The following is a 72,089-nucleotide window of genomic DNA, read 5'->3' as shown; positions in this document are numbered from 1 at the left end:
GTAATAAAAGCTAAGCATCCTATTTTAAATCATGTGTCACAAATACCTTTAAGAAGTAACTTTTGTTGCCCTGAGGCACCTCATGTCTTCTTGTTATCCTTCCAGTTTTTGAAGCATGAGCATCGTTGAATTTTAAGCACCGAAACCAAATGCTGAGAACTTTAAAGGTGTTGCTGGCACGTGTGTGTATATGTAACAGAGGCTTTAGTTGGATACACATTTTTCTGTCATATATACATGGTTAATACACAACACTTGTTGCAGAGGTTTCTGTGCAGTGGTGTGCTTTCTTCAAAGTACATTAAGTATGCCAAACCTGCAGGTAGTAAAACACAGGGTATGAATGTCAAGTTTAAAATATTCAGGAATGTAAGCTGAAGCAGGCACCCCTCTTACCATAAGGAAGGCTCAGGAGTCAATGTCACTCTGGCAGCACACATTTCTGCCACCAGCACCACTCCAGTTCTCATTAAAACTCACTCCAGTGTTGGTCAGAAGGGAAACTGGGCTGGCTGTGGGCTGGCTTTCAGACACACCAGGCCTCCAAAGTATAAAGGAGCAAATGGAAAAAGGTGATGGGGGCCTTACAAATTGGGCAATTTGCTGATTACCTGCTGCTGATACCTGTTGTTATTTCTGTCTCTTAAGAAGCACTGCTGAGTATTGTTAGATCCCCACATCTTCTCCATGCTGTCTGTCCTGTCTCACAATTCCCTTCCATAAAGCTTGTGACTCTCTTCCATAAATCAGATTCTTTAACAGTGATAGGCATCACTACAGCTTCCTCCAAACAGATTTTTGCTGCAGGCACTGGCTCTTCCTCCAAGAGTGCCACTCCCTGGCACTGATTATTTCTAAATCTAGCAGGAACTTTTACAGGCTTAAACATCAAATTTAGTCTTCTGCTTTTTTTAGAATTCTGGGTGGCCTTTTGGTTGAAGGATTTTTTTTTAAGGCAAAATAACCCATATATGTGCAAACACTACTGGCTCTGCTTGCATGAGCTCACCAGCAAGCTCAGAATATGTGTTGTCCTTCTGCAGTGTTCAGCACTGAGCATGTCTCTGCTCTCCAGGACAGGCTGTGAACTGCAGAGAACAGGTCTCGTTCAGTGGCCATCTTCTGGCAGCATGCTTGGATGAGAAAGTCAAAGGGGTGACAAGATTCTGGAGAATTGCTCTGGTACAGGATCTGTGGATGTGACATTCCCAGCTCCTCTGGTGCAGAAGGTGGGGGCAGGACACAGGCTTCAGGCCAGGAACATGCTAATGCTGATTTATGGCTCCAGCAGGAGGAGAGGAATCTGCTTGCTTCGTATCCAAGTCTCCCACCTTAGAGCAATCATACCAACTCAGGTGTGAGTAGATGCCAAAAAAAAAAAAAATTCAAAACCACTTCTTTTGAATTGCAGGGTAAGGGACTACCACTTCCATGGAAATGTCACACTTATAAGAATTATGTTCGTCACATATTGCTGGAGGAAAAATTGTCACCAGCATTCCACTGCACTTGTGTCTGCCCTGCTCAAGTGTGACAGATCAGATTGGCACCAGCTCACTTATCCTGCCTAATTGGATACAATTATTGACTTCCTGCAATTTAGTGTTTTATTGGGATTTTGTTTTGCAGAAGGATTTAGATTTGGCAGACTGCAGCTAGTGGTGCTGCTGTGTTTTGGTTCTCCTGGACAGCTGCTAAGTGCCAGTGCACTTACCAATCTCTGTACTGCCTTTTCATCAAAGGTGCAGAAATTCAAAGGGCCTGCCTGCAAAGGGCTCTATTTTCACCTGGTGCGTCTTGTTTAATAGGAAGGGGCATCAGTGTTTGGCCTTTATTTATCCTTCATTAAGACATTGTGCATTCAAGTTGTTACCCAGATGTACTTTAATATATGTAACTCTCATTCTCTGAGGCCAGTATCTATCCTTTGATGGACACTCCTCTTCTTAGCATCTCAGAAGATATTAACTATAGCACCATTTTCCTTTGAAGTCAGCCTATGCACCACATTCCAAGTATAGCTGCAACAATCATTTTAATGTGCCAAACAGCACTTTAAACCACACCTTGTCAGATTTTACTCCTCCAGCTTCTAAAATCAGTCACTTTTACCTTCTTTCAATTTATTTTCTATGGGAGAGATTTTCCCCTAAAAGAGACAGGACTCATTAAGGAAAATCTGCCAAGTCTCCTTTCCCAAGCACTCACCTTTTTCTCCAAGGGTTCCCCCATTGCCCCCAGTCATGCACTGTCATTGCAATTAACCAGGCACATCACAGGTGTAAAAAGGACTTTCCAGTTCAAAGAGGAGTTTTTGGTCATGAACACAGCAGTGTCCAAGCAGACTCCAGCTGTTGTTGCAGTACAGCAATGCAGGGTGATATCCTGCAGAAACTCTAACAGATCCTCCTCCATTATCTCCTCTTGGATTAGGAATAGGACTCTACATTGCCTCCAAATTATCTTTTTTTTTTTTTTTTCCTGGGTAACTACCACACATTTCATCCACTAGCAGGAAGAAATCATTTCAAAATGGGCCACACACCCTTTTTTCAGTATACAGCTCAGGAAAGGACATTTAATTCTTGCCCATGCAATTTTACTTTTTGTCCCCTTCATGAGGAGAAGTTGGGTATACTCCAAACAGATGCCTGAGCACAGGCCATTGCATCAGCTCTGCAGAAAGCTGCTGGGGTCTCTGGCATTAACAGGTACCACCACAGCCAGCTCCATGGATCTGCAGGAAATGCAGACACTGAAATTTTAAATGAGAATGGGAAGAAACTATATTTTCAGCACAACATAAAAGCAATCTAAGATACACACATTCCTTGAGAAATAACTAGTTAAAATGCAGCTTAAAAATAACTTGTTTCCTCTAAAGCCATATAAATAAGTTATTTGATCATATTCTCTGGCCTCAGCTTTACAAGAGGTCAAGGTAAAGAACATAATAGCCCCCAGTGGCTGGGAAAATCTGTGAGTATATGGTCATTTGCAGTTTTCAACATTCTCTTAAAAATTTATTCCAGCCTCTACTTTACATCTAGGTAACATGACTGATTATGAGTGAAAAGAGTCTTCAATGAACAGAGTAATCAATAGAGTAGTTGATGCAAAGGGCTTTCTGGGTGTAACAAGATACATTTCTCACAAAGGAAACAAGAGCATGGCTGCTTCTCCCCAGGGTTCCTGCATTAATTAATGTGTTCTTATTAGAGTGATGACAACAGTGGAGTATGGCAAAGTTGTGTAAGTGTCAGGACAAAGAGCAAGAAGAAAATGCATTTTATCAGACATCAGGAGTTGCCTTTTAGGATTGAAGAGTGGTTTCTGGCCCTCAGCAGTGATGTGCTGAAGTGAGACAGAAATTGGTGGTGTGTCTCTCCTGTAAGAAAAGAAAACCTACAGGAGCTACAGCAGGCTGCAGTGCTGGGTTTCCTCTCCAGCCATTTTCCTGTCCTGACAACCAGCCAGGATGTCACCTTCTGCTTGTCCCCAGTCTCCACAGGGGCAAAACACTGATGATAAAGAGTATTTCCTGCTCTTCTGTCCCCCATGGTGGCCTCAGTCTTACCTGAATTCTCTGTGTAATGATGCAGAATCACCCTGGTTGCTTATAGCAGCTTTAACTTCCCATGCTAGGACCCTGATATCAATATGTAGGGAGAGGATTGCCCTTAATATAACCACAGCTGGAATTATGTATATTTTCATTGCTCACCTGAGTTCTTTAAATCTTAAAAGCTTGCAAGTGTTAATTGCAGTCCCCACCTGTTTCTATCATGGTGGGCTTTTTTCCTCCCAGTCCAAGGGGCCCAGGTCTCTGTCCCTCATCTTTGGCCAGTAGAGAAGTAATCACAAGGTTGTTCAAACAAGATGGGAAATTTGCCTGTCCAAGGTTGTAAATTCACTCCATTTTTGCCTTGCACTAGCCCACCAAATCTGCTGCAATTGTGTGCTCTACCTACACTCAACATTCTTTTGGTTTAAAATGCAAAGCCTTTGAGGCAGAAGCCACATGGCCCCATCCAGGAAGGGTTTTAATCCTCCTGCCTATATTAGCCAAGAAATTCACATGAAATAAAGAGGAAATTATTTATCCCACATATAGCTACACCAAGGTTCTACCACTGTCACCCAAACCTTGTTTTTAGAGACAGGCCACTGGCTTAATGTGACTGTGGTGACAAACCAGACTTGCAACTCTGAGGTTACTGAAAGCACACTCTCCAGTTATGGTGGCTGCCAAATCATGAATAATTCACCACCTTATGTCAGAGTGCTTGAATATGTGCACCATAATTGCAGATGATGTCAGCTCTGGGATTTTCCTGAGAGGCTAAAAGCCACTGTAGAGCCATTGTCTCTTGTGGCATTTTTTCAGCTCCTAAAGCAACAAGTAATGCAGAAGTATAGGTCTAAAAAAGACAACCTGTAATTAATATCCCACAAGCAGTTAAAATGTTGTGAGAAGGATGGAGAGCAGCTGATTTCCAGTCATGGAAGTTTGAGCTCAGCAGCAGTTAAGATCAGCTGTAGCAGGCAAAGGATTCCACTTCTGGTGAAAAGGGCTCCTGGTTTGAGTGACAAGAATCACAGGAATGGCAGGGATGTGTGTCACTTTGACTAGTCAAAAACTCTTTGCCCAAGCAGCTCCCAACTTCTGGTCTGGAAATCTGCCTGTGCTGTACAGGAACAGCAGGCACAGGGTCACATCCAGGGGCAGTGCAGGGTCCTGATTCCCTTTTCTGAAAAGGAGCCATTCCTAGAAATGCTGACAGCCTGAACTTGAATACAGTGCTTTTCAATGTACAAGAAGGAGACAAATTTCTTGTATTCTTTTTCCCTTTTCTTTCAGAGTTCTGGTGTCAGAGTACAATTCTAATGCCAGAGCTAGGAGTAGAGAGAGGAAAAGGGACTGCAGAGACAGGAGAAAGACACTCAGGTACAACTGGACTCAGCATGGGGACATCTACAGGCTCCCTGGCTGATCAAGGCACAGAGCTGGGAAAATGTTCCTCCTTGTATCTAACATGCAACTATCTTTATTTTGTCGTTTATTTGGTTTAATTCATTCTTTACTGGAGTGCTTAAGATGTACCAGTATACAGCACAGTAGTATGAAGCTCAGTTAAAGCCTTTGACTTGAGCTTCTCTTTATTTTTCTCAAGGAATGACAAGGATGTCGCCACCCTGCGTGTTCTGACATGACAGATCTTCCCCAGAACTACAACCCAGAACAATAGACTGAGTCACGCCCGAGAGGGCTCCCCACTGAAATTCCCAGCAGGCTGGGCTGCCTGGCCTCGCCTCCCAAGCCCATGACATTGCTAAAGAGCAGCCTGGTGTGTGCTAATTTTTCAAGCTGCCCTCATGGGGCCAGGCATAGTCTATGTGTGCCACAAAACACAGGGCTGGTTAAACCCAAACACAGGGCACGAGGCTCAGCCTGGAGCTGGCATTTGTCACTAACCTGCAACTTGTTTGGATGGGTGAAGGTTTGGCTCATCGCAGTTAACCATGGATATGCCTGTTGCCTCAAGCAGCTTTCAGAGGAGTGACACAAAAACACTAAAGTTACAGCCAGGAGAGAAGAAAGTTTTGACAGATCCCCAGAACGCCCCACACCAGGTCTCTGGAAGGAACAGGGCTGGGGCACAGGTCACTCCAGAGCTCTGCAACAGAGTGTTAGTTCAGCAGGGATTTTATTCTAAAACCTCTTTTCTTCCTAGTGGAACTACTGTGGGCACAGACAGCTGGTTTCCATACAGCTTTAAATTAATGAGTAATCCAATAGCAGACCCTGTTAATTACCTGTCCCTATTCAAAGGAAAATGCAGTTTAAAGGCTTCAGTTATGCTCCAGCAGCTGCATTAATGTCACAAGGCTTTATTGCAATGAAAATCCAGGAGCTGGTACTCCAGCCCTGCACAGAGTTCCTACGTGACACCTGTAAAGGGCCAGAAAACAGCCAAAAGAAATACTAGGATGGGAAAAGGAGGATGTCCTGATTTCAGCTAGAGGAGAGTTAATTTCTTGTCAGTAGTGGTTACAGTGCTATGTTTTGGAGCCAGAATGAGAATGGTGCTGATAACACACTGATGTTTTGGTTTTTTGCTAAGTCGAGTTTATCTCAAGGCAAAGACTCTTGTTTTTTCCTTTCCCATGCTCTGCCACTGAGGAGGTTCCCAAAAGAAACTGAGAGGGAACCTGGGTGAGACAGGTGACCTGAACTGACCATAAGGATATTGCAGACTCCAGAACATAGTGTCCAGTATATAAACTGGGAGGATTTACCCTGACAGAGCCAATCTGGGCTCAGGAAGAGGGATCTGACACTGGCCAGTGGGTGGTGAGCAACTGTATTTAAGCCAGAGCTTCAAAGCACTTTGGGGTCATTTGAACAAGGGGAAAAGGGTAGGTCAAAGTCTCAGAGAGGGCAAAAAGACTAAAATTAACTGGTGCAAAAAAAAAAAAAATAAAGAAAAAAAAATTAAAATGCAGCCATGAATGAAGCCCAAGGAGCGAAACTCCTTTAGGAAGCCTGGCCTTGGGCTCCTAACAGACCAGAGGAGCAGAATTACCACAAGGAAGGTGTCCCCTGAAGGAGATGGACCCAACTCACCTAACAGAACAGTGCAGGACGATGTGATAATACCCTGACCATGGGACCTTCACAGAGACCTCCCTCTTATAGAGGCTTGCGAGGTAACAGTCACTCAGGAAAGAGCTTTGCCCTGTCCTCCCCCACAGTAATTGGGATCACGAACCACAGGTCATTCTCATTACCACTGTTCACACTCCAGTTAGGAACTTGTCTCCCCAGGGTTGTTCCATGGAGGGGTGAATGCTGTTGCAGCTCCTAGCTACATCCTAGAATTTCATTCTGTGGTGGGCACCATAAAAAGAGTGTTAATTTTAGGAATTCCCTGCGTGTGGTCAGACTGAGAGTCAGTAAAGGGTCAAGAGAGGGGTGGTTGTTTGCTTATTTTCATTGAAAGCCAAATTTTCTGTGGAATGTTCTTTTTTTCTGTGTTTTCTAATACGAAAAATTACTCTTCTCAATGCAAAATGTTGCTTTTTGTCAGAAATAGAAACTCTAAAAAAATCTCCTAAAAAACAATAAAAAGAAGTGCTTTTTTGGCTGGAAAGAGCAACATTCAACATATTCTGGTATTTCAAAGTGAAATACCTCAGAATTTGGAAACAAGAACAGCCCACCTCAAGGCACTGCTGTGCCCATGGGAGTTGTAGTGTGAGCTCCTCAGATCCACAAAGGTGTCCATAAACCAGGCTGCACTGTACCTTCCTGGAGGCTTTGTAGCTTCCCACTGAGGAAAAACAGCGAGACATTGGGAAAAGGCCAAAGAACAGAGACCATGGCATGGTCTGAGACAAGGCTGTAACTCCTATAAGCCCCTGTGTGAGCAGGCACTCTTCACTGAGTTGCCAAAGCACAACTTTTGGCTTGGTTTGGCTCAACTCCAAATGAAATATTTTGGTTTTGGTTCTTGGGGTACTTTGATTTTTAGAAAAAAAAAAAAAAAAAAACTTTTAAAGTTTTCAATAGTCAATAGTATCCCATGGCAACCTTTAAAGAGAAGAATAATTTCATTACCATTTACATTTTCATTATGATAGAGAAACAGATACACTGGCAACCTGTCTTCCCACACCTTTCAAGGGAATGGACCTCAGGGCAGGGCCTCAGGGAGCAAAGTCCCTCCCACTGCAAGAGAAGATCAGGTTCAAGGCCACCCGAGGAATATGAACACACAAAAGCCCGTGGGATCTGATGGGATGAATCCCAAAGTCCTGAAGGAATTGGCTGATGTAGTTACCAAGACACTCTCCATGATATTTGAAAAGTCACAGCAGTCAGGTGAAGTCTTTGGTGACTGGGAAGGGGGAAACATTGTACTCATCTTAAAAGAGGGTGAAAAGGAAGACTCAGGGAACTCTGACCTGTCAGCCTCACCTCTGTGCCTGGAAGATCATGGAACAGATCCTTCCCAAAGCTGTACTAAGGCACACAGAGAGCTGGGGGTGATCTGGGACTGCCAGCACAGCTCCACCAAGGGCAAGTCCCACCAGCCCAGTGGCCTTCTGTGGTGGATCAGTGGACTAGGGAAGAGTTACAGATGTTATTTATCTGTAAAGCCTTTGACATGGTCCCACACAATACCCACATCTCAATCTTGAAGAGATATGGATTTGATGGATGGACTGTTTGGTGGACAAGGAATTGGTCAGATGGTCACATTCAGAGAGTCATGGTCAACAGCTCAATGTCCACATGCAGACCAGTGACCTCAGTATGGGGTCCATACTGGGACCATTACCACCTAACATCTTCAACAGACATAGGCAGTGGGATTAAGGACACCCTCAGCAAGTTTGCAGATGACACAAAGCTGAGTGGTGCTGTTGGCACACCTGAAGGACAGGATGCCATCCAGAGGGACCTGGACAAGCTTGAGAATTCCATGGGAATCTCATCAGGTTGAACCAGACCAAGGGCAAGGTGCTGCACAGGGCAAGGGACAGGGCAACTCCTATATCAATACAGGAGTTGGGGATGGAGGGATTGAAAAGAGCCCTGCAGAGAGTGACTGTGGGGTACTGGTGGATGAAAAGCTGGACACAGACAAGAGTGTGTACTCACAGCCCAGAAAGCCAACCATATCCTGGGCATCATCCAGAGCAGCATGGGCAGGTGTAGGGAGGTGATTCTGCCCTTCTACTCTGCACTCGTGAGACCCCACACAGGGCACTGCATCCTCAGCACAGCAAAGATTTGGACCTGTTGGAGCTGGTCTAGAGAAGGCCCAAAAAATTATCAAGGGATGGATCACCTATTCTGTAAGGAAAGGCTGAGAGGGGTGGGGTTGTTCAGTCTGGAGAACAGGGAGACCTTAATTCAGTCTTTCAATACTTAAAGCCACACCAAGAGCTAATCATGTCAGCAAGGACAGCAACTTCAACAATTTGAACAGATATTGCTTTAGCTTGCAATGGAAATCCTTCGATGTGCCTCCACAGTTAACCCAGGCAATCAAACCCAGTCCTTAACTACCTTTACATCAGGAAGTTTTTCCTAATGCTTTAATGACATTTCCCTTGCTAAACTTTAAGCCCATCGCTTCCTTTTCTGTCTGCTAATGGAGAACAGACTGCCTGTTCTGCTCTGCAGCTGCTTGTTGCACATCTGAAGATCACTGAATCACACACCAATCTGCTCTTCTCTGGGCTAAGCATGCCCAAATTTTTTTCAGAGTCACGTTTTCAGTTTTTTGACCTACCTTGCTTCTGTTGATCTACATTTTTCATGAAGTGTATTGTCCAAAACTAGATATGATATCCCACCTGAGGCTTAAACTGGCTTTTGTTATGAAGAAGAATGTCTCACCTCTGTTAGTTTTCAAGTTCTTATTTCAGTCCCTAACACTAGCCAAGATTATGATATCATCATTAATTCTTCATCTTTACAAGATAAATCCTAAAGAAATTCCAGAAGCTCACATGGTGTGACCTTAATCAATGAAAATACACTTTGTCTTTCTAACAGAGTAGCACAAGATGGCTAAAACCTCTTAATATTCAAGACTTGACAGTCTGTTTATGTTCTGTGATTGGAATATTTTTCTTTGTCAATAAGATGAGCAAATTTACAGCTCACGATACTGTGAGGAGCCTGGAAACCCTTCAGCACTTCTAATCGTCAAGATTTACTCTTGGAAGTAGAGTGGGTTTTTTAAACCATCTAAATATATCCTCTTAATTATTAGTCTGACTGTTACATGCCTCAGAATATAAGGGCTTAAATCCCCACGTCTAATTAAAGCTGTGCATGGAGAGAAATCCAGCAGACTAGGAGGGAGCAGTCCATCTTTGCAACAACTAACAACTTGCTGTTTTCCCTATTTTTGAAGCAAACAAAGTAGTCTTTTAAAGATGAAGTAGAGGAAAACAAGTGTGGTTTGTACCAGTCCTACCACTCAGTGGTGAAACTAATTACAGAAGAAAGCAGAACCAGACAACCAATACAGCACATTTGCAGCCATGAGAAATAAGTGACAAACATTTGCTGTGATCAAACCAATAACTTAAAGTGCACTTTACAAATATTTCTTATTCATCTCTAATTCCGGAAGCCCTTCTTTTCCCCTGTTGTGCTAATTGTCTTATATCCAAGCCTCTGGCCCCCTGCCAGATATTTGCTGTTCTCTGAAAGGCTTCTCTATTCTAGAAGATAAATGCCAGCCCAGCATGGAAATCATTTAGCAGCCAAAGAACTGATGGATTTCCAGTTTTGTTTCACTGTACTTCAGGACTGTTGTAGCTCTAAATACTGTCTGTCTTTTTGGTAATAGGTGTTGGTTTTTTCAACACCACTGATGTTTGGTGGCAGTTTCAATAGAAGGGAATATCAAAAGAATTTTAAATAGAATATTCAAGCATGGAAGGGGTTTTTTTGTGACTTTGAAAAGAAACACCGCTTTCAGATCAAAGTTCCCAAACAAGGGTTTGGCTGGAAGATTAAAATAAATGAACCCTGACTAAATAAATTAGGTGTTGGGATTTTTAAATGTCATCTGCAAAACTCAACATAGCACGTCATTGACTTCATGCCTTCTAAGTTCAAGCATGTTATATATTCATGAAGGCAACCTGCTCCTGTCCCTTTTCTCTGGCCATATAGATGGAAATCATCCTGCTGGATTTTTGTCTAGCCCAGGCCAGCAGCACAATCATGATCTGAAAATATTCTTCAAAAATTGGTAGAGGAAAAACAAAGATTAACCTTAGTTATCCACTCTCTTGAGCTCTCAGCTACATGTTATTTCCATTGCAGGATCTTTTGCCCACAGTCTATCTCCCTTTGTTCATCAACCACCTCCCTCAAGGGAAGAAGCACAAGTCGCTTAGGCCTCCTCAAGTCACCCGGAAAAGGTGTCCTTTCCAAGAAAGTACCAGCGAGTCCCATGAAGGTGACAAGTTCCATGTTGATAATGACCGATACAAAGAACTTGGAGAAAGTCACTCTCTGCTGGGGAACTGGAGTGTTTGGGAATTGAAACTCCCTTTTTCCTTCAGTGCAGCATTAGCTGAACCTTATCCTGATAAAGTGATTTTTAGAAACCAGTACTGAATGTCCTTTCCCTCACTGGTTTCTACCACAGTGTCCCTGCACACACCCCTCCAACTCAGGGAACAGGCTGAGCTCTACTTGCAATCATCTGCCTGTGTATGTACTTTTGGGCTTTTTCCTTTATTATTTGAGACTCTCCTGTGCTGAGTGATAATGAACTCCCATTCATCGACTGTGTGCCGATGAGGACATCTTCACATCTCTCTGCAAACAGGCAATTGTGTGCCATCAGCATTATATGTCATTATGATGCAGCTACAGTACTTCAGCCCTTTCCTGTACTTTGATCAGCAAAGATTAATTACCCTGGACTGAATTATTAGTGGTGATTAAACCTAACAGAAAATAAATGGGACTGCAGTATTGCTGGGTTATAATTTCACCAGTGTGGTCATTTGCAAGCAATTTCCTTATGCACAATTTTTTTTCTTAATCATTATTCTCTAAGAGTTTTTCTATCATGTATTAATTAGGAGGAAACAGCCAGTACACAATACCACATTGTACATTACATGACATATGCAAATCATATGCAAAGCCCACATACAGCTCTTTGTACAAAGCTCAAGCTGACTTGGTCAAAACTTTAATTGAAGTCAGTGGAGGTTTGCTCATGGTGGAGTGTGATCTTTGTACGTGCAGCTGTACATAAGCTTTGCATATGATTTGCATATGTCATGTCATCTTGACCCAAGATTTGAGCAGTTGGTTTACAGGGTCAACTTCTATTAAAACTACAGCTTACAGTGATTTCCTGTGAATTCTGAATGTGATAAATATTAAATGAGGAACTTACTGCAATCACAGTAGAGTTAGGCAGGAGCATCACTTTGGTCCTCCTCAGAGACTTCACATGTCCTACACGCTCTCCACATCACTCTGCTCACATCCTACATGGGCAGAGACTGCAGAGGCAGACTCAGGAAGGTGAGCAGGGTTATATGGCACCCTGAGCACTGCCAGGGTTAACTTCCCTCCAAGGCTAGCTCAGCTCTCAGAGCATTATGAAATATAAACCCCTGGATTTCACTTTGGCTCTTCTGTAGGAATAGGTATTCTCAGAGGTTTTGTTACCAGAAGAGCTCTGTACCACCTGTTACCTCTAAAGCATCTAGGATTTACCTTCCATTGCAGGGACAGTATTTTGTTGCTAATTGTACTCTTTACTCCTCCAATTCATCAATACACCTGTAGCAAAAAAAAAAAAAAAAAAAAAAAAAAAAAAAATTGAAAAATTTTATTTTGCAACACCCTCCCTTACTGCCCCTATCAGCCCAAGAGGCAAATAAATTTTTCACCCCAGGCTTCTCATTCCTCAGCCAATAGTCCCTGGAAAGAGAAGGAATTGCTGGAACAAGCCTTCTTTTACATAACAACAGTCCATAATTTTGCAGTCTGAGCAAGTCTTGCTTTTGGCTTGAACCATGAGGTCGCTCATTAATTAGCCCAATCCCCTTCTTCAGCCAGACTTTTTCTTGTTCACAGCAACTGTTTGCTCAAATGTTTTTGCTGTCTTATTCTGAAGCAATTCTGATGGCAGGCTGTGAGTGCTGTGGTGAGCACCGTGCTTTTAAATTCCTCTGTTGTAACTCCAGCCTGGAAGTGCCCGCTTTGCTTCTCAGAGCACCACTTAATGGTCTCCCACAGGCTGCACCATTACCTGTGAGGACAGAGCTCCTGCAGTGGCCTTGGCTCCAGAGCCAGAAATAACCAGCAAAGATTTTTTTTTCTCTGAGCAGAAAATCTCTACTCTAAACCAGAAAACAACTTGCTTTTTATAAGATTGTAATAAGGTCAATAAGAAGCCTTCCAAGCCAATACTCTGTCTCCCGCAGTGACCAGTAGTAAACACTGAGGGAAGAGAGGGGCTTGGGGGGGTTTTGATTTTTAACTCTTCTTTGGCAGGAAAAGTAATTCACAATACCTGAACTAATACAAATATTTTCTTCATGTTTCTGGCAAGGGCTGTACAACATGCAGTCAGTAGGAATTACCTGGGTTTTCTGACTTCCAGAGATGCAGAAAGAGCTCCTGCTCTATGGCTTTGATCAGCCTTTTGCTTTTCCATCACTGAGATCCCTCAGCTCCTGAGCCATCTCTGCCTTCTAGATAGGCATCCTGCACAACATGCATGCAGTCACAGCAGCCCTTCTTGTGGGATTCTAAAACCCAGCGTCCAGCTATAAAATTTTGCCCTATAACTCTTCAATTATTTGGGAAACCAGCTATAGGATCAGCTTTTATTCAGTGAAATCCACACAACAGCCTTATAATTTTAGTGTCACAGGAAAGAAAATGTTTTGCAAAACTGCAGGGGAAGATAAGTGCCAAAAGAGACCCTTTCATATGATGGTCTAGTGTATAAATCACCTCTATATTTGTTAAAATGCTCAGAAAAGTAATTTGTGACTCTGTCAGAATGATAAATCCAAGGTTATATATAAGTGTACACATACACACACATGCACACTGCAGATCAAAAAGGCATCTGGCTGTCAAACATGAAGAAGAAAACAAAAGGTGTAATTGTCAGCTGTCTGCCTTGGACACCTGGAGCAACAGCTAATGCAATCATCTGAAAGGCACCTCCGAGCTCCTGCCATGGCTGTGGCTTTCATGCCAGGCAGAAACTTCTTCCAAAGGCAGCTAAAAGCCCACTGAGCTTGATTTAATTTCTCTACCCTCTCCTGAGACCTGTGACAAAGAGATCTGGGCAGCATGGCTTGGTTGCTCACTTATGGGGTTGTTTCTTTTTCAGGAAGAACAGCTCAGATTTTCAAATTGGTTTGGTCACTGTTCCCCATTAGCTTTATACATTAATGTGCACATCTGTAGCTAACAATGTGATTTTGTACTACAGCCTTATTTATGTTTTGGGTTTTTTTTTTTCCTTAACAGTCCAACTGAACTAGGAAAAATAAATAGCTGCCAGTCTGTCTGCATCTGTGCGAAGCCACCCTTGTCCTTGCCGCCTCCTCCGCAGCGCTCCCCTTTCACAGGTGGAGCTCTGCCTGTGCGGACCGCCATGCGCGCACAGCGGGCCGGCCGTGCCCGGGCGAGTCCCCGCGGCGCGGCTGCCCCGGCCCGGACCGTGCGGGGCCGAGCCGTGCGGGGCCGAGCCGTGCGGGGCCGCTGCCGTGCGGGGCCGCTGCCCGCAGCTCGCCGGGGCCGGGCCAGGCGGGCGAGCCGCTGCTCCGGCGGCGCTGCCCGTGGAGGCGATGGCAGCAGGCAGCACGGAGCCACGATGCGCGCTGTGTGCTGCCGCTGAGAGCTCGGGCGTGCCTCTGCCAGCCTGTCCGGCGCTTCCCTCCGACTGGTCCTAGGCTCAGGAGCGCTCTGAGCGCGCTGATCCCTCTGGATAATGCAGCAAATCCCCCTGCTGTTCTGCAGGGACAGCCAGGAAAGAGCTGTATGACGGTTCGCGGAGTTTTTCTGCCTCTTGAGCTGGTGGCATCTCCCCGTCTGGGGCTGGCAGCAGTGACAGCATGTGACAGCAGCCACGCCGTGCCAGCCCTCCCAGGCGTGGCAGGTCTTTGGCCCCAGAGTGCACGCTGCTCTCATACTGCCCCAGCGCTTGGCAGCCTGGTCACCCCTCCCAGTCAAGGAGGGCTCCCCAGCCAGGACAAATGCTGAAACACACGCTCACCTCTCTGGTACGCCGTAGGGTTTTCATCCCAGGGACTTTCCTTGCCCTGTGAGAAAGCCTGCATCCTACAGACGTGTCGCTGCAATGTCCTATTGCTGTTAAAAATAACCTTTCCCCTTTTGCCTCAGGTATTAATTCTGGTGCTAGTAAAGAGGGTTTGTGAAGACAGTGCAAATCAGTTACATCAGAAATGCCCTGTTTTCTAGCAATAAAAAACAGGTTATTTATTTTCAGCATCATTGTCCTGAATTCACAGTTCAGTATCCCAAACCATCTGTATGGAGCACTGCTTGCTCAGCTGGATTACACTAGCATAGCTCCTTTGAACTGATGGAGCAATTCACAGCAAATGGGAGTCCGGGTCTTGAAAATAATACAATGGAGCAAAACTCTACCTAGCCCTAAATTCACGGGAAGAAGAAAGGAAGAGCAGGTGCCAAGGGAAATGCTATTGCCTTGCAGACAGAGGAAGCAGAGTGATTTCAAGCAGCTCTGGAAGCCCCAGTTGTTTTATTTTGCAGGGAGATTCCCATCCCAGCTATGCCAGCACACATGCTGGGAACATTTTAACTGGAACTGGCACATATATCTTAAAGAAATGGCTAATTCCCAGTATGTGTAAGAATCTATAGCCTCTCTGTGCCAGAACTGTAAGGGAGAAAGACAACCTCATTCCCTAGAGGATGTTATTATCTCCCCAATATTATTATTCCTCAAATTCCATATTATTCCAGATATTATTATTCCTCCAAAGCCTTGTCAGCATGAAGCTGCTTGTAATCCAATCCCTGCCGTACAGCAGCCGAAGATAGAGCCACCCCTGAGAGGTATTTGGCACTTCCCTGGAGAGCAGAGGACCTCAGCAGCTCGAGGCTTCATCCCTCCTCAGCTCAGGGGTGTACAGGCATAGACCCCTGCACCCTAGACTGATTCGAGCCCTAATGTATCCAAAACAGCCAAGGTTGAAACCCACTCTGCTTCTCCCCCGCAAAGGCACAGCGCTGCCTGGAACAAAGAGTCACAGCGGTGCAGTGGCACATGACTCCCCGCATCAAAGCCCGGCGTTAAGCGGGCAGGGTTAAGCCTGCCTGAGCCATGTGAATGGGAAAGCACAGGACTCTGCTTATTCTGGTCACTTCTAGCCTTTGATCACAAAACTGATGCAGATTGTATAAAAAGGCAGCAATCCTTGCAGACACTCTCCCCCTTCCCTGACTCCTGAGCCAGGCTGCCCTCCCCCGGGAAAGAAGACAGAGGGCTTGAGGGCAGATTCGCCTCTCTTGCACATCTAGAGTGATTGCACTGACGTCTGTGGAGTTATTTCAGGTTTGAACTTGTGTAAAATAGATCAGCTTTTCATCGGAAGATTCTTGCTTGGGGCAGCAATTAGTTTTGCTCTCCTTGTGCTTGCTCTGGAAAGCCCAGATCATTCACACCATCTCTCAGCAAAGTGAGCCAGGTGGACACTGTTTGACAAGATATCTTAAGCAGCTATTCAGCAGTAGAAAGTGAGAGTGGGATGTGATGGGCAAAATCAAGACTGTTTCTGAATTTGCTCAAAGCAAAGGAGATTAAAAATATATATAATCAAGGGCAGAGAGGCAAGGAAGCATTTGGGTGTTCATATCCCACCTAAATACGGTGTCTGTCCTTCAGTGATTCATGACAAGAAGAGAAATTGCCTTAATGCTAAACCTATAAAGCCTAATATTTCAAAAAACACCCTGTCTTAGAAATATTGCTTCTTGCTTATTCAAATTCAACCTATATTCTTCCTCTAGTATCCAGCTAGAGAAGAAAAAAACAGCATTCTCCTTCTCCTTTATTTCCTTCAGATTCAGTCCAGTGGAAATTCAGCAGCCCAGATTTACTCAGGCGTTTTGAAGTCAGGCTGTGGTTCCTGCTACCTGATCCCACTCGTCTGGCATCTGGCACAGTCCTGCTTTTGTTTCCTATGACTTAAGCATCAGGCTTTACTGATGTGTGGCCATATTTTGCTCAGCCCTGCAGGTCAAGTGAATTCCATGTCTGTATTGGTTCCCAAGGGGCCAAGAAGGCGGTCGGGTATGAGCTCTCACATAACCTCTTCTTCTCCAGCCAACTTTCCAAACAGCTCTTATTGCTCTTCATGTTCACTGAGGGGCTTTTATTTAACTTGGCAGTCGCTGTCACTTTTCATGTCCATTTCCGCCCTCTCCTTTTGATGTGTAAATTATCCCTGGATATTGGCAAACAGGACAATTTGGGTATTGCTGAGCACCCCTAGCCTGACTTCCCCCCACCTTCTACAGTCATACAGGCCTCATTGACTATCCTTCCTCCAGCCCCCAGTTTTAATTTGTTGAAGTAGCCTGAACATACACAGTCAGTAATTTGACCACGTTTAATCAGACACTGCAGCTTTCTGTATCCCCAGTCTTTGCCCTGGTTCCTTTCTGATTTACTGTACGTACAAATTGGTCATGGTGCCAAAGAGGTCCTGATGCAGCAAAGTGTTTTGGCACGTGGCTTTAAGAAATGGACAGAGCTCTGTGCTGAGGAGGGACCAGACCCCCCAAACCCCACTGCAAAGCCAGGAGAGGGTTTAGGCCCAACACTCTTCATGGCCCATGGGCTCTGCAGCAGCAGCAGCACTCCAGGTCCAAACAGTCTACCCAGTGTTTGGAAGGAGCCAAGTTTGAGACCTGGTCTTGAAAGGAGCTCACATCTAAGCTTACCTGAGAGAATGCAGCTGAGCATCTGCTGTCCTTGCTGCAGTTGTTTCCCCTTCACTTCAAGTGCCATCGTGCTACCACTCTTGGGACAGACACATGGTGTGTCACAGCACCCCAGCAAGAATGACCCATGACAATGTGTCACAGACGTCCTAATGAACCTTTGTCCAAGTACCCTCTGCACTCCAGTTCATTAACCTCAAAGTGGGGATAGCACAGAAGTGGTGTAAGAAAAACACAGTACCTGTGAGCCCAGACCAGGACATATGTTAGCACTAGACTGGTTCAATAAATTGTGTACCAGATGAAAGCCTAAATGAGGGACCTCTGAAGGGTTTCTCACAGAGAGTCAAATTATCCTGCCTGGGGTAGTTGGTCAGCAGCTGGAAGCAAGGAGAGAATGATAAGTGTGGTTAGCCATGGGAGAGAGGGACCGATTTCCTCTTTTCTGTGCTTGACTGGTTTCCAGGGAAGGGGAACGGCTGTCATCTGGTTATAGTGGCACATGTTTTTTCTGTATTTGCATTTCAACTCAAGGGCATCAAGAGCAGCTGGAAAGCAGCTATTTTGTCCTGCTCAAATAAACAATGTGTGTGTGGCAGGTTGGCATTCTCACCGTATCCAGCCTTCGCTGTACCATCAGCTGTGAGAGATGCTTATGGCTTGACACTCAAAAAATTAAAATGCTTCTGACTGATTCTCTCAAGGTTGACCAACAGGTCCAAAAACAATCCTTTTCTGCACAGGCTGGTGTGGTTAGAAGTAAGTTTTGTGCTTTTCAGGGAAGGGATAAGCTCAGCTACATCTTGTCTTGTTGGGAGAGGGTCCCCTCCTCCTTTAACCCAGAGAAATGACCCACCCTAACGAGCTGGCTCAGATTGTGCCATCCAACCCAGCAAAATACCTCTGGTGTGGGAGATGGTAGGGCAGTTCTTATAAATATAATATCAAAGAAAAAAAAAAAAAAGGAACAAAGTGAGTGCAAGGAATATCCTTTTAATAGATCCACACAAAACACACGCTCAAGACCTTTAGTTTTTCTAGGCTAAAGCAAGGGCGTCAGTCTTGTTTTCCTAGGACTGTTAACACCTGAAAAGCCAGGAGTTCATCTCAGTGACTTTGAAACAGTAAAACCTTGAAGATATAATGTGGCTTAAACACATGGAAATTCCTCCAGGCCTTAATTAATTTAGTATTCTTCCACAGAAAGACTGTTGGTGTAGTAAATTATTCATTAGATATTATAGACTCACTGATCTCAAATTTCATACAAAATTACAGCAAAGCTTTCAAAACGTGGGGGAAGAAAAAAACCCAGCTCACAAATTAACCCTTGCATAATGCATTTCTAAAATTACATCCACAGGGGATATTTTTTTGGTTGACTATTTTTTTTTTGTATGATTCTATCATTATTGCTAATACATATAATTGCCTTTCATTTAATGAGACACTACTAATTTCATATGAAAACCAACAGCCACCACCAGCAAAACCCAGGAGTTCATTTTACAGAAAACTGAGACATATTCATCCCTAGTGCTTTAGTTGTTTCACTCCAGGTATAATAAACTAGGCCAGTGGACAGAGCGTGTCAAATAGCAGTTGCTGGCTGATCTGTCTCATACTCTCAATTTTATTCTGCCTGGAGAGTGCTCCTGGTGAAAACACACCACACCATAAAACAGATTAACAAACAGAGCATAATGATAGCATTTTCCAAACCAAAATGGCACCCAGCTTGGTGTTCTCTCTCAGTGAATCCTTGCAAATATTCCTCTCCCCAAACACTCAGAACATAAGCAAAATATAGAATCATTTCTTTGAATTGCTGCAGAGGGTTTGAAAACCTGGCAAATCAGGTCCATAACACACTATTAAATATTCCAAGAGCTGCACTTATTTACTGCAAGAGCTGCTGAAATTTAGAAATTTTCTCAGGTAGAGGAGTATGTTGGGTAATGGGAGTGTCTGTTAAATTTTTTTCACTAAGAGAATCAATCTCTTTTTCTGAAAGAGATAGTTCATATGCATGCAGTGACAGTAAAAAGAAATTGAATTTATATTAATGCAGCCAAACAAACCACTCATTGTTAAAAGTACTCTGTGATTTTGTTTAGTTAATAAGATGTTAGAAAGCATTGTATGTAACCAATGCTATAACATATTCAATAGAAAAATCAAGACATTAAATATATTCACTCTGGACTAAGATTAAACAGATCATCATCAAACACTCAATAATCAGTTGTCTGACTATTCATTGTCACCCACCAAGGTAGCTGGGATACAAAACACACAAACAGAATTGTAAATGCATCTCACCTTCCCCTCTGTGCACTGGTAGAAGCCTGGATCCTTATTAATATTGTGCAATATAACCTTATTGATTTGGTTTTAACATCCTCATTTTAGGCACATTCCTGCAATAAAGTCACCTTACTTGGTGTCCCTTCATCCAGTCTCCCCTGGGATGGTGAACAACCTGGACTAGAGGGAGGTGTCCCTGCCCATAGCAGGGGGATGGAACAAGAGCTTTTAGGCCCCTTCCAACACAAACCATTCCATGGTTCTGTGTTTTCTAACCCACGTGACTCTAGCCCTCTCCCCTTCCCACAATTCCAGACTTTGCCACATCCATCCTGGATTCACATTTCCAAGTCCCCCATGTCACAACCAGGTGTGACAGCCAGCCTGGACCTAGGCCCACACCAACTTGCTGACTGGTTGGGTGGCTGCTGGCCTGTGGGAGGGATAAATTTCTAATAAAATCTTTCTCCTTGACACAGGTCTTGATTTGCACCAAATGTGTAGGAATGTAATATCTGAGAGGTGGCTGCCCTGTGTCAAAGGTGGCTGAGACCAGCCAACGGACTCAAAAGTTATTAAGAGAATGACTGACAGGCAGGCAGAATAGGATCATGTCTCATTCCCTTGGGAAACAAAAATAGAAGGAATTGGAGTTTTTTTTCCCTTTAATCCAGCAGGGTTGAAAACAAGAAGTGCCTACAATTCAGGTGTGAGGTCCTGGGAGGCGGGGGAAACAGTAGTAAGTGGGTTATCTTTTTGATTTTTTTTTTACATTAAATATTTTACAATATTGTTTAATATTCAGAGGCATTATTTTTTAAAACTAGATCTAAATTTTGGCCTGATTAGGAACGGTCAGAAGCTGTACACTACATAAATAGTTGTAGACATAGAAATGAAACACCATGAGGTAGCCAGAAAGTCATAAGAGACTGAGACACCAAACCAGCTAATTTTGATACAACTGAGGTTTTAGCCTAAGTTTTAACATAGTCAGAGAAAGTAGTTTGGATACCAGAATGCAAACATGTATTTTTGTCTTCCATAAGAATTTTGCACAGATCTTTTCTGTCTTTGGGAAAGTGAGGTATAGTGATTGGAGACCAGCCTACAACCTGTCAGAGGCATTCATAAATCTTACCTATGAATTTAAAAGATGAGATAAATGGCATATTTGTGTAAGTTTTCTTGCTATAAAGAGTCCTAAGGAAAGAAACAGTCATGGCAAATGTCTCCTGTGTGTGGTTCAGACTCTGCAAGCAGAGATTCTTGGAAATTTTTGGCTGAAACAAGATCATCAAAAATGGCTTGCTGAGGAAAAAAAAAAAATATTTAAAAAATGTCTTGACAAATGTTGATCTAATCCACAAAAGGCTCTTGAGTGAACCCTGAACTCCTCACCGTTCTGCTGTCTTGGCTAGCAAGGTGTGCTAGTCCCAAGGCAGATGTACTTGGCAGATATCCTCCAAGGTTTGAAGTAACCCTTCAAACCTCGGCTGCTCATGGAATTAGCAATCTTTCCAGCTTTGAAGCCAAACCAAATAGAAAGTATTCAGAAAACTAGAAATTCTTCTCTTTTTAGCCAACTTCTCTGCATGTATTTGTCTTTTAAACTAGAACTCCACAGTACACCTCTGACTTTAAGTTTCCTGGCCACATGCAGGAAACTGTTGTTTTCTATATTGATTTCTCTTAGATAAATAGACAGCAAATTCTACTTCAGCCTGGCCCCTCAGAGGGCAGGCCATCTCTCCCAGGCAGACATATGAAAAGTTGGCCATTTATTGCAGGTCGGCTCATCAAGCCTCTGGACAGCCAAGCAGGCACGTGGTTCACATGGGTGTTCAGCCCTTCTGAGATGCCCCCAGGAACCCTGCTTGGCTGCTGCAGCATGGGTCAGATGTAGGTCCTGTGTTAATGCTGCCAGACCCTTACTGGCTGTCTTGGATACCCTCACACATCTCAAAAGGCCTCAAATTGTATAATGCTTGAGGAACTGGATCCCACCCAGCAGGCTGATGTGATTTTGTGCAGATAATCACTTCATCCACACACCAAAATAACTGGACATGGTCTAGACTAATCCAAAAGCCACATCATCCTACTAGCACAAAACTGAGTTTAAGGTCATCAACCCAGACTCACAGATCACATCTGTTTGCAAAAGACCATGTAAATGCAACTTCTTCCAGAGAAGAGATCCAACAAAGTCCTTGAAATTCTGGTTTCCAGACACAAAAATCACTTCATCATTCCTCTCCCCACTTGCTGGCTCCACTCAGGCAAATATGCTTTATTTTACTAGCCTAAAGCATTTCTAGAACTGGTCACCAGTGACAGCATCCTTCATAATATCAGTCCTGTGGGCAGTGTTCTTACTTGCTTTTCCTGGCCCTTAAATTCCCTAAAAGGGACTACAGCACTGGCAGCAGAAGGAATGACAGCTTGGTCCCAGCATCTGGCCTGACCATTCTGATGACTCCTTGCCATAGAAGGCAAGCTTCAGTGAGAAAGAAGTGCAGAGCAATTTCTTTGACCTGACTCATTTGAGAGAGGTCAGGATTCCTGACCCTGTAGCTGTTCCCTAGATTGCCAAGGACCACTCCCTTGAAAGACCACGTGCTGTTTCAATAAGCAGGGAAGGGAAGAAGCAGAAGGAATGCACTGCCACGGTCAGTTCTTGTCCTACAGACATTGTGATCAAGCTTCTCACTGTCCTTCATCAGTGTTCAGAACACCACTGTTCTGCTGGACTCGCCTGCTGTAGTTCACCGCAAGATGCAAAGGTGGAACAATTATTTACTTATAAGACCTTCAGATATTGAAAACTACCCCCAACATTGTACCAAGCATATCACAGCTTCCTGCACCACTCTCCTCTTTGTACACCAGTTGCACACTCTTCCCAGTGCAAGCTATCATCAGCCTGAGAGTTTCACAAAAGCTGAAAGACGCAGGGTGGGAAAGCAGAATTTTTAGGGAGCTGTAGGGACGAGGGAGAATGACAACAGAAATATCCTTCCACCTGAGACCCATACCCACAAATCTGTGAAACATCTGTGTATTGTATGCCACAGGTTACATCACTTAAAAATGTTTTTCTTTTTAAATATTCGGTTCAAGCTCTTCCACAAAAGAAATCAATTACTAATGACATACAGCCCTACTTTTCTTCCTGAACCCGTAATTGCTTCCAATTTTAAGCTAAAATTAGTCATTCATACTATCCAAATGAGCATAGTTTAGTGCTGATGTACGTAAGTGATGCTTTAGATTGTTGAACATAGCTGATCTTTGACAGCTTCTTCTTATAAATAACAGTTTCCTCTTTACACTGAGAACTTTTCAGAGGCGACAGATGTTTGAAAGATGGGACTGAATTAGCTGAATAGCCTGTAAAACCCACCAACCTGAGATTTGCAAATATGAAAACTCAGAATTCTTACAAAGACAGCTTTCAGAAAGTGTAAATCACATCTGCATAAATGCCTCTCTTTCAGCCTACATCCTTTGCATGTCACATTGTCAGCATTTAACACATAATAAATAATAAACAACTTAATAGTTAACAGAGCTGACACAGACAGGCTGCATTGCAGAGAGGACGATGCTGGGAATCCATTAAATGAAGTAAAAAGCAATGGTAATGGTGATGGAAATATAACAAAACCTTTTGTTTGTTCAACAAGATAGAAAACACTGCAGGAAAGCAGAGTTGTGTCAGACACAGACCAGTCCTCCATCTGTGGTTCATGGGCACGTGCTGAACAAAGGATGCTGGGGAGGCAAGGATTTTTTATTACTTCCTAACTTAAAAAAAAAAAGTAAAAGTTGTCCCTGTGGCAAAGCATGAAGCTGACACTTCATTCCAAGTTTAACATCTTTTGTACCTTGCTCCCTGTTGAAGAAAAATGAGCATGTTCCAGCAGCACTTCAAATGACATGACTTGTACGTGTCATTCAGATAAACTGTGCTCTCAGCAGGCACAGCAGAGAGTCTCCCAGTGATAAGCAGTTTGGTTTTATTTACATATAAACATATGCAAGTACATGTGCATACATGAGGAGGCAAAACCAAAGAAACATGTTTGTCACTTGGGTAGGGAAAGATGAGTTTCATAGTAGTGCCTTTGTTTTGGTGAGAAGGAGAGGGATTCAAACCACAACTTCATATCAGCCCCCACATCTTCTCTGTTTCTTCCTCCTGGGATCACAATTTTCTTCATCTAATGGGCCCTACAATTGTTTTTCACCTGTTAAATCCCTTCAGAGTCCTTACAATACCCAGTATACAAGTTATACTTCGGAGGTGTGGAAGCAGAATTTCACACACAGATAATTTTCTTCTCAAAATCCCATTTTCAACATTACTTCTATCAGTAAATAAATCAGACAGTTCTAATCACATTATTATTCCATAAACATCACTCTTTGATTAGCTCTTCTCTTTGGAAAATTCATACACCAGTCCCAAACTAAATGTACTTTGTCTGTTCAAGGGATGTTCTGCATTCTGTGTTTCTTAAAGAAAATGGCTTCAGATTAGTAGAAATTGCAATGACTGTTTTCTTATGCATTCAGTTAACAGCCCAACAAACATTTTACAAAAGTCTCCCACAAGGAATAAGATAAATAGCACCATCCCACTGCTTCCTAAGGTAGGAGGCAGAAACAAATTACCCAGCTAGCACACAAAGTATACAGAATATATTACAAAGAAAAATATGCATTATTAGAGCTAAATTTATATACCAATTAAGTTGTCCATCTCTTTGAAATCAGACATATTACCTTACTACTTTCAGGCTTGTGAATAGCATTTGTGAGCACTGAAAGGCATGGGTACCAGGAAAGTTTTCATTTTTCACACTGTCATTACAGGAGCAAGGTTTCAAAGGCAGAAACAATCCAAGAGCTTCACAAGACTCACACAAGTCCAGCCACACACCTGCATCAATCACCACCTCTTTGCAAGCATCCATCTTCTCCATGCTCACAGTCCCTCAAGTTACAAAGGGAAGTATTGAATGAGTGCCCTGGATAGGTGATTGAAGAGAGGCTGCTCTAACCAAACCCATGGAGAAAACCCTACAATCCCCCCAGTTCACTCCATCCCCTTGTGTGACCCCAGCTGTGAGTCTGCACCTATTCCATGCTGAAGCATGGTTAAAAATGCCCTCTTGTTGTGATGATCTTTATGATTTTTTTTTATTTCAACGGAAAAAACACTTTATTTTCTCCTTTTTTCCTACTTCACCTTGCAGTCTATGTTTTTATTCAAGGTGGAGCTGTCCCTTCTTCTACAACTGTGAAGCATAAAACACTTCTGAGAGCTTCCACTAAGAAATAAAAATTCGATGCAAATAAGGCAAAAGCAGCAATCACAGAAATTGCCCCTCTTGACCAACTCCCTATGTATTATTACAGTGTGATTACAGCAGTGAAGACGTTGTAGAAGCAGGAGAGCAGCCTTTCAGGTCCAGCAGGCTGAGCTGGGTATGGAAAATAAAATACACAAGTGTCCACCCAGAAAAGTAAGTCAACAATAGATATTTTTTTTAAATCTATTGAAAACGTCCTCCCATGTATCCTGGGATTCATCACATTCCAGAAGATTTTACTGGCTATATTCAGTAGGTCAGAGAATGACATGTCTGGGGATTCCTCGTGCAGTAAAGACTAATGGCACATTTCAAGGACATGTAAAAGGAATTAAAAGGTAGCCTATTACTTAGCTTGGAGGTGCCCCAGTACCCTACCCTGTATCAGAGCCTTCATTTCACAAAATGGAAATAATCACAACCATCTTTTTCAGGTTACTCTATAATTTGTTCTCTTTCAGAGATTTTATAGTTGCTAATCTACCTAGAGACTCAGGTGGAAAGGCAGTACATAATTATGTGATTAAAGATCATGTCAGCATGCAGATGCCCAGAAGTCAAAGTCTGAACTCTTTCTGTCACTGAACATACAAGTTTTAATATGATGTCTAGAGTTTCACCTCCTGATAGGCTGAAGACAGCACCAAATCCTTGGTGGGACAGAATGCTAGAATTGAAGTCCAAAAGAACAGATCCCATATAATCAATTAACAACCATGTCTGTCAGGCTCTCACCACATGTGCAATCAGCAGCTGGGCATTGATTTGCAGGAGCTGGCTTTGTCTGTAGAGCAAGATGTGTCAGAAAACAAAGCAGAAACACAAATCAGAATATTTAAAACCATTGAATGGTTTTAGTTGGAAGTGACATTAAAGATCATCTTGTCCCTCTCATAGACAGGGACACATTCCAATAGACCAGATTGCTCCAAGCCCTTTCCTGTCTTGCCTTGAATCCTCCCAGGGATGGGGCATCCACAGCTTCTCTGGGAAACTTATTTCAGCATCTCACCACCCACCTAATGATGATTTTCTTCCTTATATGTAATCTAAACCCTTGGCACCCTAAACTTTCATACTGGTGCTGATGCAGAGTCTCACCAAGTTCACATGGCAGAAAAAGAAACAGAGAAATACAGGCAGTGCAATTTATAGAACAGATCCTCCTCCTCATTTACAGATTAGCAAATTTTCTCCACTTAGCCACTATGTCCACACTTTGCATAATTAACCTATTTCATTAAAAGAGGGACTATTTTTCTTATGCAAAATAGGAACCCAGGTGCTGTAAGTTATGAAGATTTGCTTAGAAAATCCTATTTTCAAATCCTGCTCAGGCGCATTTCCCAAACTAAACCCAGTAATATCACTGATTGAAACAAAGTGACAAGGTGGGAAGGGGAGTGAAAAATACTGAGAACCAAGGACATCACCAAATGAATAATGTTTAATCCGTCTTAATGCTACCAGGAAAATTAAGTTTAAGCTGCACATTTAATTAGTCTGCTAATGCTGTTTGATGGGCCTCCTCGTAATGCCAAGACCACTGGGATCTTCTGTGTGTCCCCAAGAAACCTGAGGTTTTTCATTATGTCTGCATCTATGGCAGAGATATGATGCACTCACCCCTCCTCTTGGGCTTCAAGCCTGTCAGTATTTACACATAATTCATGTGCCTTTTGCTCATGCATTCGCAGGAAAATGGCCTGTGCTGTTGACAGGGAGTTTTTGTGTTGTTGCAGCTGAGCTTGTGAAAACCTCACCTACTGCCAGGCCAGTCAAGCACTTTTAGCCTCCAAAAGGCTGGATGTGTTTGCCAGGTCTAGCAGTGCTGCTAGCAGAACTTCATATCCCTGGAGTCTTAAAAATAATATCTCGGGGCAGGGGTTCCTGGCAAGATGGTCAAAACTCAGCTCAGAGGGTTATCAGCCTCTGTGTTAATAATGTAAGAAAATCCCTCCTGTTAGGGCTTTGGATTAGAGCCACTAAAGAGTAGGTGGATGTAAAGACCACAAAGTTATTCTGTTTCATTGATTAGCTTAGAGAATTCATTTGTTAGAGATTGCATAAGGTCAGGAAGTCCAAAGGCTCCTTAAGACTCTGTTTGGTCAATGGATTTTGAACAGCATCACAGCACTTTAACTTTTCCTCACAGAGCTGGAGGCCAAACAAAGCTTTCTAGCACTAACTATTGAGAGTCAGGTTTACTCCTAGCAACAAGATCCACCAACCAGCAGGTCCAATAACATCCTCCTGATTAAGAAAAAAAAGCCAAAACACAAAAAACCACCACCAAAAACCCCACAAACAGCAACAATCCCCGTCCCCACACACACACATAAAAAAAAAAAAAACAAACAAACAAAACCAAACCAAATAACAAAAACAAAAACAAACAAACAAACAAAACCCAAATGCTTAGTATCAGTCTGATCCTTCTGGGTGCATGGATTGGTCCTCTAAGGAAAGACACAGAGATATTCAGACAGATCTGTTTGCAGTAGTCTCTTTTTCAAGTCAGGACAGCAACAGAAAATTGCAAGTTTATGTCCCATCTGCATGGTACTGATTCTAGTCCAATCTCCAATGAAATGCTTTAATACAGTATAACAAAACTTGACAGCATATATTTTGATCTGAATCAAAGAAGGCAACTGGGGATTACATACACATTGAGACAAGTTAGTCTGACTACTCCTCCTCTGTTTTTTGACTGAGAATGGTGACTTTGACTTTCAGCTCAATGGCAACATTTTTCCCAATAGAGGGACACCTAATAATTGGGGAGAGATACCAGATATAAAGAGTTCTCTTCCTTACATTGGGCAAAGACACACACATCCATGCACTCTAAAGTAAAAATAAATACATGTGTGTGACCAGGCTTATCAATATGGACAAGATCCTTTTACCAACTGCATTGCATGCCTTCAGTATTTCAATATGCAATCTGCAACAACTACTTGTATCTTATATAGCACCTTTTGCTCTTTGGCAAAGCACATAAATACTCTTTGCATCCAGCAGTGGGAAATATTTTCAGTGCATGTGTTCTTGATTTATAAATTTAATTAGAAACTTTTATGCTTTATACTGAAATACACAGAGAACAGTTTGACTTGTCTGAGCATAAACAACAGCATTAGAATTCCAAACACATCTTCCTTGTATCTGAATGTTAATGCCCACAATTTTTTGTGCAACCTTCAAAGAAAGTATTGCAAGGCACACAACAAAAGGTTGGTGTCACATCCTCTGTTCTTACCTTCCAATTCATGTAGAAATTTCAGTGCATGCCAAACACTGTGCAAAAGAACTCTGAAGGCAAGAGAAGAAGGGTGTAAAAACTGTGCTAGGGCAGGACCTAACCACAGCTCTTGCAGAACTTCACAGATGGCACTGGCTTGTCCCCACAAAGGTAATGCATTAACTTGCAAACAATTTTAACAGTGTCAAGTAACAACCACAGGTCTTGGTCCTGAGTGCTCAGCAAGAAAAATAGCATGTAATACTTCCGGAATTATGCAAAACTGAGGTGGCATCATTAACTTCATCTTATAATTAAAGAAACCAAGGCACAAGGCTTGAGTGATATTCATCAGCAACAGGAAAGCCAGGCATACAATTAACATTTTTGTGGCTGCTCACCCATTAAACACAGTCCATGGAAATAGTAGGATCAAGCTAAGTTTAAAGGCATAAAGAAGGAACAAGATGATTCTCTGTTTAAAACTCTGGAATTAGGGTTTAGAGCAGAAAAATTGAGATCCTAGCTCTGTTACAGACTTACTAAGAGATACTGAATGTTTCATTTAGCCCTGTCATATTGAGTCCACTTATTGTAAAACAAGATTAAATACATTTTCTTTCTTGCAAATGCAGAGCATCTCTCTGCCTCTTCAGTAGGTTTTTTTTCCATACATACTCGGTTTGGCAAAAACACTTTTTGCTGAAAAAGTACTGATCAAAATTGTTCAGCCAGCCATAAATGGGGAAGGAACTTTCTCATTATCTGGGTTTATCAAAGTCTGAAAGGGTCTTGGTCTTTTCTAAGGCTCTGCACAGTACTGTAGCAGAAACAAAATGTGATCCCAGTAGAGTACAGATTAATCTCATTCAGAGCATCAGTGGAATAGAATGAACCCATTACCTTAAGAAACAAATTATTATTTCTAAACACAGTCCTTTGTTTAGACATAGTAATGAGTCAGAAATGGCAGTGGCAGAAATTACAAAGAAAGAACATCCCACAAATTATTTTGCACTCTGAGCTGAATGGTCAAGTGTCTGCAGAGAAGGTTAATCACAGGAATAAAGACAGTACTCCAGAACCCTCCAACTCTGCCAATAGGTTTTCCACCTGCTTCATCTCACCAACGGCTTCAGTCACAATTGCACCACTGCACATTTGTGCCTTGAGAAGGGATACCATTAACAACAAGGGCCCTTTAAATATTTCTGAAGGACTAGAGACTGGAGGATCTTGCAATTCCCCTGCTCCCTTTTAATGTAGAGAAACTCAGCATAAAAGAAACTCAACAGAAGCATTTCCTGGGCAGCTTTGACTCTGTCTCCCACCCCACACTGATGTGGCAGCTCTTCCCAGATCCTCTGTGTCGATGCTACATCAGAAGCGAATACCTTTGCCTGTGAAAAAGAACAAAGGGCACTGACTGTGGCAGCATGTCAGCAGTAAAGAGCACTGGGGAAGAGGAAAATCCAGATCTGAATTCTCCTCAAAGAGCCAGGACTCTGAGTTCAACATAATCCATGGTTTTACCAGAAAACTTTGATAAGGTGGTTAATTATTGGCTGAGTAACCCCTTGCTATCCCTAAAATCGATTGCCTCTCCTTCTGAATTGATTAAAACAACCCGTTGCTATTTTCTCACGATCCTGGTTGTCAACAGTCCTGTTAGATGCTCTCTCTGTAAGCAGACTATTCTCCTTTGGCTTTTTCAAGTGCAACTCCTAAGCAGAGGATCAGTCAGTAGGAAGTTTTGTTTTAGTTCTCTTTCTCCTCTCCACAGCCTCTGCTCATTGAAGTTATTGACTGACAGACCAAAGTGAAAATACCTTAACTTTGTACACTTAGCACGAAATAATCTGAAAGCTATAGTGTAGCACTTTCTCAGACACATGAAAAAAAAATGCACCCTGATGCTTTTCACCCTTTATTTGTAAATCAATTAATTAATTATTGAGCCAGTAAGTTCGTTCAGCTTCATAACAATAACTGGAGGGTGTCCACAGGAACAAAAGCATAAAGCAACTTTTTACTCCTCCAGAGTACTCCCCTTATACAATCTCTGAGGTTTTGTGTTTTGTTATTCTGTTTGTGGATCTTTCACCAGTCATCAGAACTGGGGCAATGTAGTGCTGGGACTACCAGCATTGTATCTGAATGGTAATGTCCAGCTGCATCTCTACTGCCTGGATCAAATTGTAGTCCAAGGGCTCTGACTTTAACAAACAATCTCCCTACTATCACCATTCAATATTTCATTGTCATCATGTCTGGGCCACCCAGCAACTTTTGTGTTCCCATGATGCTGGTAGGTGTACAAGAATAACTGGGGTCCCAAAGATCCAGCAATCCAAACTGATAGGACAGAGTCGGGCAGAAAGAAAGGGAGGGCTATGCTGCCTATTTTTCAAAATTGGGATTTTAAAGCAGGAGAAGATATTGTGGTCAGCCCTGACTTGCAGTGTTTCACTTATGCTTCTTTCTCAAGATTCAGCTCCAAGATACTCCAACCTTCATTGACAGCAGATGAGACAGAGCAGATCTGAGCTCTGAAGATCAAATGTCCTCCTTGACCCACAGCTCAGGTGCAGCACATGCAACAGGAGAACACTGTGCTGCTTCAACACAGGTCAGGACTTAACTTCAAGGAGGGAGTGTACCAGCTCCAGGAATATGAATCAGGGATATGAAGAGATTTTCTTGTACTGGCTCCAAGAAGAACATATTGGAGAGCTGGCTAAACATCTTCTTCACTAGGTTTTTGAGGTGAAAAACATTTTGAGTTGAACAAATTCACAAAGAACTTCTTTGTGAATACAGAAATTTAGGAGGTTTCGATGAAAAGTTAGCTGCAGCATAGAAATTGAAAATCCCTTCTGTATCAGTTCTCAGAAAACACAAACAATCCTAACTCATCTTAGCCTACATTTTGGCAGGATGAGGAAAAAAAAAACCACATTTCCGAAGATGAGGTCCAGGAATACACAAGGTCCAGGAATACGTAAGGAAGCAGCAGTACTTGTGACACAAACATACCAACTGTTGCATGGGCTACCAAATGGCAGGCAATATTTTGGGAACACCCCACTCCCACACACCCCTACCAGGTCTAAAAGCACAGGGAAAAAAGAAAGTGTGAAGGAACTCAAGGCTAATCAAGAAAAACCACTGTCAGAACCAAGAATAAGCTCTCTCCTCGTCTATACCGTTCTAACCCTGAACCCAACAGACACATGGATCTCCTCTAAGTCAGGCTCTGTGAATAAAGCCAGTCCTACACATGGGTCTGATGCTATGAGGGATTTTGAAAGAAAAAAAAAAAAAGAAAATAGAAGAAACAGGGTTAAAGCATAAGACTGTCACCACAGTTCATTCTTGTATCACTTTTAAATTACTCTTAACCATCACAAGGTCCCAGAACTGTCCCTTCAAAGTGGTAGGTGTCACAGAGCTGAAGCTGAGGGCATGTTGATGCAAAGAAGCAGAGAAGCAGGCATATGTCTGGATTGCTTTAATTTTGTGGGTTTATGTCAAAGGCTGAAACGTACTCTAATGCTCTTGCATATTTAATTTCCCTTGTTCTTTTCAAACACTAACAAATGTGACTGCTTGCACTGCCAAGACGCTGCAAATTAAAACAATATACACAGTCAAAATGTGACCTTGAACTATTGCTAGATCATAGCACTGCTTACATGAGGCACACCAGTAAGCATGCTCCTCTCCCAGTGCAGTCCCTTCTCATGGCACGTTATGTTATCCAACAGGACAGTCTGGCAACATAAAGTCCATTGAATCATGGTACAATCCAAACTTCCCATTCATTGCAATGGGAGATTGTCTAGTAAAAATAATTAGACCTGCAGGGAACTGTTCCAGAGTCTTGCCAGCCCCAGTGAACAAAACCCTCAAAGCTTACCAGTTTTAGCTCAGAAGTTCACTGATGTTCTCCCAGTAGGATCACTCTTCATCATGAAAACTGAATGTACTGCTGATATTTTGTGTGATGAAGACCAAGGTCTAATGAAAGGCATTTAAATCTGTGCCAGCGAAGAGGAAATTCAGAGTTCTGAAAAGCAAAGAGATGTCTGAGCAGCTGGAAATACTCAGTATGATCCTCCAGCTGAACACAACTGTGCTGGCAGACAGGAAGAAAACTCAGGAAGGAAACAGGGCTTGCTCTTACACACCACCACATGGACTACCCTGTTAAGGGTTTTCCCCTGCCAAAAAAACAGGAGAGGGGACAGGAGGGAGAGATCAAGAACACCACATGAGAAAAAAACAGCCTAGAGTAAAGTCTCAGCATTATCCATTGTCCAACACAGATGAAATACAGCAGTTTTACTAGAGCAGGACATACTGCTGGTGTCCTTCACAAATCTTTCTAATGATGGAACCAGATTATTCAGCTATCTTCTGCACAGTGAAATATGAAGAACTGGATACATGAGGAGAATGGTAATGCTTGGCCAATTAATCCATAGAGTAAATGCACTTACTTAAATATAACCACTAAAGGTAGAAAAGATTTCTGGTTTTCTGCCTGTGTGACTACAGCTGATTTCAAATTGGAGAAGAGTGATCACTCAGGATGAAGAATCAGTTTTACAAGAGGAGACTGAAGGGGCTTAGCTTGTTTAGACTAGCAAAATAGCTGGTGAAAGAGGGAAGATTTCTCTCTACAAATCTATCTTGAGGATAAACACCAGAAGACAAAAGAGCTATTTGACTTAATGGCCAATACTGGCACCAGAACAAATGAATAGAAATTGGCCATGGATACATTTAGGTTGGAAATTAAAAGAGGTTTCCTAATCGCTACAGCAATTAGGGTCTGAAACAGCCTGCCAGTGGGAAGAGCAGAGCAGAATGAGTTCAGATGCTTTTAAAACAAAACTGAACACCTTCTGAAGAGCTTAGAGAGTGGTGCCTGGACTTGGGAACAGAGCTCTCAAGGCAAAGCACATTGGTCCATGGCTATTCATGGTTATAGCAGTAGGTACTTTATGTCCAACCTGCCCACAGACACAAAGTCTATTTTATTCTGCACAAGACAGTTAGCAGTGGCCTTGGTCCATACAGGTGCTTATGGTACCAGAATCCCCCCAGCTGCAGTAAGAAGTGTGTACCCTGAATGCTTTTCAAGCCTGACACGTGTACAAGGAAGGGGAGTTTCACCCAAAGTCCTTTTCTATGTATTTCACTTAAATTAGTAGCATTAAAAGTGCAGTCATTGTCATCCTGCAAGGCCTCTGAGAGAGTCCAAACTAATTTTCCTTATGGCACAGGGTACTGCCTACCCAACCCCTTCAGACAGGGATCTCCATAACTGTGTAGCACCTCATGGAATACCGAGGGAATATCTCATCTTCCCGAGGCTAATGGTAGCTTTGCCATCAGCTGCAGCAGGACTGGGATTGACCTTGGCTGTCTCCTGCTGGCTTGTGCAGCCCAGAAACAGAGAATTGACAGGTGGCAATTTGATTAAGTGCACTGGTATGAGCTGAGCAGGAGCCAGGATAGCTAGAATAGAACCAACAGGAGGGAGCAGGCAATGGCTACTGATCCTGCTTGGAGAGCACTCTGTCAAGTCAAAGTCCACCATGGGACCACAACAGACAATTTGTTATCCTCAGGCAAATGGACACAGGATTTGGCGATGGGCTGTGACTCCCTGAGTATCCAGCCACATGACAAGAGACTTGTGTGCAGGAATTAATGGGAGAAGCTCACCGTGCAAGGGGTTAGAATACAAAATCAGGTGACTCACTGGCCCGTCTGTTCCATGAAACAAAACATTTGCCCATGTTATTTTTTTATGTTTATTTTTATTTTAAATTTCTTTAAAACTATATCGATAACATACTCCCTAATGGAAAGCCATTTATATGTCTCTCCTATCATAGGCAGAACAATTACCAGAGCAAACGCATCTGTAGGCTTTGTTTTCTTATTACTGGTGGTTGAATTTGGATTTGTATTGTTTACTTGAAATTTAAAATGTTGTTTTTCAGTATACTATGGGAAACCACAGATTGTAGGTTAACCTGCCTGGTTTGAAATAAACTGAAAGTCTGAATCACACCCAACCAATCCCTAATTATTTAAGTGAGACAGATGGGTCAACCCAGTCATTCTTGCCAAGAGACTGGAGAGGTATCATTAACTGTGGGAGGATGGGAGGAGGAAACCACATAAAGCATGGAGTGCACCTCAACCAACCTCAATCATGGAGAGGGAAACTTCTCCACTGGAGGATTTGAAGACCAGAAGGCACAACAAGTCCACTCTCAGTCTTTTTACCTAGCGGTAAAAAGGTCAAAAACTACCAGCAAGGCTTGAACAGAATGCTCTGGGATGCCAGAAGCCAATGCTCCTGGTAACAGATATCCTTAGAGTGACTTTTCACAAGCTTACTCCTGACAGTGAAGCCAGATTCAAATGTCACTACCACTTACTTACATTTGAGGTGAGGTTGAGAAAGCCAAATTGCTTAACCTAGATGAAAAAAAAAAATACTCAAGGGAAAGGAGAATCTTGTCAACGTGTATAAATACTTGTCCAGGGAAAATAGAGATGACTGATAAACCTCAGTGGTACCCAGTACAGAGGCAACAGGCACAAAATGAAACACAAGAAACACCCCAAACCCAAGAATTAATTGCAGAGAGAGCTGAGTGTGAGAACTGGTTGCACAGCATAGTTGTGGAGTATCCATTCTTTATGGTATTCAAACCTGACTGGATATAGCACTGAGAAAACTCCTCTAGCTGAAACTGCTGTGTGCAAGAGGCTTGAATGAGACAGTTTCCAGAGTTGCCTTCCAACCTCTATGATCCTAAGATTCTCTTCCACAAAGTACTGCTGTCTAGCTGTACAGCACAGTTTTTTGGGCTGATTTTGAGTCATAGTTGTTCGTCTGTCCATTTTCCACTGTTGTCAAAACAGACCAAGAATTGTGTGAAACCTGTGTGATAAAAGCAGGAGGCAGGAACACACAGACACTGAGGCTGGGTAAACAAGGAACACCTCTGAACACAGCTTTGTCAGTCAAGAGAGAATCTCTTGGAAAGAACACCCTTAGTGCTACATCTTCCAGGATAAGCTGCTGTAATCATCTCAATGCAATGTCAGAAGAGCACAGAAAGGTTTGATACCACACTTCTGCTTGATTTCAGCATGGGAAAAACAGCAACTTGATGGCTCCATTATGAGGGCCCTTCTGAGACTCATTAGCCTCAAGAGCAGTTAGAAACCTTGGACAAATCTGGTCCTTCATCTCTCTCCACAGCTGTTTCCCTGTAAAATATGTGCCATTGCCTGCCCCAGCAGCTTTAAAAGAAGAGCCTATCCTTTGCACTAGCCAGAATGAATGTGACATCCAGGAAATGTTACGTGTAAAAAGCCTTTTTTCTCATTCCTTCTTCCTGAGCAAAAGAGTATCTGACTGAATCTGCTGGCTGATGACTCAGGAGAAGTTTGTTCATGAGTGCAGAAAGAACTTGCCAATGTTTCCTATTAAAAAAAAAAACCCATGAGACCTGAATAATTAATAACCCACCAGTGAAAAATTGGTCTAATTACCAAAGCAATCCCCCCCAAAAAATGTTAATTGCTTGGCCTATGTTCCTCCCTCAATGGAATGACTATATTGACAAACCTCATACAGGAAGAAAAATCTGGTGGCCACAAGATACACTTGTTACAAATGGATCAATAGCAATTATGAAGTTTTCTTGCATTTCTGAAACTGCTTCAGGCTTCAATCCATCTTAAGACAATATCATACATTTTTATCAAGGTACATTTTCTCCCTTTTTTGCTTCAGCTGAAGATGATTCGCATTTTGCTGGGGACAAAATAAACATGATGAAAATTTTTAAACAGTTTTAAACAAAGGAAGTCATTACCAAGTATTGGCAAAAGCATTCAGTTAAATTGCACTCATGGTTGAAATTAATTTTCTGAAGCAAATTCTGAAAGAGGCAGAAGCCAACAATCAATAATCTCTTAATGAGGTGCAAGAAAAACATGTGTAGACATGACAGGTTTTGATGGCTAATGAGCTTCATAGGAAGAACATTGTTCAGAGGAAAACTCTGAAAGGCACAGAAAATTGATTAATTGCCAGACCAAGATATTGCAGGAAGGCATTTGGAAATTCAGCAGCCCTCAGTCCTCATATCATTTACACCTCCTATGCGACGTGTTAACTTTGGAAAACATTATAGCTGAAGGGTGTTGTTTTTCTCCCCCCCGTCTCCCTGGTTGCTAACTCACAATCAATCTGCTTGCTGTGATTTGTTGCCTCAGAAACAAAGTTACCTGGTAAAACTTTCCCATACTGTTTGTGAGGATGAAGAACTGAATGCAAAAGACAGGCCACGGGGGGTCCTGTTTTTCTTTTGTGTTAATACCTGCTCTTCTGGATGTAGGACATAACTAGGCTAACAGACATTTTGGTCTTCTGTCACTTGTGCTCACAGGTGTCAGCAACACAACATAAAAGATTTCACATTTACCAAAAAAAAAAAAAATCAAAAAAAAAAATCAAAAGAACATGGCCTATTTTCCTGCAGTTTAACACCTTCTTTTAAGGTACAGAACTAAGCTCCGTCCTCGTTCCTGACAGCAACAAAGACACAGCTCATGTAGGTGGGAGAACAGGATCCCAGCAGTGGGGACTTGGAATCCTAGCCTGGGAAAATTGATGCCTTCTTCACTTAGGTCTTACTGCAAAGCGTGGTCTTGAGGAATCCCCTGAGGCCAGTGGGAAAATCTGGAGCAAAACTTACCCACTGTAGAGAATGATCAGTTATGGGAATATTCAAACAAACTGGACAACAATGTCCTTGGGACCTAATGGATACATCCATGAACGCTGGGGGCCAATGTCACTATGAGGACACTCTCAATAATCACGGGAAGATGGCACGCTCCTGTAGACTGGGTAGAAGCAAATGTTGCTCCTACCTTCAAGGAGGGCAAGGAAGAGGTTCCAGGAAACAATAGGCCCATCAGTCTCAGTCCCTGGAGTAAATCCTCCTGGAAACCATTTCCAAGTATATGAAGGACAAGAGGGTGATTTGGAATGGATTTTAGAAGGATAAATCATGCCTGACCAACCTGACAGCCTTCTGCAATGAAATGATAGGCTTGATGAATGAGGAAAGAGCAGTGGAAGTTTGACTTCACTAAGGCTTTTGACTTAACTTGTCTGCCATAACATCTTCCTGGACAAATTAATGAAGTACAGACTCGATAAACAGGCTGTGAGATGGACAGAAAACTGCCTGAGCTCCTGGTCTCAAAGTGTTGTGAGCTCCTGCCCTCTACTACCACCATCTCAAATGGTTTCACTTCCACAAATATCCGCTATGTCCTACATCCCCCTTCCATTCCAACAAAGCTATTTAATACAGCCAACATGCATTTTGTTTTCCAAACCTGAGTGACCACCTTAGCCAGATCAGGAGATAAGCAAGCAGCTTTTTTTTTCCTTATGTGAAGTAAAATATATTTCCACAGAAAGTGCAAGTATCTTTCTACAATAAGTAAACATACTTCATCAAGGATCAAAACACACTAAAGCTTCACTAATTGTGGGCAAAATAAGGAAATACAAATATAAGTGAAAGAGAGAAAAAATGAAGATAATTTATAAGTCCAAAAGTTCTGCGTTCAAAGTCAGCTGTAATCACCTGTAAGCTCTTGGTATGAATAGTGACTGGATTGGGAGATCATAAGTGATCCTACTATCTCAGATGATAACCTTGTCTTACTTGCAGTGCCTCTTTTTGTAAGCAATCTGTGCCTCAAGGTCTTTATTAAGGGGACAGATGGTTATTTCTCCAGACTTGTTCTCTTATATATAAGGCATAGACTAGGAGACAAATATCTCCTTACCAACATAAGACATAATAAAGAGATGAGGAGAAAAATTATCCTGTTTACACGGCTGCTCACATACTGACCACTCCTGCAGAGCTGCTGTATGATTAACAGCAAGTTATAAATGGGGTAAACTCATCTGAGAACCTCATTTGATCCCAGAGACAAATAGCAGTTACCAGCACATCTAGACATTGATCCAGAAGTAAAATGGCTCTTAAGGAGAACAGGCAAGAGCACAAGGCAGTGGCTTCAAGAATCCCATCTCTGCTGATAAATGTGTTACACCAATTACTTCACCTCACTCCCTGTACTCATTCTTTTTTCATTTGCGGCCTAGCAAGACAGTCATCACTTCAACGTAGTGATTCTCTCTCAGTGCCAACATGATTAGGAGCTTGTTCTTGTTTAAAGCCTCCAGCTGTCATTTTTATTTTCATAAAAATAGTTCAGGTTAAACACTCCCGGAGCACTGCAACTTAACCCTTGGGCACCCAAGCTTCACAAAGCTCCTATACATGGTGATGATAAAGTCAGCTTAACCTTAGGGATATGAAGTTAGCAGTTTGGGCCACTACTGGAGCTGTCCAAGTCTTTATGTTGTGAAGCAGATGGAAACACCATCTCATTTGCCCCACTGTGATTCCCAAACCAGATGTTTCCCAGCCTAACTCACACCTGCAGAGCCCAGTGCCCCTCCAGCTGTGTTTCTCAGACAGACAGACAGAGATTGAAAGCAGCACACAACACATCAGAAGAGGACTTGAAAAGTCACTGAACAAAACCAGGTAGTCCCACACATGGGGACAGGGACACAACAAAAAGGGGGCAAATAAAAACCCAGTTAGGCAATGGTGTAAAAAACTTGTGGACTTATTTATAGGGTTTTTAATAGTATGAAAGAATTCTTCAATTAAGAAAGCATTTGAGAAATAAAGCAAAGAACAGACTGCACCGGCCCTGACCAAAACATGAAAGTGCAAGCTCTCCAGTTTTGACTCCTAGCCTAGTGATAAATGTTTGGCTGGAATGCAGGAAGACAGGATTTGAATCCCTCTTCTATCCCAGAGGCTAAACCTCTTCTGTCTCATATCAAAGAATCTCTTATCAGAACTCAGTTACAAAAATACAGCAACACAGCTTGCAACTCACATCTCCTTCACCTAAATGTGCAGACATGCAGCTGGGCCATCTGTCCATGGACAAGGTCAAACAACAAGAAAGAATAACATCTCTTGGACCCAGCTGGAAGAACAGAAACCTCACATACCCTTGCTTGGTCCCTCAAGTAGGATCATGACAGAAGAGAGGGGACAAGGCTGGAATTCAGCCAAAGCCAGGAGCTCCTGCCTCACAAAAAGGTATTGCAAACCAGTCTGTCAAGGAGTCTAAAAGATGTTCAGTCCTACAAGAACCCTGACCACAAGTCTCAAGAGTTACTGTCTGTAGCAAAATGTAAAAATGTAATTATCCCCCATGCAAAACAAAGAGCTCTAAGAAAAGAAGCCCAGTATCTCCTGTCTTAGAAGAATCTCCAAACCCAGTGGGGTTCAAGTGAGAAATGAGGGTTCTCCATCCCCCAGGTAGAGAGAAGATGTGAATAATATCTCAGACCAAGGTCCTAAGATTGTTACAAAATGGGGGATGGGAGAAGGGGAAAACAGAAGTGAATAACACATCTGATCACTACTTTGAGAGAACAGCAGCTGACCCTCCTCAGACTCCAGGACAGAGTGATGACAGTGAGCCCCTGCTGGGGAGACATCATTGAAATTTAGGCACCACAGCACTGAGTCCTTCTGTTCATCAAGCTTTCTGAGTCTGATTCAAGACTTACCAAGTCAATGTAGAGTCAGACTGATTTCAGTGAGCTAATTAAGTCTTGAGTACTCATAAGCTTTACTGTGACCTAATCCCCATTAGAGCTGTAATTGCACAGATTGATTTATCATTTGATACTGAAATTGGTTAGACTCCAAGCAATAAACTCTTTCTGACAAGGTTCCTTCTTTTTTTTTTTTAACAAAAAGTATGTTGTTTTACAAAGTTAATCTTTTGGAGGAACATACAATTCTACTTAAAAATTTTCTGAAGAAAATTATTTCAGTAGCATTTTGACTGTCAAAATGTTAGTCAGAATGAAAGTTCAGCCTTTTTTCATATACTTACACTACATTTAACTGTAAAGTTAAATTTAAAATGTTACAGCATCTTCTCGGAAATAGAAATTGCAGGCCCTGGCAGCTCTATTCCCAAGAGTTGCTGTAACCCCCTGCTGTGTCTGTGCTTCATGCTCTCTGCCCTGTCTGGTCCACAGAGGAGGAGAGTCTGCAGAAGTTGCCAAAAAGAAGCTTTTGCCAGAAGTCCCACCTCCTCAAAAGTTGTTCCATAAGCAGTGGAACTCTTGAAACCTGTTTTCCTATGATTTGGTGCCCTGCAGCCAGATTCTCCTGTGCCTAACAAGGTGCTAGGCCTTCCCTCTCAAGGTTTTCCTGTATCTGGGGTGTTATTCCAGTCTTTGCCCACATGAATTCCTTCCCACCTAACAAGAGATGGAGTCGACCTTCCCTCCCCATCCACTCTCTGGAAACCATCAGGATGCAAATTACCATCTCTGTCAAACTCAGATACAAGATACCAGCAGGTTTAGAAGTCATGACAGGCAGGTGCATGCATGTACACACACAGACATCCCCCTGTGCTCATAAGCCTGCCTTCCTAAGGAAACCAGCCTAAAAATAACCAGCTGTAGTTGCAATGTGAGCTGTGCCTCTGCTCCCTGTCAGTATGCATTACAGCACTTCTTAATTTCACATTTCCGTGGCTTGTCTCAAAAGAAAACCTGGTATTTCTCCTGTGATCTTTTCCTAGCTTCTTTATATTTTTACCACTGTGTATTCATATTGTTTTCTGTGTCAGAGCAGTCCCAAGACTGCAATATAGGCTTAGACATTCTGCATTCAACTTCTTTGCTTAAAGTACTTTATACGACATGAATTTTAATAATTGTTAGAACAGTGCATTTTATTTTTAACCCGCAATGTAGCTCACTTTATATGCAACTCAGGCAGAAACCTACAAAAGATAATTTAGCTGTTAACTGGCGCAGTCTATATATGCCAGCAAAAATGCACTGTCACTAGAAAACACTATTTAGTAACTATGTAGCAGAAGGAGTTAAAAGAGGTCTTTTTTTACCATTCAGGGAAACTACTTCTTTAGATTGGATCTGGTAAATGCAAAGTAGCACATGCTAAAGACTCCTGTGCAAGTACTTCAGGTCGTTTTCTTGAAAAATTTGTTTATATAGTAATATTTGAGATCTTCTATATGGTCTTGCATTGAAAGCCACAATGAAAAGTTTGCATGTGTTCTTTCTCCACTGTTTGCTTTTAGCTGGCCACCATACTCTGCTCTCCAGCTTTGTGTTATTTGTGTTTCTCTGACAGCATGAGCCTCACAAAAAGCGCCCCTTTATTTTGTCTCTCCATACAGTAATAGTTCATCATCACCAAAATCCAATATAAGCTACTTATTTTCAACACATTCTGTAACGCAGAACCTTTGCTCACAAGACAGACTTCTGGAAAAATAATAATCCTGTATAATACATCTAAATCCCTCCTGATCAGTAGCATATTCTGGAATAATTTCCTTGATTCAGCCAAGTTTCCACTCAGAGGCACAAAATCTGGAGGGGAGAAAGTTGAGCCGTCCAGGTGGCACAGACAGCATTTCACATCATTCCAGCAGCTCAGGCACTCCTGCTTCTCCTCACTGTCTCAGGTTCAGGGGAGGGACACAGACAGAAGCAGAACTGCTGCGTTTGCTGAACATCAGATCTCCTTGCAGCAGACCAGAGGCCCAAATATTTAATGCATCACAAGGGAAGGTTCAAACACAGAACACCAAGAAAGAAAATGGTGCCGTTATAGCACCAGAGCACACTGTTTTTGTTTATGTTTGCCAGAGTTTTCAACTGTTTATCAGAATGGCAACAGATGGCACAAGGCAAACGCACGCACTTTTTCACAGTTTCCTACAAAACGAACAGATGTCTTCATTACATGCTACATGACCGCGTTTAACAAAATGTGACAAGAAGCAGAGGTAGAGAAAAATGGCATATCCCTTTCCTAACCTGAATTGCCTCCTGGCATAGATTTGAGTTGTGCCTGAGCATGGGACTGAATGCACAAGAGGGAACTCGGAGCGATTTTGACTTTTCTCTAATCCGTTGTATTCAGCGTGCATGGGAAACAGAAGCAGGGACTTTGGGATGGCTCCATCCCTAGGAACACGTGGCAGCTCTCTGGACCAGCCAAGATGGACAAGGAGATCTTTTCATCATCTCTCCTTAGGAATGTTTTCAGGGGATGACAGTGCTCACCTGCATGAGGGGAGCCCCTCCAACAGAGCCCACGTGAACCTTGAGACCTTTTGTCTCTGCCAAAAAGGACACATTATCCACAGCACGGGGCTGCTGGGCCACAGACAGCCCTTGTGCTGCCCAAGCACTTCCAGAGCCTCAGCAAGAAGATATAGCAGACCTGAACAGTCAAAATGCTAAAGGTTTCTCTAGTGATGTGAGTGAGTAGAGCACCATCCACAAAATAAATCTGTTCTGAAAGCAAGGCCCTTGTTGGGTTAAATACTGCCTGTCTGCTCATCTGAGTGGCTCAGCAATTCCAGGAAATGCATGTCTTGCCACATGAGGAAGGATAAGAGCATGAAGGCTTGCGCTGTGCTGGAGATTGATGTTTTCAACTTTCATTTTTGCTAACTGCTGCTCCAGCAATCAGACAGACTTCTTTTCAAATCAGCTAAAGAAGAAATGGAGAGAAGTGTTCAGGTTTGGGGGGTAATGGGCAATTGACATCCACTCATTCAGGTGTTCTGTAACTAGCTATGGTTCTTAGTACAGAGTGAATCAGAGTAAAATCACAGCTAATGTGAAAATTGTACAATAGGGCAGCAGACATTCATATATTTTATTTAGTTTCTGCTGCAGGGAACAAGGCCAGCCATTTCAGACAGCTCTCTGAGTTAGACCATAGACATAACTTGCAGACCCATGTGCATTTGTGACTGTAAAGGCAGGGACAGAAGCAGAAAGGTCTGCAGGAAAGCACAGCTTTGGATATATTCCTTCCATCTGGAAGCTTTGAATTGCTTAAATGCAGAACTATATTCCATCCTGTTAAAGAAAATTTTAGACTCCACATAATGAAGCTAAAATCTGTCTCCAAGCCAGGCTGTCACAACACAGTAGGAGGACAAAACCATAGTGAACAGAACAGACTTTGCAGGCACTTCTCTTTGCCCACAATATACAGAGTTACAAAGAGACCAAATCCTGTCCCTCTTCCCAGAGCTTCTCCAAATAGGCCAACAGAGTGGAAACTTTCATACTGCAAAGTGCTAAATCAGCTAGTCAAGGTTTTGTCAGGCACCAGATGTGCCAGTGAGGCAAATTCTCTTTCCAACTCTATCTCCTAGTCTTGCTGGGTAAACCTCAGAACTGACTTTCTCCTTGCACCTTTAAGGGCTGTACAGTCTCTATGAGGGGCTTTATACAGTCAAGATAGCAGTGTACAAACAAACATGGGCAGACTCCCTTTTTGAGAGGTGTTCTCTGCCAGCCCAGGAGCAGAGACCCAGGATCTCCTTCATCTGGTAGCAGCTCACCTCAAATGTCCTGAGATACCTGGAAATTTTCCCATCTAGACACACACTGTTGGCTTGCAGCATCATGCAGTGGGCTTCCTAAAGTCGTAATCCAACATGAAACAGAGAAGGCTCCAGAGTTTAGTAAACTAGAATAGTCATCAGATAAAAGTGGTGATCAGCTGCATACTATTTATCAACACCTATTTGCATCGATGAGTTGTTGGTCAGGCTGGTTGACATGGCCTGGCACAAAGACACATGGCAGTTCCGAGCTGCACAGTGCTGTGACAAAGGGAGACCCTAATGGCTCAGAAGGGCCTGGAGTACACAGAGCAGCTTATTGCTCCTTATTTTACCCTGCCAGAGGCAAAACTAACTACAAGTCTCCCTGGGAAAATTGTTTCCCCTCACTCACAGAGGGTTTTATGCAATGCAATCCTCTTCTATTCACCCATGGCTGTCTCTCTCGGGACAACAGAGGCAGCCTTTGCTGCTGGTAAAATTCTCCCACATAAAATGAAATATCTAAAACCCATCTGCATTCCCATTCCCATTCCCAATATCAGGAATCCCAGGTAAATCCTTTGGCTTTCTTATAATTTTTGCTCAGCCCAGCAAAATTCCATTTCTAACTAGTTAGGAAGACACCAACCAGACTTCTACTTCAGAATACCATTTTCAGGAGTTGATCCTGTGCTGATGAGAGGCTGTAAGACCTTTCCCAAGGATTTCAGCAGATAAAATCAGTCCCTCTGGTAACACAAAGACCAGAATGTAATTGCGGGATGACTACCATCCCCTGAGGAGAGAAAAAATATCAGGATGCAGCAGAGCAGGAATTCTCCCAAGGAGCAAGGAAGAAAACATTTGTCATGACTTTAGGCAGGAGCACTCTAACCATTCTTTCAACCATTTTATGACTTTAATGACTGGCTTCTCATTGTCTCAGCAGCTTGCAGAATTTTCTTCTCCCTTCCCCTCATCTTCAGCCTGAAGATTTCATCTGCAGCTGCTCACAGAGGTATTGTCCATCTGGAAGGCAGTGACTGCTAAACCCAAAGTTTCTTGTGGAGCTCCTGTTCTTAGCAAACTGCTTCTCACAAGCCTTATGTTCATCACCAGTTCTCTGGGACTCTTCCTAGTGGCATCTGGCAGCCCCTGCAGCGATAAGAGATCACACAGGGTCTCATTAGCAGCGCAAGGCGCTTCACAGCGGGGACTCTGTGCATCAGTTGCAGCGATGTCCTTAGCATTTATGTCCTGAAAGAAAGCGCAAAAATACAGGCAGTGGTGACACAGAACACTTCTTGCATGTGACTCCAAAATCTACTGCAACAGTCTCACTTACTGCACAAAAAGGAAGAAACCCAAATCTATCCTGTGTTTGAGTGCATGTCTGTGTTTTTGTGAGTACATTTAATGCAACCCTCAAAACTGTTCTTAATGCAGTTACCACTGCACAGAAGGTGCAAAGTTTGACTGTTTCCATAACAAAAGATTAGAATTTTTTTTCCTATTGAAAGGGGATGGGGGGTTTGAAACTAGATCATCTTTAAGGTCCCTTTCCACCCGAACCATTCTATGATACTCTGAAAAAACAAATATAACAGAGACTTCAAATGTCTACATCAGATGGCCAATTTCTGCATGTGTCCAAAACTTTGACTTGGGTGTCCTTCCCACCCAGCCCAGAAGTCACTTGTCATCTCCTTATGTTAGCCAAAGCTTCATTGGATTCTCTGTCTTCGTGTTGTCTCTTTTGAAGAGAGACAAAGGTAGATACATTACAAATAATATGCTTTTAAACTACTCATTAAAATATTCACTTCAGTACAGGACTTCTAGGTTTGAGGTTCTCTACAACCTGAGACAACAAGCTCAGTTCTTCTCTTTACTCTAAGTGAGTCTCTTCTCCATTAAACTAGTATTTCTTCCTGGCTATTCATCTTACCTATCTTGCCAGAACCCACAAGAATAACAAATAGGACCAACCTACAACCCAGGAAGCACAAAGAGCAGTGACAGAGAAGCCCTGCCATCCCTGACATCATTCATACACTAGCAAAGAGACCCTCTGATGCTCAGATTACACCTCTTCAGCACTAGAAACTGTCTTTGCTGTCATTTTAAACCAATTCATCTGTACAACTGCACACACTCTAAAGGAACCATTGAAGAAAATGTGTGCAATCTGGCTTTTGCTTCAGCATTTTCCCCAATACAGAGGAGAGGAAGGGTCTCTGGCATTGGCATATCATTGGTAGAAAAGTCAGAAGGTTAAATAGCTTGAATTATCTGGACATATCAGACTTTCCTCTTGGAAGGAAACACAAGCATCCTGAAGCAAAGTTTCTCCTTCAGAAATTCAACCCTCCAGTTCTGCTTCCCCCAAAAATACTTGCCCTATGAGTTATCATCAGCTATAGAAAGTGAGAAAAGACCATCCACAATTTGTTACATCTTTTGCTCAAAGATCACTGCATAATGAAGAGAGAGACCAAATCAGACAGCAGGTCTTCCATAAACTGAGCATTTGCTTAACACACCAGAAAAGGAGCTCATAAGACTATGTTTAACACCATCTGGGGATCCTTCCATACAATATTACCATCAATAATAACAGAAGCCTAGCTACAGATTGTTGTACTCTGTGACAGCTAAATATATCAGGCCTAATTAGATAACACAGGCCAAAAAGCAAAAATCTTCAAACACAAGGGAATGCAACCACAAGGGCCAGGAAGATGAAAGAAACCCTGCAAATTAAGTAAAGGGATGAACCTGGATTGAAATCACCAGTCTCAACACTGTAACTGAAATTTAGGAAAGGTCAGCTCTAAATAAGGAGCCTGGTTTGAACTGCACATCTGGGGTGTCTCTGTGACTCAAACCAGAGAGCAGGCTCCAAACACTCCTCAGAGCTAGAAAGAATGCACTGGGGAATTTACCTCAGCTGGTGTATATCAGCCTGGCTCCATTGACTTCAATTAGCGTGATGTTAAATCTCCAGCGTTGACTTCAGTGGGATTACAGTGATTTACATCAGCTGAGGAGCTAGCATTTCACTTTTAGGCAGACTCTTCTGTAGCATCTTCATTAGTGGAAATGCCATATAAAGAGAGGAAAAGGAGTCATACTCTGTTCTTACATCTCCAGCTACCTCCTGTAATGGGTATATCACAAATGCAAGACATAGCCTGGCAGCCAACTATAATTAGCTCTGTTTTGTTGCAGCTCAATCTGTGGTTACAATTATCCTTTCTATGCTATAAAGATCCAGCTAAGAATTGCTGAAGCCACTCCTTCCCCTTCCTGCCTCTCCCCTTTATTTAACAGCTCTAAAAGCAGGTTTTCATAAAGGCACAAGGTTCTTGCCCTTTCCTGTGCATGCACAGCTGGCAATTACTGCTAGCAGCCAGCCTTCCCACTTCCCAGCTCCATCTTCCTGCCTGTTTTCCCCAAATCTGTAAACACAAGAATCACTATAATCTTCCTGGATATCACACATGTATCCCAGGTTTGAATTCTACAAGATACTTAAATCCATTAAACTGTGAAACATGCAACAAGACACCGTGGTCCTCCCACAGGCTGCACTGCCAGATGTTGCTGGAAAACAACATGCTGGTTCCTCCCAGATTCTAGATGAGCCACTGCTCGTTAAACATTGAAAATATTATCTGAAACACACAAATATGGCCTTTTGAGGAATCCAAGGAAGGCATCCATAATTCCTACTTCTAGGTACCCAATCTCAGTGGTGTGATTAGGCTACTTTACAGCCAGTGGAGACTTCAGAGACAATTTAAGAGCTAAACCAGGAGTTTGCCTCTCCCCATGGAACATATAACATGCCTAAACTCATAAATTAGGTTCCTTTATTAGAAAGCCTTAAGATGGCATGAATATTCTCAAAATACTTGTAAGAGCCGTTTCCCCCCTGAACTCTTTTTATCGCCTGACAACACAAATCAGACAAAGTGAGGAACTTTGCTCGGTCCAGGATTCTCTTAAAATATGAACTCCTTGAGATTTTCACAGCTGTTCAGCATCAGGTCCTGCAGCCCAGTACCAAACCTGTGTTTTGGGCGGAATTACGTAAATCATGGACTTCACGTTTCCCAGTCAAATTGCAGTGGTTTCAGACTGATCTAAAATGGAAGTTTGAATGTCTCCATGAAATTGGCTATTTTAAATATATTTTTCAGCCTGAAACAAAGGATTTCTCTCCAATGTTGTTTTAAATTTACATTTTTCTACAATTTATCATGGTGTTCTAATGTTAGCTCAAAAATGCAGCATTTTAACTTTAAAAGAGTTCTCTTATGACTCATTTTTTTTCTGAAAGTATGAGACTAAACCCAGATCTAAGATGTCTAGTTTCCTCAAAAATTCATCTTCAGTAAATAAACAGGATGTTTAAATGAACAACATGCTGTTCTGATTTGTGTATCAGTGAAAAATACACACATAAAGGTACCAAAATCTTATCCTTAATTCATGCACAAACAGGGATGATTTCCTACCAGCTACTCGTCCTCTAAGGACTACTTTGAAGAGCAAAGTTTCTCTATGACCCAGGTAAATGCCTCACAGAAGAAGATTTGATTTAACGGAGAATGGCAAAATTCATAATCTGTCACCTTTTCACAGCTTTTTTATATTCTTGACTGTCTAAGTATGGAACAAAGTCACATGTAGACTCTAGTATAAAAATACTTCCTTTACTGGGACAGGCTGTGACTTGGCTACAGGAAAGGTGCAATAATTTCTCCTTGCACACACACTTTACAAGCTATGATGCCTCAAATTCTCCTGTTTCCTTGTTTCCTCTTCTATCTTCCTACCCTCAAGGGCCTAATACCCAGCCACTCTTTCCTGGAAAATAACAAGAATCATACTCTCCATGGATACACAGCTCTCTTTTCTGGTAATTAAACATATTTTCAATTTAATGGAATGTGAATGATGGATTAAAACTGACTGTAGAAGGAAATAAAGGTGCACACACTACTTTGAACTTTTTAAAGCATAATTCTATATGAAAAGGTTCATATTCCCTTAGATGAAGTTTATTCCTTCCTTATGTATTTTTACAGCAGTTGTCATCTCACAATACTGGGGTTTAAGACTCACTCCCCAGTTATTGGTCATCATCTCCTACAGAGAGCTTAAGCCCAAGAAAATGCCTTTTTGTGTCAAGAATAACTTTTGCTAGAGTGTTTCCTGGGTAGTTGATGGGAGGATGAATTTACTTTTCTAGGAAAATGTCACTGAAATATCAGACACGCTGCCCACTTTGGTTGTTACGATCTCATTGTTACTGGCTTTTTATTTCCCCTTTAAGATTCCCATTTTCAGGGCTTTTCCTCCTTCCTTCCTCCTCCTCCCACAGAGCTCACAGATTTTTCCTCTGGTTTTGCATCATGCCACTTTCCAGGCATGGTTTGCATAACACATTCTTACTCTGCTGTGTTTCTAAGCCTCAGACTAAAGTAATTTTAATTTTAACCATACAACTGAATTTAGCTCTTCTGAAGGTCTTTATTGTGAGTCCAATGGAAGTGGGACATTTTGACCTTGCAAGACAGCCAGCTGCAAATGACATCACGAACTGCCATTCAGCAGCTGCATCTGAAAAAAAAGAAAAAAATAATATGGAATTATGAATAAAATTTTCAGAGATGAGGGAGAGAGGAGGCATGGATGATAGAGAGTTCCCTATTTGTTAAAAATCATAGGAGAGGATAGAAAATGTTCTGGGCAGCTGCTCTGAAGTGAGATACTGACCTACAGGAGCAGCTTAAAAATTGTGCAGATTTTGTAATTCTAGTTCCTCTTACTTGTCCTTATAATTCTAGTTCCTCTTACTTGCCTTTTGAGTAGCTAAATACAGATTCTATTTCCAGGTTTTGAGACAGAGGAAGAAATCAGACTCCTGGCTGGTCACACGACCCCAGGAAGCTGTGATTCAAGAAAAAGTATTAGATCTTTTGACAAATTATGTGGGTATTGACTCAAGTACAGGTTAAATACTGCCCTGAGCAACCTGATCTAGTGGGTGATGATGATGCTCCTGACCATGGTGGGGGAAGCCTGGATCTACATGACTGATGTCCCAACCATTCTATGATTCTGTGATTCCATGACTCACTGGAAGTGCAGCCATGCAGAGCTCTGAAAGAGCTACACTGTAATAGCAATTAAGCAAAGAAAATTATTCTACTCTTCATGTTTTCTAACCTGAAAAGGAGTGGAGGAAGCCCCAGAGCTTCTCCCCTTAAAAATTACTTGCTCTTTAAGGTGTCGTCTCTTTCTCAGTCTTGCATCTCCCCTCTTTTGACTCCTCCTTTCTTAATTTCTTTTTTTCTTTCTTTTTTCTCAGTGATCTTGCTCCAAGTTCAAACATGATGCTTTCCCTGCACTTCTGCTGCCTTAGGGCCCATCCCAGGGAGCCAAGGACAACTCCTGCTGCCATCACCAGATATTCCCAAAAACTCTGGTACAGCTTGTGGCTGTGCCCTTAGCCTCCCTCTCCATGTAATACAATTGAATGACCTTTTGAGTTTACTTTGACAGAGAAATAAGGGATCCTCATCATTATAGATATTTTCCAAATATTGGCTTTGCCCTGTTGACAGCTTTATCTGTATTTGGCAGGCCTGTAATTACACAAGAAATTAATATAAACTCTGTTTTTAAGGTTATATATTGAACATTTACCGAGGAGCTGGAGAGTGGTAATCCAATGAATTGCATGAAACCAATAACAACACTAAGATTTTGTACACATCTCAAATCTCTCTCCTTGTCATGCCAACTGCTTTAAAATTCTTGATCTTTTTTTTTTTTAAAGAGTACCCATTCAAAAAATCTTTTCTCTTTCTTTAATCCTTGCCTCTGTGTTCCCTATTCAACATTTTTAATGGCCTTTTTTCTAATACCGCATTCACCTCAAGTGACATTAAGCTGATGTAATAGAACCATTTTAATCAGTAACAATCAATTTTATTACTACAAAAACCTTAGGGACAGAACATTAAATACATACCATGTAATTAGTTTTGATAAAACAAGCCTTCATTTTAGCAAATCAAATATAATGAAAAGGAAATTTAACAACTATAAAAATCTATGACATAAAGTAGGAGTGAATATGCATTCTATATGCACAGCAGTACAGCAGCGTATTTCATTTCATCCACACACACAATCCATGTGAGGGCAAAGATGAATTCTGGGAAGTCTTTGGAAATTAAGGAATGCTCCAAATGCTCTTTTATTGATAATATCTACTTTAATTGCTTTGTTTATAAGCTACATCAGTGATTGAATCTTAGAAGAGAGCTTGGCCTGCAAGGAGGCTGCAAAAGCACTAACTGAATGCACTTATTGATGCAATGATGCCAAGATGAGAAGCAGTACTGAGGAAAGCAGAGTAAATATCCACTACCTAGCTAGTGATAAAACCAGAGTTCCTACCTCTGTATTTATTCACAGGGTAATTAATATCTGACATGGTTCTGCATCCTCTGTGCCACTAAGGCTGGAAGTGTTTACAAACAGCCATTAGTCCTGTGCCAGGAGAGCAGGCTGGGCACATAACAGCCTCCCCTGTAGGCACAGACCAATATTTCTCCAGCAACCAGGAATTCCAGCTGAGATCACCAGCAGCATGGAGGCACTTTATTCTGCTTCTTACAAGAACCATGTTCTTGTGCAGCTCATGATATTCCTCGAGCAGGAACACTTAATAGGACTGAGGGGATTTGGTGACGAATTTTTCTTTTTCATTAGCCAGGGGTTGTTTTGTTTCAAGTTATTTGGAAAATATAAATAATGTTTCCACACTTAGTAATGGTCCACTGGGGGCATATTTAAGTTGCAATTCATCAGCCTGGAGTTTTACCACACAGAATGTATCAGGAGCTGCAGTCACTGAGACACCATCTTTCCAGGCAGGATTCAGCAGTCTCCTCCTCCAGCCTTCTCTCCTTCATTTCTTGGCCAGATGACCTCCTGGTCCTTGGGAAAGACTCAATTCATTTTTCAGATAGCCATTAAGATTACTTTATACTATTCCACCCCAGGGGGACTGAAGAGCTGCACCAAAATCCAGAACAATTGACAATATGTTCTTCTCAACAGAAAATTGGATTTTCTACTAAGCTTAAAACCTCTTCAAGGAAACTAGATTGCTTCAGAAAGTCTTCTGATTCTAAATCAGTTTTCCCAGAGCAGATTTTGAGTCAATATTTTCAAGGGGTTCTCATCAAAAAACCCAAAGCTTCAAACAAAAAAAATGTCCTTGCAACTTCCCAGGAAAAGTTCTTCACTAAATTCTGTCTATAAAAATTACATTTACTACTTTCCTCAACTCTTGCAACATGAAAACAAGGCATCTCCTAAGTAGTTCTACTGAAGCATTTTCAGGTCCTGGTTTGTCTCACTCTTCCCCACATAAATCAGGAACCACACCACAGCCAAGAGGCTGTAACTACATCTGAGGAAACACTTCACACTTTGCCAAAAATCTCCTCTGCAGAAACCAAGGAACCTGATGCAATGGAAACCCTGTGGCCCAAGAACTGAGGAAATACACCTGAGTCTGGGGAACTGCAGCCAGTGTGGAGTTCCAGGTTTGGGAAGGACCCATGAGATGGGTGATGGCAGCTCTGAGGATGGGATTTCCTGAGGCTCTGGATCTGGGGGATGGCATCCAGCACATCATTCCAGGGCAGAAAAGCTTTGGTCTGCAAGTCTTGGCCATGGGATGGGACTTGGGACCTTTGGAGTCAGAGGTTCCAAACAGCCTCACAGGCTGCTGGCCCAGGCCTGGGCTACCTTCTGCAGCCTGCAGCTAAGTCGGTGCTCCTGGGACAGCGGAGCAGCAGCCCGAGTGGCTCGGTCTCTGATGGAGAGCTGGGACTGTGAAAGCCTGACTGGCACTGGCACCAGTCCAGCCACAATTCCTGAGACACAGAGCAGCTGCTACCAGCAGCAAAACTGACAAGATCATCGATTTCTCTGAGAAGCTGCAGCATCTGGGGAGCAGATTTCATTTCGGAAACGCTGTGTGGTGATGTGTCAAAAACAGTCTTTCCTTGGGTTTTCTGGTTCATATGAAGTTTTAGTCTGAGAGGGAAAAAAAAAACCCACCACAGTTTTCTGCCACCTGGAAACCCTGGGGGTTTAGCTGTCTATATTTGGCACAGTTTATGTCTGATGAAGGAAGAGAATTGGGCTGAGAATCCTGCAGGATCAGCCTGACCCATCCCTTTGCTGTGCCTTATTATCCTTCTGTCAGGGGCTGCTCGCAGCCTCGTGTAGGCCAGGTCAGCTCTGCCAAGGGGGACATGCAGTCACATCTTCAGCCTTGTATTCCTCTGAACTAGTGGTGACTCATGAACAGGGACAAAATTTTCCCAAGTCATTGCAAGTCCCACAAGCCAAAAATAAATGTTCGAAAGAAATGTTTGACACTCAAAACTGAATCCTTGATTCAAGGTGACCTGCAGTTTTTATTAATGCTTTGATCACCTCTGTGTCTATGAAATTATTCGATTACCATGTGTTACATCCTCACATTTACTCATACCTCAGAGGGCCTAATTTGTGCCTCTGATGTATTTCTGAAGCAATTTCTATGGAAATATATTTTTTAAATTCCTTTAAGTGTATAAATTGTATTATTAATTCAACATACTACTTTTGCTTCATTGTTCTTTTTTTTTTTTCCCTTTACTAGCTGTTAGAATACGTGAGAGGAAATTTAAGCTGATGAGCCAGTAGGAAGGTATCACCTCTTTATATGACTGAAACATTCTGGTTCCAATCTGGACCATGTGAAAATAATTAATGTGCTTAAATTCCTGCAGTTTGATAATTCAGGATGAAAATCCTGGTTTTGCCAAAGTCAGTAGCAAAATTCTTACTGATTTGAATGGGGTAGAATCAAACCTAGAGAGTGACGACAAGGCACCTCTGTTCAGCACATTGGTCTCTCCTGTTATCTGTGCAACACATGGAGTTTGTTGATAACTTAATAGGAATAAAATATTCAGTGACATTTTTTATGTGTGTCTGCATATGCACTGCAGCTGGATGAAGAAGTCATCATTCCAGGATCCTAACTTTTTGTCTGATCACAAATTACCAGCCAAGGCAGTGGTTTTCATCACTTTTATTCTATTTTTCCTAAACGTGCAATGGATCAGTTTAGGAATGCAAGCTGCATTTTGTAACTAGCTCACAAATAGCCTATTCATATCTGCCTTGATCCAAGGGAGAACTTAAACCTGTCCCCAGAAGGACTTACATAAGATTTAAAATATTTCCTTGACCTGTATGTGCTGGCTGGACACAACAATTCACACATCCCAGCTTCACTAACAGACCTCACAGTTCCCTCACAGGATCCAAGAATGGAAAGGTTGTACAGGGAAGAGAGGTACCCTGTCTCCATTAATGGACTACAGCAGATATATAGGGGAGGGTTCCAAAAACAGGGCATTGAAATACTTCAATACTCCCCTGATCACCAGCAGCCTGAGGCTCAGACTTCCAGCAGCAGAGGGGCTTGAGGTGCTTTGCTGGTGTTTACTAAATCTGCATGCATTCTCCTCCATTAACTTGTCCATTAACTCCCCAAAATCTCATACGAGCTCCCAACAACCAGAATATCCTGCATTAAGGAGTTCCTCAGCTTCACACCATGACACAGAAGACACAGACTTTTCTACGCACCCCCTACCAAACAGGATGTGAACAGACAAGGCCTTAAAAAATCTTAGGAAATATTTCAGACTCTTGAATAGAAAAGGTTATTGTTTCTTTGCCAGAGCAGTAGAAATAACACACTGTCAAAGGTGAGGGACACTGCATGATCCCAACTTTGTCACTACCATGGGTAGACCTGTGCTCTTACATTTTCCTTGTGAGTCCTCCATGTTACAAATAAATTTCAGAAAGGACATAGCATCATTTGTTGAACAAACACTCTCATGGATAATTATTTACTATATATTTCTGCTTTCTGCAGAAATTACGGAGGGATAAAATCTCACTTTCTCATCTGTTCACAAACAAACCAATAAGCAAGGCTGCAATTGCAGCCACTAGAAAATCAATCACTGACATTTCAGTTGGTTTAGCTCATCTGAAAGAGCATACATGGATATATTTGTGCTGTATTTGCCCAATTCTAATACACATTCACGTGCCTGTATACATTCCCATGTCAAGATGCAGTAATTAGATCTTTGAAATACAAACAGCCAGGGTTTTATAGTGTTCTTCCTCCCTTCCTCCCCAACACTCCTACACTAGTAACTAGAAATAAATACACAGCAACATGAGGAAAATGGGGGAAGGGAAGGCTTTAAAAATGATCTACTGACTTCTGCATGGAGGGGCTGGTTAGGGTAGTACCAAACCCTCTCAGGGAAAACTTGCTAAGTGGATTTACTGCACCAAGGTGACCCAACATGCTACTCCTTAATTACCAGTACAGGATGTGACATGTCACAGCACAGCTGTGGTGGCACCGTAATATACATCTGTCTCCAACCAGCACCACCCTAAAAGAGCAGTTTTCACAATAGATGTTAACTCCCTCTGGAAACAGGATTCAAAGAAACAATGGTTTTGGCTTCATCCTGAGTGAAATAGCAAAGGGAAAGGGTAATACCTACACAGCACCTTTATTGTGTGGGATTTAGCTAGGACTTATGTAATGTGATGAGCTAAACACTTTTGATAGCTGAAGTGCTTAGACTTTCAAATTAGGCATGTTTGTTTTAGAAAGATCTTCAAATAAAACTGGGATGAATTACCTCCTCTTGATTAGAATCCAGTGTCATTCATTTTCCCTTAAAACAAAAAGAATCAGCAGGATTGGAGGGAACTGCTGTAAGCATGTTCAAAACCCAGGTCTGCCTGTTTGTGTGTCTGTGGGTTTATTAGTAGACCAAGGAATTATTATTGGAAAACAGCTCTTGCTTTTTAAAAGCAATCTAGCTTGTGAACCCTTCCACCAGGAATCCATATGCAAATGCTGATACAGATGTTACCTAAGGTACAAGCCAGATCAAAGCAATGCTTGCAAAACTCAACTCCGCTTTTTGGGAAAGGTGCTGATGGTGGAGAGGGATTAAAAATAAGTAGGGCATGATAATTCCAGCATGAAACTCCACTCCTTACGGGTAATGCACCAACCCACATAGAAGATTGCTGAAATGCTGAAACCAGCTAGACTGGCAGGGCTGATAGGGGAAATGGAGTCCATCACACTGAGACTTCAAACAGGGTCAGATAGCACAGGGATCTGCAGGCTGGGGCAGGAAAGGTAAGAGGATAGCAGAAGATCGGATACCAGGGACTTTTGAGCTGGCCTGCTGCCAGCAGACAGGTCAGAGGCAGAAAAGGACGCAGTAAAGGAGTAGAGGGAAGGCATTGTCATACAGGAAAATGCATTACTTGGGTTCTTTCTGTTCTCTGGAGGCTGTCATTCAAGCTACTTCAATACCTGCAGAATGCAAAAGCAAAGGTGCCACCAGTGTTTTAGTTGTTTGGTCTAGCTATGGTTAAGGCTTCTTTGCTTGATATTTAGTAAGTCTGGTCTGAATCCCCAGTGCTTTTAACATCACCGACCTGATATGGTTGGACTAGATGATCTTAAAGGTCTCTTCCAGCCTTGACAATTCTGTGATTCTGTGATAGCTGCACACAAATTGTATCAAAGAAACCATACACCATCCACTTTCATTAGAAGATTGTTTGCATCCCAGCAAATTCAAGATTCTCAGTCAAAAGATGGAGTCTGAAGATGTTCCCCCCAGTAAAAGTATCCTGTATAGGCCTTCTCCTGTTACAGCCTCAGAGGTGCAAGAATGAGGCAGATTTTCAGGAAGAGATATCTTTCAAAAAATAAAATTAAATTAATAAATCTCACACACAGAGATGCAGCTGGAAAAGGCCCTGCAGCCCATCTACGGATCTGAGACAGAAGCAAAAAACTTCAGGCTAAGAAGATTCTGAGACAAATGTCCCAAGACTCATTTAATTGTACAAATTGCCTTGCCACCCACTTTTAATAAATGCACAACAGTACTCAAAGCTGCCTGAATAACAAGGCATATTAAAAGGTGGAAGGTGAGAGAAATTTAGAGTACTAAAAAAAAAAACATCTCAGTCATATTAAGCAATCCTCCTTTCAAGGTGGAGGTCTATTACAGCAAAGTACACCCTGCAGCTCTTACAGGGAGTAAGAATTGGGCCCATTGCCTTTTAAACAAGGTGTCAGGAAATAAATGTACATTGCACCTTTTATGTTTCTCTCTCATTGTTCATATAATAATGAGCAGACACTGTCACAGGACCCAGATGATTACATTTCCCATCTGTTACAGAAAGCACAGAGCAATGGTTTTACATTACCATGTAGGGTTCAGGACCTATGTTCACAAAAGTCTATTAAGAATGCACGCTGACAGGAGATTCCAATTAAGCAGCAGAGGAAAGGGGGGAAAAAAGATGGAAAAAAGACTGCAAAAGTTTGGCTTAGAGTCTTAATTTCCTGGAAAGCTACAATGCTTTGGGCTGGTTCTTCTCCAGGTAAAAATGCAGAGCTCTCTACACAGTAAGAAAAGCACCAAGAATAAGGCTGGACACGTGGCCATGAGCTATTGTCCAAGAGAAATGAAAATCAGCCTTTTGTGTGACTTTGCACAGAAAAGTCAATTAAACTTATTGACTGATTTACTGCACCCAAACAGGAAGGTCGGGGACTCTGCTCAAGGATGGCTGAATTTGGATCACACCTGGTAAACAGGAAGGGCAGGGACCAGTGTGACAAGCCCAAACTGGATATGCTGGAAACCAGAGAGCAAAATAGCAACAGGATGGGTCTGTCACTGCTTCGCAGGATACCTTATCCAACACAAGTCCCAGGAGGACAGGTGACCTGGAAAGCATGAACTCTAACACCAGCCTATGATATTATTCTCCCCCTTTATTCTCTAGGCCACCATGACAAGGCTGACCCTTTGTCCTGTTCTTGAAAAGAAACTGTCTCAGGAAGAGCCTCTGACATTAGCTGGTGTTTGTGAATAAAGTTGACACAGAGATAAAAATCAAAACTCCCCTTTTTATTCCCTTTTTCCATGCATCTCCTCCTTTTCATTTATAATGTATTTTCTAGCTTTTCTTTAATGTTCTGTTTAGCAAATAAAATAAAAAGCATCTAGTTTAGATGGCCATTACTGGTCATTCTCCAAAGCTACTGTGAGGTTGGAAGGTGCAGGCAACATCCAGACATAGCACTTGAAGACATGGCTTAATCGTGGACGTGGTTGTGGTGCTGGGTTGATACTTGGACTTGGTCATCTTAAAAGTCTTTTCTAGCCTTAAAAATTATAGGATTCTGTGATCTTTTGTGTTCTGTATATTTTATATTGCAAATACATTTGGTTTTGTCATTTCCTCTGCCTTTAACAAAATGTCTGTAAGTGACTTTCTGAGCCAAAACTCAGCAAGGTGAAGCCTTGCACTCAAACCCATACCTGATGGCACAAGTGGCAGAATTTACATTCTTAAAAATGGCACAAGTGGCAGAATTTACATTCTGAGACGCTGGGTCCTTTCCATACATTAAAATCAAGCATGTGCAAGTGCACCTCTCAACTGTGGCTGAGACTGAAAGCCCTGTTAGCAAAATGAAGCTGCTACTCCCAACCCTTTGTGCCCAAGCAGGAGCAGCTACAGCTCTAGGTGTTTGTCTCTGCAAGGGCATCATTTGTCAGAGACCACAAAAGCCCCAGGGCAACAAAAGCCTTGCCCCCAGGACAGTGCAGGACTCGGAAGCCGCAGATCCCAGCCCTGCCTGCTCTGCAAACACAAACCTGGCAGCTGGTTGACTGCGGCGCAGCAGAGCAGTGTTGTAAGTAGGACATCCTCCAGCACAGAAACGGCAACGAGAGCACCATGACCAGCATCAATCTGAGCAAACACCAATCTCCCAGCCCATTTCACAGACTGGGGAGAGCACAGGGGGCTCGGAGTTTTGCTTGCAACCCACTGCAAAACATGCTGTGAGCATCCCAGGGCTAGTGAGAGGAGCAGTGCGAGTGTTAGTATTTACTCCCCTGCCATCGTGTGATGCAGAGAGTCTGAACATCAAAAAGAGAAGAGGTCATAGCCTTTAAATCATCCTCCCTAAAGCTTCACTTGATGGGCAATCAACAGCAGTGCTTTTGAAGAGAGTTACAGGGCCAGAGAAGTTATGAAGCGAGGCAGCTGCTCTTCTATTCCAGCCACAAACGCTACAGATGAGCAAACTCTGTGCTTCACCCTCCTGTGCCAGTCAGGGGAGAGACCTTGCAAGGGAGGCTTGCAGGATTTAAACTTTAAACTGCTACTCCATCTGCATACAAACCTGCTCCAGGCTTCAAAGCAAGGGCTACACAAGGGCTGACTACACAATCAGGCTTTGTACACAAAAGAGGAGTTAAAAATTAACTGTGCAGGAAAGAAGGAAAGAAAGGAGGTCACCTGGCCAAGCTGTGAGCACAGGAGCAAAACGTTCACAAGTAAACTTATTACACATATTGTGGTCACATATGTCACTAGCCAGAGCAGCCCCGAGCCCTCCTAGAGCAGGAGAACAAATGTCTCTGAAATGAAATCACCTAAGCGACCTGTATTTTTTGGGCATCACCTTTTTTCCCTTGCTGCCAGATTAGAAAGTCCAATTTGCCAGGATAATATCCCCTGCATGGATGGAGGCTTTCAAAGTTGAAGCATTCGTCTCTTAGCAACTGGAGAGGCTTGAAGGATCTTTTTTTTTTTTCCTTTCCCTTGATAACCACTGAGATATGTCAATTATTTAAATCTCCCCAAATAAAGATAAAGGACCAGATGTCCTCATCACACTCCCCATCCCAACCACATAATGCAAAGAAGAGAACACAGTGAAGGGGTTAACAAAACACCATTACCTAAAAAAGAAGGAACAACCCAGCCTGTATCCTACTGTCAGGTGGCAGAGTCCAGGGCAAGTGATACCCATAGGTGCTTGGTCTTTTATGAGAAGTGGCAATGCCAGGAGAGAAGGGACAAACCGTGTGCTGAGATGTGAGACTCACACTCCCTCTAAATCTGATGGAGATGGTCTGGGCACTTAAGCACAGAGGTCCTGCTCCATGGTAGATGTCTCTCAGCAGACAACTCAAGGCTGGGAGGAACAGCACTTTGGTGAGGGCATGGGCACTGGGAAGGGATGGACAAGTGTCCTGATGGAGTGCCACACTACCCACGGGGAGGAGCAGCAATGTATTCATTGATATAAACCAGCAACTTCATGAAGTGTGATAGCACATGAGACAGTGGTTTAACAAGATTTGATGGCAAATATTTACTTCATAAGGGAAAGAAAACTGTCAGGGAGACCCTACTGTTACAAGATCAGAAAAGTCATGAGGTTCAGAAAAGACCCCCTTGTGTCCTAAACATCTTTTCAAAGGACAGTTCAGGTGCAGCTGGTTCCAGACTTAGTCCTAGACTTGGTCAATAGTTTAAGACTAAGGGATTATATGTGCACAATCAATCCTTTATATCATTTAGCTAGGATTTTGAAGTTTATCTTGCTAATATAAACATTGGCATATAATATAATATTACCAAGAATCTGCTGTGGCAGGAAACCTCTCATGCTCAAGGAGAGAGGTGTCTCCTCGAGAAGAGATCTGCTGTGCAGGAGAGCTCAAGAGGCCCTGGCTGTCAGCTATTTATGGAGTAAAATGGCTAAATTATAGACATATTGGTAAACAGCAAGAAATGTGGTTCACCATTCCAGCCAGTCCTTGGTTACCACATTGCCCTCCATGCCCCCTGAGGTCCAGAGTAAGCTGGACGGAGCCATCACAGCCCTGCTGGTGTTTATGGCACACGGGGAGGCAGCTGGGAAGGTCAGGGGAGCAGAGAGCTCTGCAGAGCCAGGCATGGCTGCTCCCCCAGGCAGGAACACCCAGGAGCAAGGGGGATCTAGCCCTGGCAGTGCTCTCACCAACAGGCACAGCCCCAAAGAGCCTGGACATGGTGAGCAGAGACGGATCCTGGTGTCTATCCACAGTCCAAGTCCAGGCAGCTGGTGCAGCAGATCCAGGGGAAAAACCAGGGAATCTAATCAGGAATAAATGGACCTAAAGCCATAGGGTGGGCTGGAAAAAGGGCTACAACATGGGTCCAAAGCCCATCCAGAAACAGAGTTGAAATACAAGGCTAGAAACAATCTACAAGAACATTCAGGATGTCCAACCCTGAGAGCAGATCCCTACAGCACAGCACCAAGGAGGTGGGTTCACCAACAGCAAAGTTCATGCAGAGACTGAAGGCATAAGCTTGAGCTTAAACAGAGTCTCTGGCAGGGGTTGAGTTCCAGGTGAGGCAGAACAGAGCCATTAAAACTCATTTATGCCCTCAGAGCCCTAACAATGTGTTTGGAAGAATTGGGGTATGGACAGCAGAAATAAGTTATGGACAATATTTTAAATTTATTCCTCTATGAACACTTCTCTGCTGAATAACACCCTGCAACGTCATCCAGGCCATATTGTTCCCTCTTCTTCACAGGCAGCTTGTGGCATCAGGAGAGTACCTACCTCACACAAATCACTGAGACTGGTGCCACAGACCATTTTCTGCACTGAGTCAGGGGACTGGAATCCCTAATTGACCAAAATATCCCCAAAATAACCCCAGTTTGGCCAAACCATGAGCATCCTCATCAGCCTTCACTTCATATGGCACAGGTAACAACATGTTAGGGGAGCTCCTTCCCTACTGCAGGTACAGTACTAGCAGAGGTCCTCACCATCTCCCTATTCCCTTAAAGCTAAAAATCAGTGTAAACTCACAGACTAGCATATGGTGTGTCTGACACTACAAAAACAGTTAAACTTGTCAGCATAATTTCAAGAGCTTTGCAGGGATCTTTAGTGTAAATAGCAGGGATCTCCAATGCAAGCAAGAGAAAGGTGGAACCTGAGGCAGCTGACTCAAGCCTGGCAGGAGGCAGGATTCAACACTGAATAACAGAAAATGGAGACATTTCCTCCTCTGCCTCACCCTCAATTGTGCTTTTAAATATCCCAGAGTGAAGGGATCAAGGGGGTCACATTCCTGGCTGGATTCCCAGCTCTGACTCAAGTGTAGCACTGTCCCCTACACAGATTTTTAATGGAGCAAAATACACTTGAAATAATTTGTACTCTAATTAGAAACATTGCCTGCAATTTTAATTGAAAAAAATTCACATACAATAAACAGAATCTATAATATCTTCACTGCTGTGCCAAGGTGTTTGTTAGGCTGTATTTGCTATCTCTCTTCAACCTGTGGAAGCTTTAACAAGAATGAAAATATATGAGACAAAAATAAATCCATATATACTTGTGTCCTTCTTTACACACACACAAGTACAGTAAAATGCAACTAACCTCAGCAACCAAACCTGACTTAATATTTTCTTGTAATAAAGAGGGTGAAAAACCAAGAAGCATTCGCTTGCATGGGAAGATTAATACATTTTTGGACATTTCTCCCTGAAAGCAATAGGATAGGCCAGAATTTTCTAGTTTAAGTTAGGAGATAGATACAATTCAATGGCACTAGTGGAAACTAGTTTCCTTTGCTGCATTTACATCTCACAGTAACTCAACACGTGGGCACACATATTTGATGATGTAGTATAGCCCAAGAACCTGCATGTGAAAAGAGACAAGGTCAGTGTTCAAAAGTGCTTTAAAAACCCATAACGTCAAGTGATCTGCTAAGCCACGCTCCACCAGCGTACTGGAAGCACAGTAAGATGTCAGCATCTCTGGTCAGTGAGCAATTGCACTGCTGAATTCTCAACAAGCAGCAAATGGGCAGGGCAGTCCCAGCAAAGACCTTATGGAGAGTGACAGGTTCAGCCTTTCTGCTTTTAGCAGCACTAGTTATTCCTTCAAGGTCACCTCAGCCTTGAGTTAACAGCAACTGTCTCAAAGAGCTTGTCTCACATCCCCCAGTCCTTCTCTTATGGCTGGGAAGTGGCATTTGGGATGGTCACCCCAAAAAAAATAGACCTCCCTTCCCAGAGCAGGCAGTGAGGAGTACTGGGATGTTCTGCAGGCCCTGCCCTCTGCCTGAACACCCTCTGGGTATGAGAAATCTCAAGAAAAGTTCTTGAGCTGCTCTTGCACAAGAAGTTCATATGCTTTATCCTTTGCTCCAAAGCCTTGTGGGAGTCCTGTAGCTGTACACATGGGAAAGAGACTTCCCAGACATAAAGAAGAGCAGGATGAAGGCTTGCCCACACCTAAAGAGTCGCTGTGAACTCAAATAGGTCTGTTTTATGGAAAACAGAACAGAATACAAGGTACAGTGAAAGCACATAAGGTAGGTTGGTCTACTGGAATATGTACAAAATTAGAACACAAACCAACTGCCCTTCCGTTGTGTGCACCCCATCAGAAATAAAAAGACAAAAGGCCCAATCATCACCTGCTCTTTTAAAAATTATTTTCTGCTCCTGTTTAAAACTGTGAAAGTTTATTATTGTGTATACTAGCTGCTGGAAAGGTATAGGTTTTGGACTTATAATTATTTGTGAAACTCAGAGAGTATCAGCAATAAAAAGGGTGGCATTGTTTTGAGGCTATTTTTATTATTTCCTCAAAGGAACACAGCCCACCAAGGCTACGCAGTTTGCATAAATCTTGTAATCTTTTCTTACAAATGTGTACAGAAATATTTCCCAGTGTCTGCTGAACATGGTGATAGCAAATACATGTAGGCACAGCATGTAATTTAGAGAATATTTTTGTTTTATTTATAACATGGAAGTGAACAGGACAGTCTGTTTGCAGTTGCCATGGAAATTGCTGGCATTAGCTCACTTCTTACCAAAGAGGTAGCAAAGAGCTTTTGACTTTTTTGCTATTTAACCTCTTTTAATATTAAAATCCTATATACTGCAGTAGTACAAATTTCTCCTCTTTGGAAGGTCAAGGGCATTCTAGAACTATCATTGCTAAGAAGAAATTAGCTAATTTGAGTACTGTGCATATGCTTGGTGAAAATGATATTTCTTGAAACAGATTGAGCTCCTCTGCTTAGAAGCATTTTTCTTTTTTATTTTTTTTGCTTTTTGATATTTAAGAGAAGCCTTTGGATTGTGAAAGCTACAAAAACTGGCAAAAGATGTGCAGAGGAAGTTAAAGCAAAGCACTTCCACATATTTTTTCCTAACTTCTTCCTACCTTGTTGCTCACTAATATAATCCCAAGAGATTCTCACCAGTGACATACATTTGTATTTCACTGACCACCCTCTCCACTCTTCAGCTTCAAATAACAAAAGTAACACAAAATCCTTCCTCCCTTGAGAATTATGACCTAAAAGAGGCAGAAGTAACTCTATCAATTCTGTGGTATTTCACTTTTGCCTGTGCAGCTAATGGCTGGTAAAAAGTTCCCAGTTAATATAACTGGGAACATAAAACCCCACTTGGATACGACAGCAAAATTCATTTTCAGTGAAGACCCATTCTGCCTGTATCTGTACAATCATGGAGTAGCAGCACTGAATCTCACATAGCCTCAAGATCAGTGTTGTGAAGGCTGAGTGTCCTCAGGATCCAGCAAGGGACAGAAGAGAAGCATCCACCTTGTCTCAATCACCCATATTTTATTGTTATCAAAGATTAAAAGGCCTGGAGCATCCACTTTTTCCTGTAAGTCTGACCACTGGGGGAAAAACACACACACAGAAAACAAACATTTATTTCATTCACAACTTGTCTTTTAAGAAAATATTTGAAAGTTTCTGGTGATGGAAAATCCACCAGCCCCTTGGAGACTGGAAGAGGGGTTAATCCCTTTTTGGGGGAGAGAGGCTCATTTAGCCTATTTTCAGCAGGAAGGAAAGAGGTCAGCCCAGGGGAAGTAGGGAAGATAATTATTTGTTAAAACCTGCAGTTCCTCCTCTCTCTCAGTATGTCCCAGATATCAAGGATGTAAAACTTTATAGTTCTAAGGAAAAAAAATCAACAGCTTTAATGCCAAACCTAGTTTCCTTTTTACAACCAATCACAGAAACTGAAAATATTTTTAAATACTGAATAAAAAAAGAACATCTCCATGCTAAGAAGTCAAAAAGTCATTTGCCCACTTTGGTTCTCATTAGCTTATGCACAACAATGCATTTCAACCATTCCCTGCGCCTCTTTCTCCTGTTAAGCCCCCTGCCACTCATTTTTCAGCTGGCGCCACGCAGTTTCCTGCAGGCTCGCGGTGTCTGCAGAAACTCTCGGTGGTGCAGGGCATGCGATGCTCCCTGATCCACACGGTCGGCTCCAGCAGGCTGGGAGCGAGCTGAGCTCCTGAGTGCGGGGCTCAGAGCTGCTGCCTTTGGCCACCGAGCACCTCTTGCTTCCAGCCCCGGCAACACAGCTCCTGCATCCCCTTCTGGAAAACAGGAGACCACTCGGCAGGGCAGGGCAGGGCAGCCAGGACACTACAGACATTGCTGGTACCAACGTTAGGTGAGGAAATTAAAAGGATATGGGAGAAAACAGGCTGGACTCATGCCATCCTCTTGGGGATGAGCCACAAATAATCAGTCACTAATGCAGGTGATGAGAGGCCAGGTGCCAAGTGCCCTTCCTAGCACCTTCACATGGGGTAGGCAGCACCTGCCCGTGCTCACCTCACTTCTCAAAGCAGTCACGGGCAGAAGTGTGGGTAGAAAGGGCAGTTCGACTTCAACGGGGAACTCTTCAAGTCAATATATTGCTAAAAAGGCAAATAACACAGAGCTCTGGACAGAGGTGAAATGTGGAGCTCATCTCTCTATTACAGGAGCCTGGCAGCAGCATTCAGCACCTGCTGGAAATTGTGCAGGGTCTTATCAGGCCAGGCTGTCAGGAGGCAGTCGCAATAATCTAATCTTGATGTGAGAAATGCACAGGTAACCAATTCAAGGTCAGGAGAGCCACAGACCACAGATATTTGTTAAGAGATAAGGGAGCCTCTGGAATAACTTTTAAGATCTTGATTTGCTGAGGTAGGAAAAGTATATTAAAAAAAAAAAAATTAAAATCTGCTTTCCAGCATGGAAAAGTGCAGGTAGCCATGATGGACAAAGAGTGCTTCACCTCAGACAGAGCTGCCTTTCAGCACTGCTTCAGTCAGTGATCCATCTGCATCATTTGTAAGGAGCAGTAATAGGCTGCCAATATTTTAATAAGAAGCTGCCACAGAATTCCCTCTCAGCTGTGATAGATCTGCAGGCTCGAGGGAAGGGTTGTTTGTGGAAGGAACAGGCAAGAAATTAGAAATCTATCCATTTGTCTTCCCTTCCCCACTGAAACGTGCACTTCAGCAAGCCTGACCCAGCAAAGGGGACACTGATACCGTGAGATACAGCACTCCACCCACCCAGTGTGCTGGAAAGCCAAGAGCTCCCTCCAGAAGCTATTTAGACTCATTAGCACGCACTGTGCCGGTGATAATGAGTCCTGTCCTGCAGCAGAGCTCCCCCAGTCACCGGGGGTTTAAACAGGAGGCAGCTGATGCCTTTCTGGCTGAGAGAGGGGCAGAGCTAACCTGAATCCCTGAGCCCAGCTGCACTGCCAACCCCCAAGACACCAAAGCAGAAAATTATAGGGGCTAGAGAGACCAAGAATGTACAGGCAAGTAGAAGGAAAGGTAAGCAGGATGTCAATCAGAAATGCAGGATTCAATGTTCTGAGCAACCTGAACTGGTGCAAAGTACCCCTCCCCACGGCAGTGAGGTTGGAACGAAATCTTTAAGGTCTCTTCCATCCACTCCATGATTCTGTGATTTCAGGACACTAATTATTTGCTGGCACACCTGCATTATCACTGCTCATCTGGGTTTTTCTCCGTATAAAATCCCATGTCTCACAAAAATGAAAACACAACCACAAAACCATCTCTGCTCTGAGTTTACAGTACAGATGTGCATCAGACATTTAGGGCTTTGGGTCAACCCACTAGCACCATCCTAAAGCAATACTCTTGGCTTACCAACTGCTTTTGAATAAGTAGTTTGCATAGTGGGCAAGACTTCCTTGGGTTGGAATTAAAAGTCACAATTATCTATGCCAAGGAAGACATGGACAGAGTGGAGGAAGTCAGAGCATCTATCCAAACCCAGATATCTGGAACAGAACACAGAAGCACTTCTTGGCAGCTGGCTAAATTAAGAGGGACAAGATGGGCCTCAGACAGACAATTAGCCAGTCCTTTGCTGCTGCTGCTGCCTGTCCCTGGTTGCAATGTATTACCGCTATCTGCTATTATTATTGAACTTCTGCAGTCAGATGCATACTAATATTTTATTTCTGAGGGACAATCAACTACTATAATGACAGTGCACAACCCTGTAAAATGCACCGCTGATCAAGCTCACCAGCTGACACACAGCAGTTAGCTAATGGCTTCTTAATTTCCTCTTTCTTTTCCTTTTTTTAAGGGGATGATTGTGGGCATTTCAAGCTTTTCTTCCCAAATATTCAGTAAAAATGCAGGTACATGGTATGAGTTAGTGTTTGTTGAGAAGTTTGTTTCCGAACATGATTCAAGACTTTTTTTTTTTAAACCAAGTCATCCTATTTTCCCTGCTTTGAGTTTTTAGTCTAACACAAGAAGTCAGGTCATTCCACTTCTTTCAGTTCTTTTACTTAGGTAAAAAAAATGTCTGTAGAGGATGTTTTTCTTTCTAGCCGTAGTAATGAACACATTTGCTGGCTTCACACCAAGGATTGTAAGCAGGTATCTGTCCTTGTTTAATTTCACAGTAAATAAAGTCTTCTGTACATTCTTATAGCTGAAGTAGTTTAAAGTAGATTTATTTCTATCTCTAGTTCTTATGGCTTGGTTAATACCCATAGAAAACTATGTTGGACTTATACAAGGTAATCAGAGCCCTGGTGGAAAAGCAAGGGTCACAGAATAAATTTTGTTAAGGAAAAATTAAACTAAAAACTATCTAGAGAGAAGTGAAAATGTATTAACTTTGTCCCCTGTCCTCAACCCTCTGACAGCCCAGGGGATTAAGAGTTTACAGAGACTACCTTTCTTCAAACGGTAGAAATATTGAATTAGCATTGTATTTGCATGATGATGTTATTGAGTGGAAGGAGGGGAACAGGCAGAATATGGGAACAGCAACAAGTTCCCCTCTTTTTTTGTGGAAGAGCAGAGAAAAGGCTGATAGAAAAGGCCAGCATGATCTGGTCCAAGGTCTATGGCCAGCATGGGGCAGGCATGACTTTTTATGATTCACATTCTACCACTGCAGTACTTCATCTACTTCTAGCAAAGGTAATGATGCTTTATTAGTTTCTAACACGTCCCTTTTCACTCTGTGGTCAGTTCCGTTCTGTAACTTCCATTTTTCCATTATTTCCTCCTTTCCATTTAGTTTGTAATTGCCGTTTCCCCCCTCCAAAGCCCCTGCCAGTCAACCATCATATTGGTGATTTGGGCTGAAGTGGCTCTGAGTAAGCTCTAATGACAGACCTGCCCGCTGTGCTCAGCAGCCTGCAGGCAGGGGAAGAATGAGTCCTTTGCTGCAGCCTTGCAGTCCCAGCCCCTCCAGCCTACAGTGCTTTGTCTTCTGATTGTTAAAACCTTATTTAACAGCATCCAGCAAAGGTATGGCTAAGGGCTGTATAGCCCCCATGGGCACATGCTCCTCAGGAGACCCACATTGTAGGGGACACTTCCAAACCAACAACCACATAGCCTCACTTCAGTCACAGCTCCCTCCATCCCTTCTCTGGTGGTGCATTCACCTCCTGGGGCTCGTTGCCACAGGCTGGCTTCTCGTGAAACAACCTCCCAGCACTACCTTTTCTGTGCTGAGGTCTGTTTTATAACAGGCTCCTTGTTCTCCTGGCACTGTCCTGCGCCTCAGGATTGCTTCCCGCCGCCGCTGGCCAAACCCACTGCCTTCAAGAAATCCGGAGCTCCCCTGGACGCCCGGCTGCGCCTCAGTGCTTCTGGGCATGGATAGCACAATGCAGGGCTTTATCCTCCCCCAGCCCAGAGCTGGATGCACAGGACTTTTGTGTGTGGAGCTGAGCTTACTCGCTCCAGTCCCTACGGTAAATGTGGCTGTGCAGCAGCATGCTGGAAGAGAGGAAAACACCCCACAGACATCAGCTGTGAGGCTCCAGTGATGAAGGCCCTCTGTGTTTCATCACATCATAGGAACACAGAAACCTAGAATGGTTTGGATTGGAAATTACCTTAAAAAGCATCTGTTTCCAGCCCCTCCACTAGATGAAGTTGCCACCCGCTGGATCAAGTTGCTCAGGGCCCCATCCAGCTTGGCCTTGAACACTTTCTTCCTAATATCTATCCCAAACCTCTTCTAGTTTAAAGCCATTCCCACTTTTCCTATCATTCTGTGCCCATAGGCATAACAATTTAAGCAGCCAGATAAGAAATGACAGAAAGTCTCTTCCCAACAGCATAATGATACTCTGTTGGATATCATCATATCCACAGCAAGCTTATCAGTCCTGAGATAGGACAGGAGAGATGGTGACCAGGGCCTAATGGCTTCTGAGGCTGCAAGCCAGTGCTGAAGACTCCAGCTCTGTGTATCAATTTCCAGTCACTAACATTAAACCACAGTGACCACAATGATAAGTGCCCACACAGGATCTAAATTAAATAGGGTCAGAAAGGCCAACATGAATACAGGGAGATAATCAATAAGCTTTGCTACCAACACAGATGGGACAGACTGGTGAATTTTTTATGAAACAGTTACTTCAAAATGAAAAGGACTTTGGTTTTCTCAGTGTTCAGGAGCTTTCTGATGAAATACTGGAACTCTCCATTTCATATCTTTACCTTCTTCTGAAAAAACTTTTTTCCCTATTGTCCTGATATTGCCCCTCATCAAGGCAAGCAGATGGTAAAGACTTTCAACACTATTTTTAAAGGATAATTTTCATCATTCTCCATTTCACCACTCTCTATCCAGTGATTTTTGTAGAGCACAACCCAAAGAAGTCTGTAAATACCAGTAACAGCCATATATACCAACAGCATGCTTTTGGGAAGGTATAGATCATCCAACATTATCAAGCTGGGGAAGAAAGCACAGAAAAAAGTTTTCCAAAGGAAAAGATGGCTAAGCCTTATATTAGAATTTATATTATGAGAATTTATATCAAATATTCCAGATGGTAAAACTAATTACAGCCTGGAATAAATTTTTGCTGATGTTTGAATTGAAAACTGTATATTCAGATGTGATGGACAGCAGAAAAAAAAAATTAGGGATGTTCCCTAGTTTGAAAACAAGTAATTTAGTTCTAATTACATAAACAATAAAACCAGGAGAAGCCTTCCAAAGGTTTCAATATGTCTCTGGGTAAAACTCTGGTAGCTAACTAACTAACAGCAGCAGAGCTTCAGGTTGACCAAGATCAAGGACTCACTGAGAACATTAAGCCCAGCAGAGCACCCCAATATCTTATAAAATAAACAAACTGACAGAAAAGTAGATCTTTCAAAAGTCCTGAGATTAATGGATCCCCAGAAGGCTGTAGGTATCTAGTAAAGCAGACAGAATCACCTGATCGAGTTCAGCTAATTCTGACATAAAAAATTCAGGATGAAAACAACAATTAACTAGGAAAACAAGGCCAAAGTGGAAAAGCACAGTTCCATCAGAACTGTTGATAACTTAGAATTTCCCTCCTTCTGGAAAGTCCAACACTTCACAGTTTTTATTCAGAGTATAAATGAAAACTTGACATCTTAGTTTCCTGTAGGAAAAAAAATATTTTATTTTTTTCTGAAGCATATTTTTTATCTTTTTTTTTTCTCCAAACCCAATGAAAAGGTTTGTAGCCCTGACTCCCAGAAATCCTCCAAATAGTCAGAAAATTGAGAGAGAACTAAATTTTCCACTGCTATCAAAACATCACCCACTGTCACAGCTGAGACAGCCACAATACACAGAGTATCACCATACAATTTCAGAAAGTTTCAACCCATACAGAGTAACGTCACACCACTTCAGAAGGCTGCAAGCATGTGCCCTTCTTGTTCTTTAGCCCAGTCTTTTGTACCCTCATGGTTCACGCACTGCACCTGTGTGCCCTCTGTTCCCTTTGCTGGTTGGTCAGTGCCCCTGGGCACTCCATGGCTCATTGCTGTCAGTGCTGCTCACCTGCTTCTCACAGCTGTGCCCATGGGGGATGAGGCTGGGCCACAGCCCCACTCCCAAATACCACAAAATGTGTGCCTACATCCCACCATGAAACTAAAGAGTCTTTCTTTCAGCCCAGCCGTCAGGTCTGCAGCCTCTGGCCCCAGTGCAGCTCTGCACACTGCTACTGTTGATATTGAGTGCTCTGAAGAAAAGTCCCTCTATGTGCATGAGAAGCCCCTGCCCAAGACAGCTTCACCTCTGTTTCAGTCAAGTCCACTGAAACATGAAAAGGGCAGGAGGTTTATCACAGACTTTAGTGCTGAGGAGCAAAGTGGTAGCAGTCCTGGCCAAAGGCTTGGGCTTGGAGCCAGCACACACGACAACAGACAGACACACAGCCACAGCCTTCTATTGCTGGCCAAGTGAGGAGCAACTGCAGATGCTGCACTAAAGAAAGCTCGTGCTCCCCACAGCTGTTTGCAGAGAAAGCACTCCCGGGACAACCACAGCCCACATGAAAGAACCTAAATGTGCTTCAGCTGCAGAGGACAAGAGTCCAAAGCGAATCGCCCTTGTTTCGTCACAGCTTTAAACTGGTGGGTCTTGACTTTCTATTACAGGGTCTTCTGAAGAAGTCAGTGGAGAGAAGGGACTGGTGAGAAGGTGGGAATCATTGTGTTTCCGGTGTTCTGCCCTCCAAACTCTGTAGTCCATGCCTTGCCCCAGACATTCAGTCCACGCCTCTCTCATGAGATGAGGGCAACTTGTCCCCAGGTAGTTCTTGCCTCACTGCTGCCTGAAGGGAGACACGTGCATCATCAGCTGCCAA

The 72,089-nt window shown here is 42.7% G+C and overlaps 1 long non-coding RNA gene across 1 annotated transcript; it reads right to left on the bottom strand.

The window, feature by feature from the left end:
- Positions 1-41,641: 41,641 nt before the first annotated feature.
- Positions 41,642-46,958, bottom strand: LOC137475178 (uncharacterized). Its single transcript, XR_010999725.1, has 2 exons — positions 44,916-46,958; positions 41,642-44,816 (listed from the first exon to the last, which is right to left on the bottom strand). It is a non-coding gene; the product is annotated as an uncharacterized lncRNA (long non-coding RNA).
- Positions 46,959-72,089: the final 25,131 nt, after the last annotated feature.

Source organism: Anomalospiza imberbis, chromosome 6 (genome assembly GCF_031753505.1).
Source record: "Anomalospiza imberbis isolate Cuckoo-Finch-1a 21T00152 chromosome 6, ASM3175350v1, whole genome shotgun sequence".
Taxonomy (NCBI): Eukaryota; Metazoa; Chordata; class Aves; order Passeriformes; family Viduidae; genus Anomalospiza; species Anomalospiza imberbis.
Note: the sequence above shows the minus strand (reverse complement) of the source record. Positions and strands in the feature narration are given on the sequence as shown.